Consider the following 57,802-nt stretch of genomic DNA (forward strand, 5'->3'; position numbering starts at 1 on the left):
GAAGGCGATATTGTTCTGAGGTGATATAATTGTTTCTTGTTTGGTGTTTTTTTTTTCAAAAATTTGTAGTTTTAATAGTGATTTGCGAGTTGTCGGAGAAATCTGTTTGGTTGACCTATAAAAAAACCTTTAGAGAGAATCCTTGAACCACCCCTGCTGGGACGCACCTTTATCTGTTCTTACAATATTATAACTAAATTTGGTATTATATATAATTAGGAAAATTACAAGAACCTTAAGAGAGCATCTCATTTTCAAATGAAACTGCACGTATTATTTTATGTTCCATTTTTGAACTAGAAGCAACAAGGTATATATAATTCAAAGCATCTATAAACTGCAAAACTATCTATTTATATCTAATTGAACAGTTTAACCAAGACAACATATAAATAAACGTCTACTAGGGGAGAATTTGAATTTGAGTTTTTGAAATATTTATTCTAAACGAAGTTACAAGTTTTAATAATCCAAACTACATTTGGTAATCGCGGGACAAGTAGAAAGCCCAATATCCAAACATGAGTGTGAAAAACGCCAGAGGGAAGAACCAGCGCGAAAAACTGTCGATCGCTCCAACATCTTCCATTTGGAAATTGCACCCATTTCCAGCTATTTTTCCTCGGATGTGACCCATCAAGGAGACGCGACTTTGCGGGTCCGGATTGTGTCCGTGACCACTGACACCTCCCGTGCAGCCAGCGCAGAAGGACTCGACTCCAACTCCGTGGTGGTTTTCAGTGGGATTCGATCCGGGTACGAAGTGTTCCTCGGGGTAGATGCAGTTGTTCTGCATGTAGTAGTGTCTCGGGTCCACTTCGATGTCGTTGACGCTGGACACTCGCTGACCAGATGGGGCTCCGTGTTTCCTGAAATAACTTGAATTTTAAAAGGAAAACTGAAATTTGTTCCGAGCTAATACAAATTATCTCATTGCTTATTGACGGGCAAATAAGATTTCCCGGAAATAAAAACATGAAAAACCGATCTCGGTTACATCCGTGAACAACCGATACGCATACCCGGTTTGAACAAATATTCTAACGAGCAATTTCTAGAAACAATTAAATTTTTCTGATGCAACTCCATATAATTACATATCAAACAAGGATGGCCGGTTAATCTGCAAGTAGCACAGAATGCACCGAGCACGCTAATTCAGTAAAGGCTGGAAATAAAGAAAAATCGCAACTTACCCTTTAAAAGCGCAAAATAGATGGCTCTTTAATTGTACCAAATTTCAAATCCGTAGGAACTTTACAAAAAAAACATCACAGGTGTGAAATATATTTGTTTTACTTTGAGCTCAGGATGTCAATAACTTTCAGATGATATAAAAGACTCCGTTCAAAGGTAGCTAGGTGAAATTCGAAATTGATCTAAAGAAAAAACTTCACATCGAGATTAAATATTTTCTCACTTTCTTCGATAATCGGGACAAAAATTGTGCATTAAATATTTAGGAGAACCGAATCAACAATATGAAAACTTGTTTTTAAGAAATCTGGTGTTTTCGCTGTGAGGTTACATTCTTTGCGAGATGTGGATTAGTTTATCATCAATGAATGAACTTACTTAAAAAAACTGATAAACAGCGGAAGTTAACTTTTTCTTTGAACTCATTTTGAATCTAGGCTTAATTAAAGATTAATTATCCTCAAATGAAACTACAAAACTCAGACATCTGTTCTTGAATCTGATCTTCCTTTTGAGTTCAGTTAATTTTCCGGAATGGCATTCTTACGCCATTCTCAAGATCTGGGCGATTGACTGGGTTTTGAAATAAATCTCTTCTTGGTTGAGAGGCCCTGGTTATAAGAATCAAGTAAATATTTCCCATTAAAGGCCACATAAAATTATATAGACACCCTAAAAATAAAACTTCTTTGGCCAGCCATAATTTTCTTTGCTTCCACGCTGGCCAGAGCCATAATGGTAGATAGGGTGATTATTTCCGGTAATTTATGAGTACAATAAAGTAAGAAAAAGGTGAAACCAACAAGCAGAATTTCTAAGAGTTTTTTTTTATATTAGAAAAATGGATTTTTGTATTTTTTATATTAGAAACGTTGCATGCAAAACCGAATGTTTAGACAACCTAGCGGTTTCAATTCTGTGAAAGAAAACTGAATTTTACTGAATGTCAGTTGATCTTTTCGATTACGTCTGCCTGATTACGTCGGATTTCAGTTTATCACTAATTTTCAAACAATAAACCGTGTCAAAAGACTAATTAAATTAAACTGCTACAATTTGTGGCCAAGTAATTTGTTCAAGGAAACCGAATATTGCAAATAAAATTGCATTAACCATTTAATTATACCGGTACCTGACCTTCATATGAAAACTCACACTAAAACACAGCTCGCACTAAAAGACAACTCGCAGTAGCGCGCCCGTCAAAACTTCGAGTGTTCGTTTTCCTTAAATTTTGCGAGATAAATTTTGTTACGAGATGTTTTTTGTAACAAGATTTTTTTGTTGTTCCGATCATTGAAAAAGAGGAGGAACTTTGTATTCGGGTGTGTTTTAGTTTTTAGTTTTTTACGCAAAATTAGGTACCACACATAATCATGGGAATGGGCCAAGTGGTATATCATACTAAAGCCCCTTTTAGTCATGATTCAAATTACATTTTAAAAAAATGAAAAAAATCCTCAGTGTCCAAAAAAAAGAGAAAAAATTGTTTGAAATTTTTGATGTTTGATCTAATTTCGAGCGAATAAAGCAAGCGAGCATGCTTATTATAGAAGGATAAACCATGAAATTTATTTTTTTCCTTAAGAAGCTTTATAATGCCATTTTGGATTAAGATTCTTCATAATTCGAAACATATTTTTTCCGCAAAAAAAATTGGAAAAAAATTGAAATCTTTTGAATTTTGTTTTCGTTTTTTTCCTAGTCATTTTTCGGCAAAACAGCATGAAAAAAACTTATAAAGTATTTTCAAGAAAATTTTCGGAACAAATTGACTACTTGCACTGCAACCAGCTATAGATTGGTCTTTTTGTTACGAGTTGTTGCGGCGCCGTACCTGATGAGTACGATGTCACTGTGAAGCAGCTCCTGGATCTCGTAGCTCCTGCTCTTGTCAATCTGTCTCTTGATCTTCTGACTCTCCTTCTTCACAGGGATCTGCTGGTCCATGTAGCACACCACTGCAAACTCAATCAGGGAGGCAAACACGAAGAGGAAGCAGCCGGCCAGGTAGACGTCTATCGCCTTCATGTACGATATCTTGGGCATGTTCGCATTCGTCGAGGAGATGAGAGTGAGCAGGGTTAGTACAGTCGTGATTCCTATCGTATACACAAACATAAAAAACAAGGGTTCAAGCAGCACAAAAAATTTTGGCCGAATAATCCAGTTTTCGTAAATTTCTTTGAAAATCATAAGAAGAAAACAAGCTTTTAATTTAGTAAGGTTTAACAACATAGCGCTGAGCTTTACGGTCCCCAAATTTCAAATATTTGTCAAAACTCCAAAAAATAGTGTGTAAAAGATCTTTTGAACCAAAAAAAAATTAGTGACGCTGCCAAAATGACTCAATCAACCTGTGTCAATGTATAGCAAACTTTAAGAACTAGGACCACTTGCTTGGATTTTTTGAAAAACTCTTTAAGTCCTGAAACAAAATTTGCGGAATTCATTCTCAGAACATTCTTTGAGAGGACGGAAACTCAATATAAATTGACGTATTAAAACAGAGATCAATTGAACTTATCCTGAGAGCCGGAAGATAAATGTAAGCTGTCGTAGAAAAAGACAGATCTCATTAACGCAGACAACTTACCCAGAGCAGCTCTGGCAGGAATGGCAGTCCTGGCTACCCAAAATGACACCCAGGAGACCATGACTATGAGGGTGGAGGGGATGTACATCTGGATGATGAAGTAGAGCGTGTTCCTGCCGAAGACGAAGCTGGCCTCCAGAGTGGACCAGTTGCCAGTAGTCAGAGTCCGGTTGAAGTCCCGATAAGTCAGGTTCATCACCTGACAACAATAAAACAATGGATTCAGTGATTCTTACAGTTATTCATTACAAGGCCTACTAATTTAACTACGATTTGATATAAGAACTTACAACGGCAACAAAAAATAAATAAGGAGCAGTTTCGCGCATATGAGACAAACTAAATCATTCTGTAGTTGCTCCAAAAAATAATATGAATTGATTTTTAGAGATCATTAAATAAATTTAAAAATCTCAACATGCATTCAGACAAAGACGTTCTTGGTTGATGAAAGATGCAACTTTTAAGGTTTCAGGGTGAAACTAAGCAAAAGTCTGACATTTGGCTGATCAATGTATTAATAATTTTTGCGACAATAAGGAAAAAAGTTAGTCGCTACCATGCGCGACTATCAGACTTCGTCAGTGGTGTTAGGCTTGCCTGGAAGTTAGCGAGTGTGATGTCATCTGATATCTGGATGGGGGTCTCGTCTGGATTCTGTACCCAGAAGTACTGGATATCATCAGCCGTGTAGCCCCAGCTGCAAATATCGAAAGAGGTCACAAGAGGTCACAGAAAGACAAAAAAAGTAACAAAATCAGCCAGTTGATGCCATTAACCGACATTTTTTCCCAAAAAAAGTCAAGGGGGCGCTGATCAAAAGTAGTTTTTTATTTTCAATATTTATTTTTCAATGTTATTCACACACCGCAGCAGGTTTAAAATAAAAATGATAAGCCTTGCTGGCTTACAGGTTTGTTTTAAATGGCAGCAGCATGATTTGAGGGCCAAAATTTGATTTAAATATCATCTTTGCCATGATTTTCACGTTTTTCTTCCATTTTCGCCTTTTTATTGACAAGAATGAAAGTCGCAGGTGCTTTCAAATTTAAGTAGTTGTAAGTGAATCGGATTGACATTCCAATTACATGCGAATTACAAGTTTATTTTGGAATCGGGAATGTTAATCAAACTGGTCTCTAGACATTTTCCCGTTCTTCCCATATCAGACCGCCCCATTTTTCCGTTTGCCCGATTCTGAAAAAATTCTAATTTTCAAATCCCAAGTTGGAATATTGGGACCCTAATATTGATTCATTCCAAGATGGCTGTTATGCGCCTCAGATGGTAACAAAAGCAGAATAAATGAATAGAATTATTTGCGCCTTCATATAATATATACGGGTACGCCTTAATAGTTTATGAGGCTCTCAATAGTCGAAATATAATAGTTCATGGTCGGTTGCACTCAAAAAAAGGTAGCCGTACAGAAACCTTTATCATCGAAGCTGGGTTATTTTTGTAATCTTTCTTACGAATGCTTAGTATGGTGAACAGAATCTCAAAAAAAAACCTCTAAAACTTGAAAACTGTGACCGAAACCTTCTAAAAACTTCATGTTTCTTCAGGCTCTCAACTGTTTGCCTTCGGCGCACAAATATTTTTCAAAACAAAGTCATTACAGAGCTTCCGAAGAGCTCGGAAAATCAATTTGGTTGACCTAAACAGTCATAGAAATTTTCAATTGTTTTTAAAAGCAACACACAAGCAAAACCCTAAATCCGTTCCCGAGTCCTCAAAAAGTGAAAAGTGAATCTTTTCATCTGTAATTTAGAAAATAATTTGAATTTTTTTTGAGAAGGCGGAGCTCCAACGGGATATAGTGTGAAAAGTGTTTGGGCACCTGGCGATTCGGAGCACACACTTCTGCACATCCATGGGGAAGTAGGCCAAGTCCATTGGACACCTGGAAGTGACTGTGACCCTCATACTCATCAGGATGTGGCCATTCTTCTCCAACCTACAGCGACAGAACAAAGGGCCAAGTGATAGAACATGTGATGATACAAATTGACACCATCTAGGGGATTAGAAATTATGGGCTCTTTTTCCTTCCCCCCCACCTCACTCAAACATGAACTTTATGGTCTAAAGAGTGGTTTTACGAGGTTTATTATGGAGACCAAATATGTTTGTCATAGCCTAATTAGTCTGCATGTCAATTTTCATGACAATCGGACAAAGTGAACAGTAACTTCATATTACAAATTTGCAGGTGGGGGGAAAAGGAAAAAGAGCCAAATTATACTGCTTAATTAGGGCATGACTTCACTTGTTGCCGAAGCAACTACATTTTTCCCAATCTATGTAAATCAACGGTCATTGCAATCAAGCCTTTGTAATCTCTCTGATATAATCACTCTTGAAACAAATCAGACCTAAAAAAGTTGACTCTTGGAGCCATATGTTTTGATGTAAAGTGAGATGTAATGTCAACAACATCACTAGGCCTAACTGGCTTATTGACAGTTTTCAGTAGAATTTTTTCTGATATAAAAACAATACGTTATGATTATTAACAAATGGATTGTGAAATAGCAGTATCATTCAAACATGTTCAAAAATAATTGCGTGCAGGTGCTCATTATTGCAAAGATGGAATAATTAAGTTTCGAACCACAGCCCTCGATCCAAAACTTTTCCATATTGCATGACACCGCATTAAAAGCAATTCTGCCCACCCGCTACTGGCCGAAAAGTTGTGATGCTAATCAAAAAAACCTGCACAGAAGTTGGACTCTACTAACTATGCAGTTGAAAACTTTTTGTCAATAGGTTCAAGTTTGATTCGCTGAGTAAAAATTTGAGACAAAAAATGTGACGTCATAGGCTCCAGCTTCTTCTTTAAAATAACGATAATACAATTGTGATAATATTTCATCTACCTGAAGAAGATGTTCTTTTTGGTGACGTCGTGCACGTATGACTCAGTCTCGGTCTGGAAGAAGGAGTCGGGGATCCAGAGAGAGTCCACCACGTCCTGGGACAGCACAAGTTTGGCCACAGTCTCATTCGAGAAGTCCAGTCGCTTGTCCTGTGACAAATGTTTACAATAAACAAAAAATAAAAATAACAAATAAATGACTCACAACAATTTTTGCTTTCCAGATTTATTGAGTAAGGTTTTTTTCTCGAAAAACATCTTCAAGACATTATTTGGTATCGGCGCTAATTTTGGTTATATGAGCCCTAATGCAACTCCAAAAGCTGTTTGAGTTTAGACGCAAAGTCCATCCGTGACTAAGCAAGTAGCTCAAATTATGCAAATAGTTCTAGTAAATAACACAAAAAAGTTCAAAAAATATATATGGTTTTAGAAAAAAATTTCATCTTCCATAAAAAAGTAATTAACTTTTTTGGAAGATGAAATAAAAGACTTTTTGCGAATAGTTTGAATAAATTTTTGATTATTTTACGACAAATAAGTTTGTTTTCTTTTATTAGAGCCATATTCTGACTGGGTTCCAGCCGATTACCACGTGTGTCAATTAGCAAGCCGGCGAAGCCGACTTGCTAGCTGCTTCAAAACTATTCGGCTTGCTGGCTGATTCAAATTTGATTTACTCAAACTTTCACTTTCGATGAGCACGCAAAATCACCGAAATTCATCAAGTAAAAAGACATTTCAATTCCATTCACAAAGCAGTCAGTGTAAAATTCAATGAAAGTTCATTTGATTCCTAATTTAAATGTTTATTTTAACATTTCGTGATTGTTGTATAATTTTTTAAAAGTGCGCCCAACCAAACTAATTATTGCAGGCGAAAATACTTATCGCGTTGCCCTTGTTCTTAAAGACTTTGCCATAAGAATGAAACAAATTTTTAAACGAAGCGGCTGCTCTGCCTGACTTCCAACCTCAGCTTTAGATGCTACGGAAACCTAGATATTCTGTTGGGGCGCCCTTCCTTAGCCGGATCCAAAGTGAATATGGCCGCCCAACAGCGGAAAATTGGAATCGCAGTTTACCTGTTCGTAAATAGGATACCTTTCCGGGGTTGAGGGGCTCATCCGCGGCAAGTTTTAAGACCCTACAGCTTTATGGAGTTTATATACAGATAAAACAGGGCAAGAATGCCACTCTCGATACTAGTTAAAAAAAAGCGGATATTGATAAGGTAAACGTGCTGGAAGCAACTGCCTCGCTTGCTCTCAGTGCAAGTCGTAGTTTCTCAAGGAATTTTGTGGAATATCAGGCCGGCTGGTACCCAACCCAAAATATTTTGCCCCAGGCGCAGCGGATTTTGTCGCGGCCTATCGACGGTCACACTTGGAATATGATTGATGTAGGCGGCGCTGCGCTCGATGTTGAGCCAACTTTCTGCTACCGAGGGAAATGCTCAGTGCTGGCGGGGACTGTGATAGTGCATTACTGCCCTATGTTCCTCGGCCTGGTGTAGGTTCAGCAAAGTACTCCCTCACCTAGTTTAGCGGCACATCTCACTTAGAACACGTGGAAAAGCGTAAACTTCTTGTGTTTGATTATCGACGCTGCGCGGAAAGAAAACTTGTCCCAACGTAACAGATATGCAACGACTCCGACAAAAGGACCGTGCATTGATTTGTTGGATCTGTGGATTTAAACCCGCTGTTCATGACCCAAATGCACTTCTTGATAAATTCGGTTTGTGTGCAACGGCCTTCGGAGCAGAGACCTCAGATGATTCGGACAACTTGATTAAGTTCTTTTCGCTTCAAGCATCAAAATGGACCATGAGATGACAATGGCAATCATCAAAAGACGTAGGAAACGTTGTTCATCAAAAGACGTTTGTTTAGAATGAGTAGAAACTGATGTCAAGGAAATGGAACGTTGCCTTACTCAAATTGACCAGCGAGATCGTATATGACGTAGAACTGCAGTTCGACAATGCCTGGTGGGATCACCAATTGATGGGAGAGACAGCACCGAAATTAAAAACCGTATATGATGATGATGATGGTTCAACCCTTTTCTGGGCATGGACGACAGGGGTAGCGTCATGATGGAAGAACCAAATGGTGGAAGACTTTTAACGTGCAAAATTGAAATTATTATTGACATGTTTGCACAAAAATGAATTCATGATTGAGAGAAATTGAGTTACAGCAGCACAGCAAAGATCTGCAGTTAAATTTGTTCAGAAAAACGATATATTTTTTTGGGTTAACTGTTAATTTTTTCTGAATTTAAATATGTTAATTAAATCAAGGTTTGATATTTCATTTATCTGCATATTTTCTAATCAATCATTATTTATTTTACTCGACTGGATTTATTCCTTTTTTTGAGAATTTGCAATTTCTGTGCATTTTTTGAGTACTCACTTCTAATTGGCTGAAAATGACTCAAAAAAACTTTTCCGTCAATTGATATATCCATCATGAGGGACACCACATGGGTGATGTTTTGATGTTTTTGTCTCATCTTATTTCTGTACATATTAAAGGATTTTGAATAATTCCTACCAATATACAATAGGCCTTACAGAAGACCCAACTCCTCAGAGGACAGTAAGTAAAATGCAATATGCAAAATGACAGAGGACATTGTGTCATGCAGGATCTTGCGAAAATCCCGCAAAATAAAATGCAATATGCAGAACTTTTTCAAGAATCTTGTAAGACTTGCAAAAGATAGCATCATTATTGTGATCTAAGGGTCGTCTTTTTATGAAATCCGTTTTCTGGAAGAAAAACCAACAAGGAATACGTGAATTCTTTGAACTATGTGGTCGTTACAGCCATCATTTTGCTCGAATCACGGCTCGCAATCACGGCTCGAAATGTTGCGTTACTTACTGCAACATTTCCGATTTGTAACATATTTTCAGAAATTTTCTCTTTTTTTCAATATTCGATTTTTTTCAATAACTGTATTTCAAAATGTTCAAAAAAATAAAGCTACTCACGCTCCAAAATTGTCTGAAGTAGAGGCTCAGTTTGAAAGTCATATCCACTTCAGAAACAGGACCAATAGAGACCACGTACATAGTCGCATTGACTAATAAGGGCGAAATACCCGACAGGGGCCGAAGTCTCTTCTCGTAATCCTCCAAAAGGCGAGACAGAATCCGCTCCTGCACGCTGTCTGTGTTCTCTTTGCATACCACAGTCGGGAATTTATGTAATACTGACGCCATTAATAAGAATATATGAACTTTCCATAAAGCTGACATGATGATTGGATGGCACTTTTCTAGAGCTTCCAGTTGAGAAAATGATGTTGATGAAATTCGATCTTGGTGACAATCGATGCCCAGTCGTTTCGATTCAAAGTAGTTGGCTTCTGCTCTGTATTTGGATGGAATTCAGTTCAATTTTCGCTCTTTGTCAATTATTTTGCTTCAAGTATTCTTCAATCAGAGAAAACATCCCCTTGATTCGAAGATGAAGAAAACATTCTTTGCATTGTGCTCGAAGATATTTTAAGGCCGGGTAATTTGGTGATGGATATTCCTAAATCAAAACATATTTTCCTGTTATGTCTTATATCAAATGAATAATCGTTTTTTGATAAGAAAATGATACAAGTTAATTACGAAAAAAACTGCATAATGCTATTGTTATTGTCACAAATTATTTTTGACTTGTGTGAAACAAAAGAGGTTTTGTACTATTTAAAAAAGGTTTGATTCAGAGATAAAAAAAATAAATGGGCAAAAATTGAGTTCATTTTAGCCGTGTCACAAAAGTACACTTAGTACAGTGCTGATTTAAATTATCCGGACAAACGAACAAAACTTGAATTTTCAAACGTGTTTTTCTCAAATTGGGTTAAGATTAGACAAAAAGTAAAGAGATTAAACTTTGCTTAGAATTTCATCAGAACTAATATGGTGCTATTTTTTCTCCAATTTTCTCAACCAAAATTTAACCCCAAAATTGTAAGGCTATGTAAGAGGCTTCTTGTGATATATATTCCTCATCAATTAACAGAGTAGTTTCATCGTAATTTTTGATCAATTGAAGAAAGCCAAAATGACTCATTTTTGGGTTAAAATTTTGTTTGAGAGTTTCGGGAAAAAATGCACCATCTTAATTCTGATGAAATTCTAAGCAACCTTTGTTCTCTTCACTTTTTGTCTAATCTTGACCCAATTTGAGAGAAACGTGTTTGAAACATCAAATTTTGTTCATTTTGTCCGGATAATTTAAATCAGCACTGTGCACTGTACGATTAAAACAATCATCATAAAAAATGAACTGCCGTCATGTCAAAATTCAGAAACTAAAACCAAAAAGTGAATTCCTTTATGTTTTTCTTTCTTAAAGCAATAAAAAAATGTTCTGAAATTTTAAAACCGTGATATACTTAATGAGAATTTACGGTGAATTTTTTTTGTAGCTCGACTAAAACAGGAAGCAGATTAAAATTCAAACTGTGATAATTCCATCAAAAGCGTTTTAAAACGATGAATCAATTTTCAAAGGAAAACAAAACTGTCGCTAAATTTTTGTGCAGAAACGTTCATCTCAGATTAACAGTATCATCAAAAAACCAAGACAAGATAACATAATTTTCCAAGATAAGTTTGCTTTATTGTAAATTAATGCTCCATTATTTTACAATAATGACTGAAATTTTAAGCCGCTCAGTTCTTTAAGTTTTATTGATTTTTCGAAAAATACATTAATCCACCCGAAGCGTTTTTAAAGAGAAGCAAAACTGAGACCATTATGCCATTAAAACGCATTCGAGCTAAGTTTAACAGGAGATTTGAATAGAAGGTATTATGGGATAGTAGTTTCCCATTTTTTTCACTGCAATTCAGCAAAATTTAAAAGGTTTCTGTCAGATTTCTAGTCTCCTGCTTAGCGGGTAGATCAATCGGGGACTAAGCAGCATAAATGTGACACTCTCTTTTTTTAAACAAGAAGATCCGCTTCTGAGTCTTATGAACAGAGGTGAAAAAAGAAACAATAAATAAAAAAGTTTATCCCAGCTTTTCAATTCACAAGGCCATAGCTGAATATTTACTCATGCTCCTCTCACATTTCGGATGGAAATATGTTAAGCGCTTCGACAGTCCAGAAACATGAGGTATATCTGGGGGCTATCGACACGAAGCGCGGACGCCAGTGTAGCACACCCACCGCAGAATCAATTGATGAGTGTTTTCATTCAAATTTAGTATAATAAAAGACACATTAGTATGCTAAATTTAGTATTATGCTGGTATGCTAAAATAAGTAGTATGCTAAATTTAGGCTAAAATAAGTAGTATGCTTGGAGTATGCTAAAATAAGTAGTATGCTAAAAGTATGCTAAAACTAGTAGTATGCTAAAAGTATGCTAAAACTAGTAGTATGCTAAAAGTATGCTAAAACTAGTAAGATGCTAAAAGTATGCTAAAACTAGTAGTATGCTAAAAGTATGCTAAAATAAGTAGTATGTTTAGAGTATGCTAAAATAAGTAGTATGCTAGAAGTATGCTAGAATTAGTAGTATGCTAAATTTATGCTAAAATTAGTAGTATGCTAAAAGTATGCTAAAACTAGTAGTATGCTAAAAGTATGCTAAAACTAGTAGTATGCTAAAAGTATGCTAAAACTAGTAGTATGCTAAAAGTATGCTAAAACTAGTAGTATGCTAAAAGTATGCTAAAACTAGTAGTATGCTAAAAGTATGCTAAAACTAGTAGTATGCTAAAAGTATGCTAAAACTAGTAAGATGCTAAAAGTATGCTAAAACTAGTAAGATGCTAAAAGTATGCTAAAACTAGTAGTATGCTAAAAGTATGCTAAAATAAGTAGTATGTTTAGAGTATGCTAAAATAAGTAGTATGCTAGAAGTATGCTAGAATTAGTAGTATGCTAAAAGTATGCTAAAACTAGTAGTATGCTAAAAGTATGCTAAAACTAGTAGTATGCTAAAAGTATGCTAAAACTAGTAGTATGCTAAAAGTATGCTAAAACTAGTAAGATGCTAAAAGTATGCTAAAACTAGTAGTATGCTAAAAGTATGCTAAAACTAGTAAGATGCTAAAAGTATGCTAAAACTAGTAAGATGCTAAAAGTATGCTAAAACTAGTAGTATGCTAAAAGTATGCTAAAACTAGTAAGATGCTAAAAGTATGCTAAAACTAGTAAGATGCTAAAAGTATGCTAAAACTAGTAGTATGCTAAAAGTATGCTAAAATAAGTAGTATGTTTAGAGTATGCTAAAATAAGTAGTATGCTAGAAGTATGCTAGAATTAGTAGTATGCTAAAAGTATGCTAAAACTAGTAGTATGCTAAAAGTATGCTAAAACTAGTAGTATGCTAAAAGTATGCTAAAACTAGTAGTATGCTAAAAGTATGCTAAAACTAGTAGTATGCTAAAAGTATGCTAAAACTAGTAGTATGCTAAAAGTATGCTAAAACTAGTAAGATGCTAAAAGTATGCTAAAACTAGTAAGATGCTAAAAGTATGCTAAAACTAGTAGTATGCTAAAAGTATGCTAAAATAAGTAGTATGTTTAGAGTATGCTAAAATAAGTAGTATGCTAGAAGTATGCTAAAACTAGTAGTATGCTAAAAGTATGCTAAAACTAGTAGTATGCTAAAAGTATGCTAAAACTAGTAGTATGCTAAAAGTATGCTAAAACTAGTAGTATGCTAAAAGTATGCTAAAACTAGTAAGATGCTAAAAGTATGCTAAAACTAGTAGTATGCTAAAAGTATGCTAAAATAAGTAGTATGTTTAGAGTATGCTAAAATAAGTAGTATGCTAGAAGTATGCTAGAATTAGTAGTATGCTAAATTTATGCTAAAATTAGTAGTATGCTAAAAGTATGCTAAAACTAGTAGTATGCTAAAAGTATGCTAAAACTAGTAGTATGCTAAAAGTATGCTAAAACTAGTAAGATGCTAAAAGTATGCTAAAACTAGTAGTATGCTAAAAGTATGCTAAAACTAGTAGTATGCTAAAAGTATGCTAAAACTAGTAGTATGCTAAAAGTATGCTAAAACTAGTAAGATGCTAAAAGTATGCTAAAACTAGTAGTATGCTAAAAGTATGCTAAAATAAGTAGTATGTTTAGAGTATGCTAAAATAAGTAGTATGCTAGAAGTATGCTAGAATTAGTAGTATGCTAAATTTATGCTAAAATTAGTAGTATGCTTAGAGTATGCTAAAATAAGTAGTATGCTAAATTTATGCTAGAATTAGTAGTATGCTAATTTTATGCTAAAATTAGTAGTATGCTAAAAGTATGCTAAAACTAGTAGTATGCTAAAAGTATGCTAAAATTAGTAGTATGCTAAAAGTATGCTAAAACTAGTAGTATGCTAAAAGTATGCTAAAACTAGTAGTATGCTAAAAGTATGCTAAAACTAGTAGTATGCTAAAAGTATGCTAAAATTAGCACTATGCTAAAAAGGCTAAAATTAAAAAAAATATATGTTCGAACAAACTAAGCGGATAATTGTGAGAAAATTAGGGAAATGTAAAAAAAGTACATGTTAACTGTGAGGGGCGAAGTCTGTATGTAAATTAGGGGCGAAGTGATCGAGGGCAAAACGTGCTATATGCACCCGTCACAAACCTTCCTGTAGTTTTTGTTGAATCCTTTTTGCTTTTAAGGACGTTCAGTTAGTCGCTAAGTAACTTTTCCAGTAAGAGATGTGCGTTTGGTCTTGAAAAAGAAAAGAAAAAGAGTACTATGAAAACTACGAACGCCCTAAACATCAAAATAGTACGTACCCATATAGCCCTTTTCCTGGGTAGCCAATAAACTAATATTCATCTTGTTAGGGTATTTAGCGACAAAACAAAATACGACTAAATAAATGAATTCGTCTCAAAATCTGGACTACATTTTTTTGAGCATTTCAAAACTTTTTTTCGAAACTATGCTAACAACAACCCAATAGAAAAAAGTAATACTTTTGTGTGAGTAGTTTCTTCTTTATCCATTAGAGCAAAAAACGGGACTGTTCCTGGACCCTAGCCGGAAAAAATGCTTAACAAATTAGTCGCGTTTTTTGCTCTAATTGATAAAAAAAGAAACTATTCACACAAAAATATCACTTTTTTCTATTAGATTGTTGTTAGCATAAATTCAAAATTTTTTTTGAAATGTTCAAAAATGTAGTCCAGATTTTGAGACGAAATCTTTTATTTAGTCGTATTTTGTTTTGTCGCTAAATAACCTAACTAGATAAATTTTAGTTTTTTGGCTATTCGTGAAAAAGGGATCTGTGAGTCCGCACTAAAATGATGCTCAGGGCTTTTGTCCAGGAACAAAGATTTTTTCGGCTTTCCTGGAACAAACTGTATTTCGGCCCACCAGGGACAAGTTTTGTGGGCTATCCAGTAAATGACTAAATAACAACGCTATTAAAAACTGTTTTCATACGGAAAAAAGCGCCAAAAAAGTGTTCGAAACCAGGGTGTATCGATCGCAAAAATATCTCAGTTTTGGTCGGCTCAATATAAAAGTCTTTTGTATTAGGTACATAGTATTAGTTGTATAATTTAGTTATAGGAGGTGGGGAAGGGGGGGAGGGATTAGCTACATGGTACAAAAATTGAACCTTATCAACGATCGATTTTTGAGCTTTGAGCAAATCAAAATTTTTCGGCTATCCGGGAAAAAAACAATTTCGGCTATCCAGGAATAAAAAAAATAATCAGCTATCCGTTAATAAAAACTCCATTGGGCTATCTGGGAATGATTTTTTCTTCGGCTATCCGGGTATTTGGCTCTGTGACACGCCACTATCCTGATGGCGCCAAAGTTGTTTAATTTGGTAAGTATTTGGTTTCCGTGGACATGGTGTTAGGAATCTGCAGAAATTTCACTTGGGTGAAAATTCCTACATCAAAATCTTTTGAAGTCAAAATAATGATGAAAATTAAAGACAAACCGTTTAGCACGGGGCGTCAAAGCTAGCCAACTTTTTGTGCTTTTTTTATTCTAGTGACGATAACTAATTTTGAGGCCTCATTTATCATTGGATTTCAACAAAAAACCTCTGAATCATTCCAAGCAGCATCATGGTACAATCAGAAGCGTAAAAAAAAACGTTTTTTTTGCTCAATTCGTGAAAAAGGGATCTGTGGGTCCGCACTAAAATGATGCTCAGGGCTTTTGTCCAGGAGCAAAGAACAAAGATCAGAAGCGTAAAAAAACGTTTTTTTTTTGCTCAATTCAAAAGCAATTACTGGGTTTGCAATGTCTCGGACAGCTTTTGCTCAAAACTTAATGAAATTTTCAAAAAACTTATGTTTTTAAGTTGTCGAACAAGTTTTCCGCATACAAATTTTCAGAACAGTGCAAAGTTATTCCGAAAGACGCGATATTTACAGTCAGTGTTGCTTTTTTATTCTTCGACCGAGTTCGACTTTCGATCTTGCAAATCTGAGGGGAATTTTTCAAAAAAATTTTAAAAAAATTGAAGCTTTTAGCTCAAAATTAACAGAATAGGAAACTGGGTGAGCCAAAAAATAAAACAGAGCATGAAGAAAAAATTAGAACCGTAAAAACTGCAGCAAATTGAAAATTTTTTAAGAAAAGCAAATGAATCGCAAAAAAAAATTTTCCCCAGAAGAACGAGAACTATAATCAGTTTCTCGAACTGGATACTACGGAGCGAAAAAAATCTCATTCGTGCGGACAATTAATCTCCACCACCGACAAAATTTAGCGCAAATCTTGCCCTTGCCAATGCAATTAACAATTACTTTGTGAACAAAGTGGGAAAGTTATGTGAAAATCAAAAAAGAAATGATTTTATTCCCAATGCAAAAACTCAACTAGTCAAAGGAATGATATTTTAATCCTGAAGATTAAAATATCATTCATTTGATCCTGAAAAACTCAACTAGTCAGGATAGTTTAATCTTGAAGACAAAGAAGAAGTGAAAAAGCACTGAGTTAAGTCTCATCTGCAACTTCATCCGAAGAACCCGTGAAGTCACAGTTAGTCGAGAATGCCAGGTCTGCTTTTGTAGTCTTAATGAGAGAGCTTTTTAATGTATGTATCGATGAAAGCGTGTTTCATGAGAGGTTCAGAACTTCCATTGTTCTACCACTGTCTATTAGAGGAAATGCAATCGGTATATCGCAAGTAGCACTCCACAGAAACTGAGTTGCTCAATACTTTTGATGAAAATCAGAGAATGCATGATAAACATCAAAATGTTCTCGTATTAGTATTGGACTTATTGACAGCTTTGACACACTTAACTCTATAGGGGTTTTAATGAGTCAAAAATTTAAAGTGAATTTGCAGATAAACGCTGTCCGTAGCTCTTGCTTTTTTCGGTTGCGCAAATTACACAGTAAAAAACTACTTGATTTTTGATAACAGACACTTGCTACTACAAAACCTCAGTCTAACAAGATTAAATTATATATTAGTATGTAAGCGCGCCTTCGAAATTATCTTCAGCAAAATTTGCAAAAAATCCAAAAGCGGCATGTCAATTTGTTTTTAAGTTTTCGAAATTTCAAATTATTTTTTTTCTACGTGAGTTACATTAGCTAATTATGAAAAGCAGAATAGCATATATTTTTTTGGTAACTATCAGGAAAGTCTTATGAAGCACAAATTTGTACGACATACAGGCGCAACGCTTTTCCGTCGACGAAACGAAGTTACTCCAGTCGTAACTTTAACGTAGTAGTACCAAAAGTTTTCACTGACTACGGAAAGAGAAGCTTCTGTTTTCTAGGCCACAGGTAGTAGATCCAACTGCCAAATCGCATCATAAGTTGCCAAAGCATAGAAACTTTCAGAAATCTGCTAAAAACGTCAAATTTGATAATTTTATGGGATTATGGACATCAAAAACATCAATTAATTATTGGATTATGGACATCAAAAACACCCTCCGTAAAATTTAGTTTGATGTCATTGATCCTAACAAACCAAAAAGAAGGTTAATTTTCAAGATCTCGAAGCCTGTATACGAATGCGTACTTGGATTGTCCATGGTTAATTTTTTTTGGACAACACAAAAATCATATCAAGCCCTGGAAGCTAGATATCTATCCTTTGTAGCACTGAATTCCAATGCAATATTTTAAAACTAAACATCAATCAAATACTAGTGATGGGAGGGACAAATAATCCATACGACAGAGAGCGCAAAATCAATATGTCGCCATTAGAAGTCAACAAAGAAATCGACTGCCTGGTCTGGCGCAAACTTATCGAGCCTTTGGGATCGGTGTTGCAATCATGAATCTCATCGGTAGAGAAGGAGAGTATCGGAATGTGAGGAAGCTGAACAAAGACTATAAACGACTAGCAAGGCACCATGGCATTCAATTCTTCATAACAAAAAGTTCAGCTTCAGAAAGCATGTATCTGAAGACGGTCTGCATCCTGCGGCTCATGGCATACGCTATCTGGCTCGAGACGTCTTGGACGCTTTCGAGAAATTGTGATAAATTACGAATGATTGGTTTTAACTTTTTAACCAGGCATTAGTTAATCTAAGCTCACATTAGAACTGCCAGTTTTTTATGAGATTTTAGATGGAAAAGCGACCATACCTGCTAACTCAAAATTTTTACGATAAACGGAATCAAGTTGCGATAAAGAAATTTTTGCGCAATTACAAATTCACTTCAGAGATTTGAAACTATTCATATCGACTATTCTCTGGATCAAAATAGTGCAGAAAAACCTTTACGATAATCCAAATTCACTTTAGAGTTGGAGCCATTTTTCAACCAGTTCGCGATAAGAAGTTTTTTTTTTCGGATAAATCCTCGGAACACTTTTGAGTAACGAGAAAAATTGTAAAAAGAAGACCCGATGATGATGGAATATTTAATCTAATATTCATTTTGCAGATTTCTAGTCGGTGAAGATAATTTAGTTAACTTTTTTAAAGCAAAAACTACTGCAGATACCGTATGGGAAGTCAAATAGTCCAAGGCTTCGTCCTGATCCAAGCAAATTTGCTTCTCATTTTCAGTGTGATTCTGGTTCAAGTTGTTCAATGGTCATCCCTGAGTTTTAAATGTATAACCAAAGTTTTGGACAACAGTATAATATCCACCCCAAACTGGACCTACCGTAAAATGCCGTGCCCTATAAAAAATATGCATATCATAAAAACGCGCAAGAAGTAATTATTTTGAAACTTTTCATTCAATTTTTTTTTATTTGGTGGTCAACAAAATTAGTTCAATCGACGTATTAATTAAGTTTTGATAATTAAATCTGTCAGGTGATATAACTTTCATTTCTCTCTCTAATCCCGACTTGGGAGACGGGGAGGAGGGGGGGGGGTTGCACGGCTGATCCCGGGTTGAAGTCCCAGTTATAATTATCGGTGAAAAATTGCTAACCCATTCTTAGTAATATTTTCATGGATTTTTCCGTGCTATTTCTTAGCTAAATTAATTATCGCTTAATTGTCTTAGCGCTTAATTATCGAAAAAAAATTGATAAATTAGCGATAATTCATCGATGATTTACCAATTAAAAAATCAAAAAAACTGTGCTAAATTAGCGATAAAAAATTGCTAATTTATCGCTGAAAAACGTAATTTTTCAGTACAATTGTAGCTTATTACTCGCTAAAAATAACCCACAAAATAACCATAATAAATACCCCGGGGTGACCAAAAATACTAGTCATACAATACCCATATGTGGAAAAATGCTAGTCATACACTTTCCATACGATTCCATACGTAGAGAAAATTGCATGAAAGGTCTATGATTAGTATTTTTTCATATATGGAAATTGTATGACTAGCATTTTTCGATAAACCAAAAAAAAATTGATTTTTTACATTTTAATTTCTTTAAATTTTTTGGTTGTGATCGTAACCGAACACAAATGACATAAACCTTGATTACTCAAACATAGTAACCAAAGGTTTGGCCGTCTCGCATTAATAATGCATTGGAAACAGCCTGATGTGTGTTACTTCTGTCTCACACAAATAATATAACGAAAGTATTGAACTTTTAAATTTTGGCAATAATTTTCAAAGGAGATTATTTCTAAAATTTGAATTTTTAAGTTACCAGACAATGATCAAGGCAAACATAAACAAAAGAAAGAGGAGTTAGCGTTTTTGAAAAAAGTTATGAAGAGAAAAGGAAAAAAATCCAATATTAGTATATCCAGGACTACGTTATACACACAAAAAATTAAATTTTGCATGCAAATGTTTGTTTGAATACGAAAATCAATTTGCGGTTAAAAAAAATCTCAAAAAAAATTTTGGGGGCAATTTCAAAAATACTTTGTCGTCGCCATCAAAAAAATGCTAGTCATACAATTTCCTTATATGGAAATTGTATGACTAGTGTTTTTTTTCGGAAAACAAAAATTAAAAAAAGTTTTCAGTTGGAGCAGCCCAAAAAACGTTTAATTGTTTTGCCAGCAGTTGAATTGATTGTTCAAAGCTTTTTTTTCACAAAAAAAAAATTTAGAAAAAAAATTCTAATCATACCATTTCCATATATGGAAATTTTGTGATTAGCATTTTTTTTTCATGCCATTTTTTTTTCTTTTTTTTATGAAGAGATACCAATTTCGATACCAAAACAACTATAAAATACCTTTGAAATTCGATTAAACTCATTTTGCAAAAATGTATGAAATTTGTTTGACTAGTATTTTTCCATAGAGTAAGTGTATGAAATTGTATGATTAGCATTTTTGGTCTATGGAGGTCAACCCGGGACATTAATTTAAAATATTTTCTAGCTGATTTTTATTTTCTTGCTGATTTCTAATTGATTTTTGTTGTTTTTTTTTGTCTCGCATTATTTGTCTCGCAAACAAAAATGGTGATGGTTCTAACTAACAGCAGCAAATATGACGCATAAATTGATTGAGTTATGAATGCCTCGAGGATAATTATGGAACTCTTTACTCTATTCAAATTGAATTGGACATAACAGCGGGTGAAAAATTATGAGGTCTGGCTTAAAGATTAATTGCAAAGGTATCTGTTGGGTCCAAGACGGCTTTTGTACTAACGGAGGTTTCCAAAAATCAATCAGAGTAGATTGTGGCCTTGTTGAATTTGGTATCGTAACGAGCAGAAAGATCAGACGGCCGAATTGCACAAGTATCCTCAAAATCATTTCAATTGATTATGAGTAAACCAAAGACAATAATAGGTCCAATTGATCAAAATGGGAAAAAATTCGGCTCATTGCTAAATTTTTGAACCCATTAGAGTTAGCTAAACCGTTTCCCTTGAGGTCATTTATCTCTACTTTCTGCTTTTTGAGTTAGGATTCAAACTATCGCCATCTGGATCTTCAAATCAAGTACTTGAAAGAAGCTCCTTTGTTCACGCTTTTCAGCTTACCGAAAAAGCTTTTGACAACTGAACAACCCTTCTCAACTGATTCTTTTGTGAACAAAATTGACGGAAAAGATTTCTCTGTCTTTCAATGTCTGGTTCAAGTCTTCTTCAAAATTCAGTGCAAGAAAAAAAAGGAATCTTTAAAAAAAAACGTGCTATTATTGAGACTATTATAAGTAGATACTAAAATTTCAAGGCGGACAATTGCGAACTAAATATTGCAAGCATAAATTGACCTCCAAGTCTTTTTTCACTTAAATATTTCGAATGCAAAAAAAAAATGTTTTTGTTTTTGGTTCAATTGAGAAAAAACTAGCCTTTCCAATTCTTCTACAAGACTAAAAGCAAGTTCATCATTTATTTTATACCTAAATAAATCTAGAGGTATGAAATCTGAAGTGAACTTACCTTGATGCTGGATAAAAAATATCTTTAGTTAAACCAACCTAATTACTTTTGTAGAAGTATAAAGAAGATTTCAAGGCCAGACTGGGAAACTGAACTTCTTTGTCAAGTGAACTCTCTCCTCTATAAAACGAAAAACAGAGATACTAAAATTCGTATTCAAAATTACATATTATGAATTTTACTTCTGCTAAAAGTAAGCCGCAATATAGAATGCTTGTTAATTTATGATTTCGATCATGATGGCTTTTCAACAGTTAAGTGAAGCACCTGCAAGAACGTTGAGCCAGAATTCTTTAAAAAATGCAACTCATCAATTTTTTATTGGGACAAATTTCGCATACTAAAAGACATTCTTCAAAAAAGTCTATAATAAAAAAATACATTGAAAAAAGATTGAAAGCGATTTGAAAAAAATTATGACGGTACTGCAAAAAAAACACCACAACTGAACAAATAGAGCTGTCTGTGAAAATTGAGTGTAAATAATTACTGAAAATTGTAATTATTGTGAAAAATCTGAAAGAATGGGAAAAAAATAAATTTTAGTGTTGCTACCAATACTATTAACACCAAATTCCGTGAAATCGTAGCTATTATAAAAAAAATTTTTAGTTTATTTTAACTATACTAGAAATTTTTTTTGTGTAATAGCTGCTATTTCATGGAATTAGGTAGCACTAATATTGCGACTAATTTGGCAGGAATTTTGTTCAGCGATCCGGGAACACACGTTTTGGGTTATTCGGGAATTTTATTTCTTGTTAGTTTACTTTGGAAAAATATAAGACATGGTAATCGTTCGGATAAAGTTGGGCACAATTTTGTGACAAATTTGTCTTTTTAGCTATATGTTGCTTCAATTGCATATTACTTGACATGAAGTTTTCAGTTTTCTGGCTATCCAAGAAAGCGGTTCTGTGGTTAAACACCCTTCTTCCTTGCCATAGAGGGTAGTATCAAGTGATTTGGATTCGAAAAATGTGTTTCATAAAAGTTATCTGTGCCGAGAAAAATTTGTGCAAACAGTTGACATTGCAGTTGATGGCCAAATAATCACATTCAATTTTGGAGGTTAAAACAGAGTTTCCATTCTTTGGAAAATCATTTAGCCAACAAAACCATTACATAAAAAATTTATTTAATTTGTTGCTTTTTTACTTTTTTTTTCAACAAAAGTTTATTAAATTGTATGATTAGCATGCCTCCCAAACTATAAAATTGTATTACAAGCATTTTTTGTCAATCTGAAACTTGATAAAACATTTGAATTTCACATAACTTGAACACGCATTTAACATATAATTTAAACACAAAAACTCATGTTGAAAAAATAATTGACTGATTTTCTGACACAATTTTTGATTTTTTAAAAAATAGTTAAAACTTTAAAAGATATCAACTCATCATAATTTTGTCGACATCAAAGAGATGTGAATTGAAAAAACTCAAGATAAAATTGCCTTTGAGTTGCAGTACTGGATAGCCGAAAACGAAATCATAACACTGTGTAGCCGAAAGTTCGTCAAAACTGACAGATTGAGGTGGGCAGTGTCAGTATTTTCGCTGCTGTAGCATTTGTGCTGTCATTGAAGGTCGATTAAGCTAGTGGATATTCACAAGTACAAAAATGAAAATTCGATACCGTTTATACCAAAATGAAAAGTTGGTTGCTTTTGTACCAAAAACAATCTATTGGTAAAAACTACATCGGCTTAATTATGACGTCGGGTTAAAGTTCCCCTCGCGGCAGTAACCGGCTCTGATTTTCATTGAGAGTCAAACCCTCTGTTGACATTGTGGCGTTCATCATGATGGATGGACCGAATGAATGGAATTTAATTTGAGTTGTTTCAAGCGAATCAAAATTGAGAACTCAAAAACATCAAAGAAATCGCAAAATTGTCAAAGAAAGCAAATTAATCTAGACCATTAAAATAATTTATAACCAATTTTAAAATAAGCAGATAAATTTTCAATTTTTGCATGGAAAATACCTGAAACAGACTCTAAAAAATTGAAAAACAAAAATTTTTTGTATACCTGCACGAATTGTACAGCAGAACTTAGCTGGGCTGCTTTATTTCATTTTCGGTTAACAATGGCTTCGATTTGTGCAACAGTCACTTAGTAAATATGAACGTCTAACGATTCTGACTGGTGAAAAAGGTTCCCTCATTTTGTCCCTTCATCATGAGAACACCCCCTGTTGACAAGCTCGAAACAAGTTTGTTCGACTGCGCGGGTCACTATTTTGATGCTTAGGCTGTTTGGTTTTTTTTTCTTTTCGAACAATAAGTAATAAACAACTATTTTATGGCACCAAAATTGACCAATCAGAAATTGAGTTGAATAAGTTTGGTACAAGCGCGACCGACTTTTAATTTTGGTACCAATGAACCTAGGTAAAAATGGGACTTCACCGTTGGGCCTGGTCGTTATATACATAGCGAAAATTTTTCGTATCAAGCCAATTTTTTTTTGTTTTTTTTTGGCTATCCGGGAAAAAATATCGACTATCCGGGAATGCGGCTCTGTGGGTACACACCCATCAAGTATGCAAACAAAATCTATAATGTTTTCGGCAAATCTAAAGAACAAATTTTAGTTTTTATAAATTTTCAATTTCCTTGTTTTTTGGCCGTAGCTTACTATTGAATTTACGTGCTAATTGCTCATTATTAGCACAACTGTGATCATTTCGTAATGAAAAAAAAAAGGAAATCGATTGAAAATATTGATAAAAATTTAACCACAAAACTCACACGAAAGCTATAATAAAGAATGCAATTCTTTTTCTAAATATTATAGTGTAATATATTGATGGGGTGCATTGTTTAGAATGGCCCAAAATCAGAACAAGCCCGAAAACAGATCGAACTAATTAGTCTAATCTAAAATTTGCAGAGGAGTGTTTTTAACCTGTTGGCTTTGTTTTAAACTTGCCGTGGATACTGGTTTTGTACCTTAATGCAAATAGAATGGCAGGATCTTCTTAACTGTTTTCCCCTTACTTCGGTTTTCAGAAATTCAACTTTTGGCTTAAAATTTTAAACAGCTTAAAACAATTTTCAGAACATAAATTTAATTTAAAAATTTTTATGTAGGTATTATTTAAATATAATTGAAAACTGAAAATGAAAACCCAATTTGAAACGCATATTTTCTACACAAATGGTTGTCAAAATTGATACATGCAAAGGGGGAGGGGGGAATAGTTAACAAGGCCCAAAAGGGGGGAAATAGTTAACAATACCAGAGTAGCAGATCCGCTGATAAAAGTCAGTTGGGTTGCTATGGCACGGCCTAAAAAGTATTGTTCATGTTTTATTCTTCTAAAATTAGGGCCGAACAAATGTATAACTTGTTTGAATACCAGTTACAGTTTTGACATAACCAAACTCTGCTCGTGGGCCATTTCTGCTTTTGCACCATTCGTCTTATAGACTGGCCACCAACATATTGACAAAAAAGCGGTATTTATAAGAAAAAATGAAACAAATTTCTTTGTCCTAATTTGATGCCAACTGTATTCTTCTTTATAATAGTCCCAACCAAATGAAAAATTCAAGAATTCAGCGCACTTAGTAACAAAAATTTATACCAACAAAGCAAGTTTAATTTTATGCGTGTAGATGCCCATTTACAAGCAAAAAAGCACCGTTTGAATCGGGTTTAATGCAAAACAGCCGTTTCATTTCAAATTGCTGGAAACTTCTACGGAAGACAAATTTTCGATCTTTTACAAATTCAAAATGCTAATTCATCATTTTTTCTTAAAAAGAATATCCTAGGGTTCTTCTTATTCGTCATTCTTTTTAAAAAGCATATGAAAATTACTTGCAAAAAGGCAGTCAAATGATTTAAAAAGTCGGACGGGAGAAAATCTAACATGAGTACCTGTTGAAAGCATTAAAAGCTCAATGTAAATGATCTTATGATTGACTCACATTTAAAACAGAAATTTAAAAAAACTTTAATAATCATATTTATACTTGATTTGTTTCAGAAAAGAAGAACTTTTTTCAACGATCTGAAAGTTTTAGCCGGTCTCTTTAACCATATCCCCCTCAGGTACCTAATAACGAATATCTCCCTATGAAGAAATAAATCAATGGTTAAGCAGTTGAGAATTTTATCAGTAACGAATGTCCCCCTTTTGCAAAAGCGGGGATAAAGTTAAAGAGATTCAATTTGGGAAAATTCAAAATTTAGGCTTTGAGGAATAAAATTTTAATTACACAACAACAACAGAATATCAAATTTTGCAGAGCAGCACACATATTTTGACGTTGACAAACATCTCAGGATAAGAATCACCTGCAACAAATGTTTTAGGAGTATTTATGTCTCCGCGTATCTAAATTTTCGACTGATCTTTAAAATATCTGAGGAAAATTGTTTGTTAATTTTCATAGAAAATCTCCCACAAGCATAGACTACGACAATGTGACCTGTTTCTCATAAAGCAAGATCTTATGAGCCGAGATTTGTTAATGCTTACGCTACGCCTAAGAAATGGAAAGTTTTAGAAATTTTCTTAAAGTCTATTTTAAAGCATAAATAAAGCGAGCAAGTTGGAGTTGTTACCGAGGAGGAACATCTTATAGGCCTTGAAAAACTGACTCGACTAAACGACAATTTTTTAAAGTCTTTCTGCGGAACTAATTTTTTTTCAAAAATCAAAACAGATTCTTCAGAAATTTAGAAAGAAAAATTTATTTTAGTTTTTGTGTTTATTTTTTTGTTTTTATTTTTTTTTGTTTTGAAAATGTTTTGTCTATTCTGACCAAATTACTGAAGCCATCAAAATCGTCATCCTCACGTTCTTCCGACTTAATTTTTTTTTGAAAATCAACTGGATAACCTTGTTAGTCCAACCAGTCAGAAAGTGGAAAACAATTGGATTCGAGTAAATTTTTTCGAATGTTTTTAAAGGTAGTTTTAACTAAATCAAAAAAATTGTGTTAAGTCAATATAGTATCACAAAAAAAACCCTTTTCATTTTAATTCATATTCTCGAAAAAAAAAGAAAAGTTTATCTCATTTTTGAGAAATTTTTTGTTGTTTTTTAAAAAGTGTAGTCAAAATTATTTCAAAATTCTATTCGATTATATCTTCAACTTTATTTCAATTGTTCTTATTTTAAATTTTTCAGTTTTTTCCATTTGAACCAGAATAAGGAAATGTTTGAACTTTTATTCAAATTTTCCGTCAAGTATGATTTTTTTTTAATCATCAAGGTCGGAACATTATTTGCTACTTGCACAGCATACGGTTATTTTTTGCTTAAGATCTAAGTTAGACGAAAATCGATAAGAGGCTGAGCAAATTTTTCATCAACTTAGGTCTGCTACAATTTGATACAAAGATCAGTGTTTTAGCCGTTAGCTTAAGTTGTTATTACTCTTATTTACCTAATTCAGTCATTTTTATGTAAAATTAACAGTACTTTGAAAATGTAAAAAACATGAAAATTTAAATTGCAAAATTTAGAAGATTTTATGAATTTTTAAAGAAAATAATTTTTATATAATTTTATTTTATTAATTGAATTTGGTCTGAAAATCAGTGCTACTTGCCCAGCAACCTACTATCCTTGTTTATTTGCAAAATTTATTAATTAATATAAAACAAAATTGTTTGATTTAGTTTTTTTTTAAAAAACCGAAAGTTTTGACTCACTATTATTCATACCCACATAATTTTGTTAAAAAAGATCAGAGGTAAAATATGTATTCAATTTTGAACTTGAAACTTATAAGCCTCAGCTGAGTGAAAAACCCCGGTCAAAAATGGCTGGTGGAAAGTTAATGTTTGTCTGAAAAAAAAAATACACACAACGCTCACAATTTTTTTGTCTCTTTCTTTGAAAGTAGGATCACGATAACTTTGCAATACCATTCTTAAGGCTCGCTGACTTTTGGTTAGGTGGCAAATTCTAATATATTTCTTAGATTCACGGTGCATTTCCCCGAAAAATGATCTACTGTAAATTTGATCCACCTTGCATTAAATTTGTAATCTTGTTATAAGCAAACTACTATTATTTAGCTCTACCAAGTTAAAGGTGATATCAAAAACAGTTTTGGAGTCATTGCTGAGATCGAAAAAGAGCATGAACAATTGAGATCAGGAAACTAATAACGAGCGCAGAAAAAATTAACGATTTTTTGAATCTGGTCAGAACTATTCGAAAATATTACAACACAATAAAAAATAATTGGAGGGAAAGAAAACACCTTGTTCTTTAAAAATATGTCTCACCAAGAAGTCTATGAAATAATAAGGAAAATGCGAAAAACAGCCTTGACAGTTACAATCAAAGTAATAATCTAATCAAAAAATTCAATTCCATTACATTTGAGTTACTGAGTTGCCTGTTTAACCAATATATACAATTGAGATAATATCCTTCTATTTTTATGAAAGCTTAACTTCAATTAATTATTAAAAAGACACAATATCAGAATGTATTTATTACCGACCTGTTCGTCATTCATTTTCTGGATGTTTTTCATAAATTGACTAATAGTCTCTAAGAAGTTTTTGAAACAGCAGGATGTAAAAACATCAATTCAGGATAGGTTCTCTAGTAAAAAAGGTTATGTTATCCCAGATTTACTAAGCAAATAGAGGAAAACTTAGAAGAAAGTTTTTGCCTCCTGTGTACTTTTAGAAATCTTAATAAACCGTTTGACAATTTGATCACAAAATTCTATTAACAAAAAAAAACGAAATATACGGCTTACGAGCTAAATTTATTAATATTTGAGGTCATTTCTTGAGAATCGTAAAAGCGGAATAATAGTCATAACAGCTCTTTCGGAAACTGAAATAAAGAATTACGGTATACCGCAAAGTTCATTTCTGGGTTCGTTGTTGTTTTTGCTCTAGAGATTAGCCAAACTTTTGTAGGCAGTATAAATTACTATTGTTTGCCGATGCTAGCACTAATAATCGGCAAACAATATAGCAAACAATAGTAATTTGCCGATGCTAGCACTAGTAATCGGCAAACATCGGCAAACAATAGTATATTATACTGCCTACAGAAGTTTGGCAAATCTCTAGAGCAAAACAACAACGAACCCAGAAATGAACTTTGCGGTATACCGTAATTCTTTCTTTTAGTTTCCGAAAGAGCTGTTATAACTATTATTCCAGTTTTACGATTCTCAAGAAATGACCTCAAATATTAATAAATTTAGCTCGTAAGCAGTATATTTCGTTTTATTTTGTTAATAGAATGTTGTGATCAAATTTGTCAAACGATTTATTAAGATTTCTAAAGTACACAGGAGGCAAAAACTTTCCTCTAAGTTTTTGCCTCCTGTGTATACGTTATTTAAATATTGTGTATACGTTATTTAAAAGAGGAAAAAATATATAATTTTTTTTTGAATAGTGCAAGGTTGAAAACTGATTTCTAGAGATTTAGCTCATCACAAACAAAGATAAAAAACTCTTTAGAAATTAGCATCAGAGTCTACAAGTTCTTATGTCTAGTAATTGAAAAAATATATATTTAAATTTAAAACCCGATCGATAAAACATTGGAATGGGAAGCTATATCTTGATCGATGATGTATCACTTCAGATATTATTTTAACACCTTTACGTTGCTCAAATTATACAAAATATATACTTTGACCAATATATGAATACAATACACTGATCTATGGCACAGCCAATTAGATGAACCTTAAAAAAAATGAAAAAACTCTTGTGGAGAAATTGCTTAAAAATTAAAAAAATTGAGAAAGTCTGAAACATATTCGGGACAAAAAGAAACTCTGTCTGGCTCGAGAGTTATATGAAGATAAATTTTTCAAAATCATGTTAAAATTATAAGACCTTCCTGCAAAATTAAAAAAACTTTATGAGAACATATGTGATACAGATACTATCAACACAAGTAAAACAAAAAATTTTGCAGCCGAAGCAAGCTTACTACAAGAAACAAAATTTGAAAATATGCTTCGTATTTTATGTTCACAATTTCCAATGATTCTTCGGATTCGTTTTTTCATAAAAAATAGACATCAATATTTCTGTCAACAAACATTTTCTAATTTTGTTCTGGTACGGTTCAATCATAATTAAATTTTGCGTTGATTTGTTTTGTTACTCTTGATTTTTGAAGAGTTTTTGCGGTCTTTTTACGAGTACTAGTCATATGATCAAAATTATAAAACTAAGTAGGCGAATATTTACCACCAGACAGTTTGATGTCTTTTTGGTATTCTCTCCAGCCGAAATAATTTTTAAACGTATAATTCGTTCACAGAGTGTATCCTTATTCTTTTATGGCTTGAAAATAAAATTATTATAAAGTTTTTGACCTCGGCTTAAATTATTTTTTCCATGCTGAATTTATTAAATTGTGGAAAACTATCTAAGTAATTCAAATCCGTAGTTCAGAAAAATGAAAATTGCCTACCTTCTCACTGATGGGATTTTCGAGTTTTTGATGTCCTCAGATTTAGAAAAAGATGACGCCAAGTTATTTTGAAAAACATTAAGCGATAATTATGAACGGCGATGTCGGTGATAATTACAACTGACTGTTGACAGAGGCAGGAAACAGAGGGGGTATGTTTGGGAAACAGAGGGGGTATGTTCGGGAAACTGAGAGGGGTGCGGTGAGGAAATAATGAAGGGAGAGTTGAAATAGGAAAGTCAAGGAAGATTAGAACTAATCAGAATTGGCGGAGAAAGGAAAATTGGAGATAAAATGGGAGAACAGACAAAACACTATGCAAAGACAAAGGCAACTTACTATCTGATGTACTAAGATGACATTACAAAACGGGTGCTAGAAACATAGGAAAAAACCATAATGGATGAATAAAATATAAAAATGCAAATGAACTGTGAAGAAAAAATGAAAATATTTCTTCAAATAAGCTCTGATCTGCTTTTACAGTAGACGAGAAACGTACCATCTCTGAATAACATTCCAAGGAAAATGAAGAAAATGTTAAGAAAGGAAACAGAATATTTTAGTTCCGATGATCAGAAAAAGAAGAGGGGATTTAAATACCATTTTTTACCAATTTCGATTGTCTTCAGGCTGTATTGTGTATAACTTAGAAGTAACTGCAACCCATGAATTCTGCTTTAGAAGAGCAGGAATTAGGAGAATAGGGTTGCTATAAGTAAACGGTGGTAATTTGAGTTATTTTTTATTAGACCAGTAAAAGATATCTAGGACTATTATTGCCAGAGGGTTGTAGACAAAATCTGATAAACAATGATGAGCGACGGAATGCATTGTGGATAGTTAAATAAAATTGCGCTGGGTAATAATGGTATCTTATTTCAAGATAGAAGAATTTCTTTGTAGTATGGTCAACCCGCGGTTTTAAGCAACTCAAGGGTTCTTGTATTGGAAAAGATTTTATAATCGAATGAGTCTATGATGAACCCATAGAAACTACAATTAAGTTTATTCAAATTCTTGCTGTATGAACGAAAAAAAAGACCAAGCCCGAAGTCTTTAAAAAACAAAAAAATGGTCTAACTTGATGCAAAATCTCGAGTATCTTTCACGAACTAGGCTAAATTAATATTCTCTTAACAAGAAAACTAATTTTTTACTTGAAGTTTATTGAAAATTTTCTTTGTAGAGAGTTTTCAGAAAAACCTAATTGAAAAAATGTTCCGTTTTTAAGTACAAGCAGGTTTCATTTACATTTGTTTGATTTGTTTGTACAATTTGGCTTGTTAGCAAATTAATGGACAGTTTTCTGAAGCTTTCCTTTCAAACCGTTTTGTCAAGAAAAATTAGAAAAGTAAAATACGCTAAAAGGTCAAATATGATTATCAATTACAAAAATTGAATTCTTACAAAATAAGATCAGATGGAGTTACACGACTTAAAAGATATCAATACAACTTCGAAATTCCTTCCCTTTCTTTGTTAATCCGATAAGTCTAATCATAAAAATAATGGGAAGAAAAGAAAAAATGAAAAGCCACTAATTAGCAAATGGACGGTGGCCTGAATTATTTACCATCCTAATCTATTTAAGATGCGTTTTCATCGTAAAATAAGATGTCACTCTTATATACAATTTCAATACCCATAGCAATTTCTGAGCACCGGGAAGTTTCCTTATTCATTATTTGTTTACGGGACCACAACTTATTGCTTTATAATGTCTGACTTAACCCCTGGAGAGGAAATTTCATTAAATTTCAGGATGGTAAATTGATAAAGAAAGCCAATAAATTTCGAACAGGGAAGAGAAACGAAGCTAGCTACACCATGTGATTCGATTAATAATCGTCTCAAAATACGCTTGCATTGTATTTTTAGGACTAAAAAATCTTTAAATTTAGGGCTAAAAAATCTTTAAATTATTTTAAATGGCAAAAAAATTGACTTCAAAATGTTTTTTTTCATTTTTTTTTCAAGAATAGGAACACTAAAATTTTCTAAAATTTTTCAAATGTAAAAACTCCAATGTGTTTGACAATATTTTCTAACAATTTTCAAATGTGATTGAAATAAACTATGAACATTTCCAACTTTTCGAATTTTTTACCGACTTTATGTAGAAATTCTGATTTCAGGCTAATCAATCAGAACTATTGCGTGTTTTAAGACGTCATAGAAGCATCCTAGACGTGAAAGTTGACAGGAGCGTGAAATTAACCCGGAGTTTTTGGTTAAACATTAATTGGAATTGGCATTTCTTGCGAACTCAATGAGGCAATTTAATGGCAAAGACCGGATAAACCGGGAATAAACTATTCAGTTTCATCCATCCATGAATTATTTAGCTGAACTTTGTATCTTTCCTCAGTTTTCATGGGAAAACTATAATTTATGATAGAAAAAAGGAAAATTAGATTTCATTCATATTAGTTAGAAGCTGAAAGGCGCAAAATCTCATAGTATAAAACCTTTGTTGAAAAGCGCGCAATCAGAAAACTACCGTGACAATAAGGAGCGGCAAATTCATATTGGAAAATTCTGAAACCTTTATTTAATTGTTTTAAAAAGTAATAAAAAATTTATTTTACGTCTTTTTATGACACATACCTTTTTATGATGTACAAATGGCGCTGAGCAAGTTCGATTGTTAAAACCGATCGAGCTTTTTTCGTGAAAAACTGAGTTTTCCCGTCATTAATTGCGATGGCCTGAAAATTAATCGCTCGCAATGATCTAAAATTAAGAAGCGAAAGTCTTAAAAGAAGCCATACGCGACAAGCGAAGGCTTAGAAATCAGTCATGCTAGTCGCAATAGCCTTGAAAAATTTTCTGGAAAAATCAGGTTAGGTTGCGCATCTCAAGATGAAGTCGGGACATCAGTTGCGGCCATTGACGAGGGAAAACTTTGTAATACACGATCGAGGCAAAAGGCTGCACATGACTTAGAATAAAAGTCACCTATAAATAATAATTAAACAACGATGATTTCTGGATGTTTTAATTTCTTATAGAATCTACCGAAAAAATAAACACTTGAACTGATATTTCAGATATGAAAGAAAATGTGTAAATTAATTTTAAGTAAAATTAAATCACAGATACAAATAAATATGTATTTCAGTAAAACTGAACAAGTCTTGACAAAACATCAGAGGTGTTTAAAATTTTCCTAGATTATTTTGAATGTTTTTAGTCGTGACACTTAATAATGGTTTGCCATTGATGGAATTTATTTGCTTAATTTCAAAAATATTTCTCTTATTTGATCTTTTCTCGTTTTTACAAAAGATTAACCTCGAATTGAATTAATACTCCAAAATCGTATTTCATAAAATTACCCTCGTTTTTGGAAAAAATTATTCATCTATTGCCAATTATATTTTTCGATGAAATATGACTTCTTCAATTACTTTATCAATACGGTGATTTCCTAGTTTGCTTTTTTATAAGCTGGCAACCATTGTATTTTATTTAACAAAATATCAAAAAAACATCCGAAGCAGGAAAACAGATTGTGGTAACACAGTCTGTTCCATTTTGAATCACTAGACGATGAACCAAATATTGCACGAACACTTTAAGTTACAACTGCCCAGATTTTGTTTTTCTGCCTATTGGAACCTGATCTAAACTATATTTTATGATTGGATAATTTAGATATTTTACCACTGTAAAGTATTTAATATTAACCAATCATGATCCATCTAACTAACAACCCACTTATTTGTAAGTGCTGAAATTACTTGTAATTTCAGCACCAGAGAGATTTGAATTTAACTTAGAAATTAGTTGCCTCTCCAAGAGAACTTCAGCAGCCGCAACAGACCAGTATACCCTAGATCTATTGAGCCTAGCAGAGATTAGTTAAACACCCTGAGACTAGAAAGTATAAGAGTAAGATTAGGATCGGTATTAGACTAAGAAGTTGCACGAATCTATCCGGCCGAAAATAAGATAGCGTGACGAGCAGACGGTGTACCCTATCCGAAATTCCTATATGAGTTAACCACATCGGTCCTAACTCATCTGGTGCGACCATAAGTCTCGAATAAGACCTTAATAGTAATATAATTAACCAAAAATAGATTAGAATTTAGACAAAACATTTTTAAAATGTTATACGACGATAATTTAATCGAAATGTCTCTACGACTCAATAGATCAGAGCCGATATTCCGAACGATAACAGAACTACCCGGAATCGTAAGAAGACCTCAAACCAGAGACGACATACGACAAAGTAGAAACTTACCATATAGTTATATGATAGTAGGGCAAAAGCCAACACAAACTTTTATATTTAGAATCTTATTAGCAATGATATTAGATTTTCATTTGAAAACATAAAATCTTGAAGTCAATCTTCATGATCATTTCAGGCGCTAAACAAAATTATTAATATTTAATAACGATTGATAAAAAGATCTCAGATCGTTTTCTTAAATTCTGCAGTATTATATAAAACATGTTTGGAAAATATTTATTGAAAATCAAAACAAAAATTAGTAGCATGACAATAAATTGTTAGTAATCATAAAATCATCTGTTGTCCCAGTTTCATCACCTAAACATAATAGCAATCATAAGCTCACTAATATCATTAAAAAACTAAATCTTTTTCTTAAAAAAATTTAAACCATTTTAAACTTAAATTCAATTAATTTTAAAATCAGATCATCAAGGCTTATCCTTGGATCTTAATTAATTTTCTATTTCACTAAATTTAAAACTTGATCATCAAGGCCTATCCTTGGATCAAAAAGAACAATTTTGTTCTCCCCCACCCACTTAGCAAGTGTCTAACGACCTCAAACGTCGATTCCCTATCCAACCCTTCCAAAAAACCCAAGACTAATAGAAATTTTTCAACAAAACTAACCATTCAAATTAGGATAAACAGTGAAGAACTTCGGTTATTCATCCTTCACTTGAACCCTCCTCTTACCAGACCCAGGATAAATCTTAGACTTAGTAAGTTTAAAATAGTATCTAACGAACTACTCGCGTTCTAATTATACCTGAACCTTGTGGATCGATTTACTATTCTCCAACCCTTGAACACAATCATTACCCCTAAGTAAGATTGAGTAAGTTAACACCTTAGCTTATATTAGCCACGAGAAAGTAAAAAATCATTCTTCGGAATCGATATACTTTTCTCTCCAACCCTGAACAAATAGACCCAGGTTAAGCTAACCAAAAAATCGTAAGGACTAACAGTTTAAGAAAGTAGACATCATCTAAAAACTTTTTGCATCCCTCATCCTAAACCTTATGTCATTCAAAAATCTAGGAAATAAACAAACAATCGTTTTACACAACTGTGAAATAGATAACAAAAAATACGATCTTGTAATGACACCTCATACACAAACAGTTGGATATATCAGAACAAAACGACTAACAATAAAAAGAGAAAAATAATAAACAAACAAAGACAAATCACACGAAAAAGATTTTCCAAAAATAGAAACGCATTTTCAGAATCAGAAGCCAACAATTTAGATGAACTCTATAAATTAAAAGAATCGATTTTAAAAATTGTCCCATTCACGATCAATTATATTTTTCCGACTCAGAAACAACTTCAAATTCATCAAAAAGAGGAAAAAGAAGAATAAAAAAGCAATATAAACACAAACCAGTACACTTGTATAATTGGAATCAACCAATTAGACACATCGATAGTTATATATTAACAGTCATTAAACAAAAAAATGAGCCACAGCCACACTCAAAGTGACGAAAGTCCAGATGACGAAGAGGTTTACCCCTTCCTCATAGATGCACCCGATAATAGAGGGCAGCATGATTTTTGCAAGAATTTACTCCTAAATTTGTTTGAACCCGGAATCAGCCCATGCAAAGCAGAATTCCCAGAGGTAAAAATCAAAAGACAAATTATTGAGCATTATCTGAAAGATATATGTAATTTAACACAACAATACGGAATCTACACCACAGAATTCAGCACACCAAATCCGAATCACCGCAAATATGTAAATCAAACAGACGATCTTGAATTAGAATTTTCAAAAGTATTCTTAGAAGATATTAAAAGCATACAATATCATAATTCGCAAAGAGCAAACTCCATATTCACTAACGAAGTTTTTGCAATAATATATAGCTATATTTCAATATTAGAAAAAACAGAATTTAAAAGTATCTCACCAACTGAGACATCCAAACATACAAAAGTACGACAAAAAATCACATTATTTTCAACTTTTCTACATACAATCAAAGAAAATTTCACAAAAGACGAAGTTTCACAACACACAAAACATGACTTACAAAAAATTTTGGCATGGTTTACAATAGATTATTTCACACATAATATATCTTTAATTTCACAAGCAAGAAAAAATTTCAGACCTCAAAATTCAAACAATGATACTGCCATCACAGAACAGTCAGACTACGTTTGGGACCCCGAATGGTCTCATCATGCATTTATAAATATCCCACAATCAATCTCAAGTCAAGCAATAAGCACAATATCTTATCAAAGAGATTATGTGAGAGTAGTACCACTGACTATTGACGCAACACCATTAAACTACAATACATTTTTACCTGATACGCGAAATAACAGTTTAAATTTGACCGTCATACACAATGAAAACCTTAATGGAACTAGGAATCTTACACAACAAGATATCCAAACACCATCACACTTTATAAATGAAGAAATCGTCCAAACAACAACAACTACACAACAAAGCATTTCACCGATACGTCCAAATTTAACAACACCAAAAAATACAATTACTTCACTAGCACAAGTAACCTTACAATCAACCGTTAAACCTTCGGTTGCTCCAAAATATTCACAAATGGATTATCAAACATATAGACCTATGACAGTACCGTCAAAAACACGAAGAACGTTCACAAGAAACACTTTTGCAGAACACAATTATAATTACGCACATTCATCAAAAACAAACTATCCCCCACGAAAAACTAACAATAATCATGTAAGATCTCGATATTGGGATAACCCAATGACAACAACCAACTCAGTAAATTTTCAAACTAATTCACATCCTCCACAGGATCGTAGTGAAAATTACCCAATTTTTCAACAAAATAAAAATAAAAAGCAAGCACATCATACGGATTACTTATCATCTGATGATGACTATTTACAACCAGATATTTTTGCACCGTATACTCAAGAATATCGCGGACAAGGAGTGCAAAAACCTGATACATATCATAGAACTTTTTCTCCAAATCCAACAGATACACAAAGTCAACAACCAATACAAATGCAAAATCCAACTAATAAACAATCCTTTCAACCAATTCAACCACAAAACCCAGTGGTCACACACTCGTATCAACCAACTCAAATGCAAAATGAAATACCACTCCCATATTACCTTCAACAACACGAAATAACAAAAAATCAACTTTCAAATTTTTCACAAATGCCAAATGCCGCAGAATCACTACAAATGACAATGAATCCATACCTTATGGGTGGATCATCAATAACATCAAACAAACCATTAATGGTATTCACAGGAACAGACCCTGAATATTCTGTAGAAGATTATTTAAATGCAGTAACAGCAAATTTAATTTTAAATATAGGACCTGAACCAATTAATACACCACTACATCAAAATTGGATACATCGACGCACAGCGTTGATACAAACAACCTTAGATGGCGCAGCCCAAAAATGGTTTTCAGTATCACCTATAGAAATAAAATCAAATTGGAAAAGATTTACACAAGAATTTTCAAAAATGTTTGACTCCGAAAGAAATAAACAACACCAAAGAGTTTTATGTAATGAAATTCGCAGATTACCAAATGAAACCATCAAACAATTAGCAGTACGCATCGAAACACTAGTTCGAAAAGCATATTCATTAAATACACATGACTATAAAAACACAAAAATGACAGAAATTTTAATGATGACCTTAACACCTCAATTAAGGAAAATAGCAATAAAAAAGAGAGCATCTCATCCTTCCTCAATTCGAGAGCCCAATTTAGATTTTCGAAAACTAGTAGACAAACTAGAGCAAGCGGAAATCACAATGAAACTTGAAGAAACAGAAAATCTAAAACTACAATATGTTAATCGAATCGAAACAAACACTACACATATCAATAACATACAGGAATCAGATACAGACCTAGTTGAAAAAATCACTGAAATACTAAATATTTATGAAAAACACCCAAATTTTAAAGGCAAACCATCTTTCAAAAAATGGTGTAATTATTGCCGACGATACGGACATAGTATTTCTGAATGTAGACAAAAACAGCAAGATAACCAGAACAAACCTCAAAAGTATAAAGAACCACATAAATCATTCTATCAATATATGAAGAAAGATCAAAATCTACCAAACAAAAATGTAAACAGCAGCAACAGTTCAAGAAAACCACTTCCGAACAATACTAATTACACAAGGAATCAATCACCATATAACTCAAGTTATAGAGGAAGATCACCTGAACGAAGAAATACACAGAATTCTTCACAAAATCATTATAATCGACCAAATAGTCGAAACAACTACTCGAGATCAAATTCAAATACAACACAATTTGTTTCTAGATCCAATTCTCAATCAAACACAAGAAATAAATACTATCCAAACAATCAATCACGAAACTCATCATATAACAGAAATAGAAACTATTCAAATAATCGAAATAGAAGTTATTCGAACAATCGAAATCAGAATTACCCGAACAATCGATCAAGAAATAACTCATATAACAGATCAAACTATCACAGATCAAACGACAATTATCAAAACAGATCACGAAATAATTCACAAAATCGACATTCAAGTTATAATAATCGATAAAGAAATTATTCTCAATCACCACATAGAAATAATAACCATTATGATAATTCTAAACATCGCTACAGAAGTAGTACACCCAAACATCAAAGACATATTAATCAAGTACAATCAATTGAAGAAACAACATCAGACCCCCCAGGTATTGACGACACAGGAAATAACGAACTACAACTAAATCAAATAAACTGTGGATCATCAGACACAGAAAGAGATACAGAAAACACTATCTCCATAAATATGATAACAGTCGAAAACGACTACGAACCTATCATATATGAACAACCTTTTACATCACATAAATATGAAAATCAATTGGAACTCCTTCACAATTATCATATTGAACCCATCAATACTACACAAACTGCGCAAGAAATAAACGAAATGAACACGGTAAATAAACCCGATGAAAATGTATAACAACAATCAACATCTTGAATAGTAAAATACTAATCCAAGATAAGTACACAAAAACAAAAAATACAGCTCTAACATTTTTTCAAAGATTAAATAAACAACCACCATTCTTTTCAAATTTTTATCCAATTTATAACCAACAACGGAAACACCTGAAACCACTATCAGGAAATATATATAACTTTTCAATAAAACAAGTTCACCAATATGATAAAAATCAAAATAAACAACAACTCTTTATGTCAGACTTTGAATTCAAACCTATCCATAAGTTTTTCAAAATCACGATTTCATCCATAAAATATTTGAAAAATACGAATTCAGACATCATTTCGTTACATGTATATAACAATACACCGTATCAAGTAACATTACCCTTAGGACTTTTAGGATATTGCTAAACAAACGCTACAAAATCACCAATGCTTGAAAAAGCATACCGCTTAAACCATATACTCCAATTATTAGATATTTGTCAATCCACAATTCTTAACGAAGAACTATCCATAAACAATATAATAAGTAATGAAAAAAGAAATACAGATTATTTCACAAAAACCCCATATTTCAAACCTACATTCAACATAAACAACTATACAGAAGATCAACAGAAGTTTTTAACAATGTTTAACTTCCAACATTCACAAATAACACAAGAAGAAATTGATAAGTTAGCCAAACAGCTAATAAAATATTCATCAGTCTATGCAACATCAAAATTTGATGTTGGAAAAATCAGTTCATCACTACACCTCCCGTTAAAACCTGACGCAGTTTTCAAAAAAACAAAGAGCAAGTAAATTACCAATTCATTTACACGATAAAGTGAACAGATTACTCGATATTTTAGAACAATACAAAATTATATCACCGGTAAACAAAGAAGAACAACCAAAAGGTAACACATTTATCAACCCTGTTATCATCCTAGCAAAAGGAGAATCATTAAAAATAGTTTTAGACGCTAGATATCTTAATTCACTAATAGACGAATCAAAATGCAATTGGCCTATTGAACCCATACAAGTAATTTTAACAAAAATAAACGGAAAATACTTTACAACCGCAGATATGAATAGTGCATACAATCAAATGCCACTAGATGAACAATCACGACGTTTAACACAATTTGTTATTGGAAATCAACAATATGAATTCAACCGCCTATTCTATGGAATATCCATAGGACCAGCAGCATTTTCAGCTTTTATGAGTAAAATTTTTAGACCACTAATACTTAAGAAAAACGCAATCACCTATTTAGACGATGTTTTTATGCAATCACAGACAAAAGAAGAAATGTTTACAGTCTTAGAACACTATCACAAAATACTTCAAAACAAAAATCTGAAGGACATAATATAGAAAGAAAAACAATCACTCCATTAAAATCACGCATTGATGCTATTCAAAAACTTCAACCACCAACAAACAAAAAGAAAATCCAAGAATTCCTTGGAATGTTAAATTTTTTAAGCAAATACGTTTATAAAATGCAATTATATTTAAGACCATTCTATCATATCCTCAGACAACAAAATAATTTTGAATGGAATACTGAACATCAAACACGATTTGAAGAAATTAAAAAACTTTTAACTGAACAAATTTCAAACACAATTCCAGATCCAAATCAACCATTCTATGCAATGTGCGATGCTTCAAATTTTGGCATGGGCGCAGCATTATTACAATCACACAATGGTACAAATAAAATGAACCTTATATCAGCAAATTCTCGATTATTCACTCAAGCAGAGCTACGACTCTCAACTTTAATGAGAGAATGTACAGCTATAATTTATACACTTACAGAATATGAATTTCTGATACTTGGATCAAAACATCCAACAGTTCTATTCACAGATCACAAACCAATCATTTTTCTCTTTACACAAAAGTCAAATCCAAATCACCGAATTTATAGATTTCAATTAATTCTAATGAAATTTCCAAACTTACATATAGTTTGGACAGCAGGAAAGAATCTTGCATTACCAGATACATTAAGTCGAAATACACCACTTGAATTACTTACACGAAAAACTACAGTTGAAATACCCAAAAATATAAAATTTTACCTTGCAGAAAACGAAACATCACCCCGACTAGAATGCAAATATGCAGTAAAAACTGACATTGAACAATCACAGATAAGTAACCTACAACACTTTACTTAGATTGCCAAAATAACCACTACGAAGTTGATCTACTTGGAACATCAACTTTCAAACCAATTCCATACTCACAATGGATAAAAAATAACACCCAATAAAAAAGAGTAAAACAACACTCGCATAAAAAAGATCTTTTTCCGCTAATTGAAAAAGAAAATTTAACTGATAAAATAAATTTATCAGGACCACAAACAAATGATTCAAAATACACAAATAATCAAGTTTTTGACCTCCATGACCCACTCGACACAATTCCTTTATCTAAATTAGAAATTGAAAACATTTTCTCTCCCCAACAGATAAAATTTACAATTAACACCTTGAAACAATATCAAAATCTTGACCCAGTAATTAGACAACTAAAATCATGGCACATATACAAAACTAAACCCGTAAAGGCAGATACCACAATTTTAGGAAATAAAATACTCCGATATTTTCGAAAATTTAATAATACAACAATTAATGAAAACACAGACCTTCTAGAATATCAATTAAATGAATCTACAGTTCCCTGTCTACCTTTAAGTATGATTCTCATAGCTTTTAACATTTCCCATACACAAAACATTAAAGGACACTCTGGATCAGAGAAAACATATTCGAATTTTATACAAAATTTTTATTTCCCAAATGCACCAATTTGGATAAAAGTACTATGCAATGATTGTATAGTATGTCAGCTAAATAAACCTATTCCAAATCAAAAACAAATTAAAAGGACAAAGTTTATTTTTTAACCATCGTATCTCATTCGATACAAAAGGACCAATTTCACCATCATCTGAAGGAAACTCCTACATTATGGTAACTGTTGACGCATTTACACATTATGTAGCACTTAACCCAGTACCCTATTGTAACGCTTATTACGCTTACACAACACTTTATGAACACTGGATAGCCAAGTTCGGATTACCCGAAATTTTAGTTACAGACAACGGTACAGAATTCATAAATAATGAAATCATCACACTATGTCATTTGTATAACATTAAGCACAAACCACGTACATCTCATGCACCTTGGACAAACGGCTTAGTCGAAGGTATGAACCGTTCACTACAAGAATATCTTAGATGTATCATCAATGGAAATGATACAAGATACACCGAATGGTCAGCAGATGTAAAATTATTTCCCTTAGCATATAATTCACAAATTACGACAACTCTAGGAATGTCACCATATGAAATGGTTTTTAATCAAAAGCCACGTAAACCAATTATGTTTACAGCAAACTCTCATAAAAATGCACAAAGTCATTGTCAACCGAATAAAGACTCAATTTGTTATAACCTACCTTTACACACACATGATGAAGATCATTTTCATCACCCACAAATTCTTAAATTAGCCTCCGGTACACACACCGAATGGATTTTAAAAAGAGATAAGAAACACAATGAAGTTTACCAAAAAGTAACAAAAAAATTGTTACAAAGGCAAAACATTAACGAACAAATAAATTCACGCTTTACACCAGCCTCCGATTTAAAAATTGGAACATTTGTCTTAATACCTAATTTTAATAATCAAAAAGGAATTTCAAAAAAATTACAACCCCTTCGTAAAGGACCATACCAAGTAATCGCCAAACCCACTGACGTAACATATAAAATCACCGATTCAGACCAAAAAGAAATTGTTCAACATCGAAACAATCTATTACCTTATTACCCAAAAGAATACGCGCTACGCGAACTAACTCAATTATATTCTTTCACAGGTTTAAAAGTTATTCAAAATCACCCACATACGGAAAATGAAGTAAAAGAACAAAATGATATTCACCTCGAAAAACAAAATAAAAAATCAACTACAACCAAAAACAATACGAAAAAGCTAGATCAAAATATACCTCAAAAAGAAAGAAAAAATAGAAAAATGACAGAAAAAATTATACCCCAAGAACAATTCGAGAAATCAGAACATAGAGAGTCATCACGACTTAGAAATCAACCACGTAAAACTACAAAACATTCATTCCACAATCTAAAACATTAAAGAAAGTTGAATTTCAAAAACAACTTTAATTTTACAATTAATAATCTTTGCACCTCTGAAACATTTTAAACTTTCATTTTTCAAAATAACATGCTGACAAACACGCAGTGATTCTAGTTCAAAATTAGCCAATAGGATTCATTCAATCCGCCACCTTCAATAACTCTAACACAAACCAATTAGACGAAAGATATTAAACTCCAGGCATATCTATAACTATAACTTTACAACCTCCAGGTCAAAAATAAGCAAACCACTCCAACTTGACAACTAAAGTAAAATACCACCATAATATCATAACCCTCCCTTATCTAATAACGCAAAGATCAACAATATTTTCCCAACTCAGACCTCAAAAACCCCCCAAACAAAAATGTTAAATTAGCCTAAAGTAAAAAAAATGACCATATTAAATTAGCCTAAAGTATAAAAATCTCAAAAATACCCCAGATCATTGACAAATAAAAATAAAGTAAAAGAAGACCTCCCGAACACCATAAAATTCCCCCCCCCCCCAACAATTTTTCACAAAACTAAACCCACTTGTCAAAAAACCAATAAAAAATTCGACCACACTTGAAAATTGCCCCAAACAACAAAAAAATATTCGATCAAGAAGCCATTTCTTAAATGCTCTTCTCTCAATCAGTCAACATAATTCTCAACATTTTCATAAATTTTTTAACAGTATTTAAACTTTTATTCATATTTCTTTTTGATACCTTTGAAGCTTTTGTAATAATCTTAATCATTTTTTGCAATATTTTTTAAATTTTCTATTCCATATTTGAACTATACCTCCAACTTTCAAAAGCCATTGACCATATTTACAGGTACGAAAACCCAAAATTTATTTAAATGATACGAACCATTTTTAGTAGAACAGATATTTTTTACTATTTGTAATTTTTATAACATTTTTATCATCCCTCATCTTGACAATATGCAAATGTATAAAGAAGGCAGTCATAACATTCGCCTTAGCAACAATTCTTTTAATTCTTTTTCTAGAAGAATACTACAATAAACATAAATTTTTTCACTAAAAGAGATCAATAAAAAACCCTCAAAAATTGCTAACCAACAATCACACAGTCAGTCTTCACCGACATCATCCCAAGAAAACCCGACACCACCTACAACTACCCAAAACCCCCAAACATCTACACGAATTTCTTTCCAAGATAACCCATATACCTTTGAAGAACGACAAGCTCGCTTATCTGAACCACTAGAACCAGTTCAGCGACAAGCACCTCTAAGTGAACCAACATATAACTTGTACCCAACACTACCACAAGAATTAAGTAGAATACGAAATCTTAGTCAAAATCAAAATACAGTTGAAATAAATAGACAAAGTGTACATCCACGACGAAATAGAAATTTTCAAACCCCCCGAGTTTATTTTGAAATACCCCAATCCCCATCACCAAGTACTCCGGAAAACCCAATTAGCATATTACCGGAAACCCCTACGCTTCTTTCACAACGTAGCACCTCAAGTCTACCCTCAGATTACTTAGGTTCAACACCAACATCTGAACAAATACGTGAAAATCCCTTTAACCCCCCAAACCAAACATCACGACTACCATATTGAACAACACAATCATTCACACAAGGTGAACCCAATTTAATAAATGATCCAATAGATATTTCTACAGATACAACAACATCATCATCACTACCAGAAACATTATCAATACCATCAACACCATCAATAAGCCAAATTTCATCGACACCTTTTCCTTTAAATTTCACAAATATTCTCGACGCTAGATATCGAGAACAATCATCAATAAATATCCCTTTAAGATTAAATTGGAACACGTTCACAGCACCCCCACCATTATTTGAACAACATCCAGAAAGTAACCGACTCCACAATTGGGCACTCCATAGACTACAGTAAAGACAAGACATCCACGAAGACCTTCGTGACCATAACAACCACGAAGGTTTTTTTGTTGGAGTCGTTCACACATTATAGAACGACTCCAATAAAATAGTCTACAATTAAAATTTGAAATCACGGTTAAACTAAACAACATTGCTCAACATCCTTACCCACTAAACCCACCAAATATAACAGCTCAATCGCTACCACCACCATTTATAACAACTGAAGTAATATATAAATACAACAGATATACCAAAAAGACAATTGGTTACATCACATTTTATAACCCGTACTCAGGATTATCATACACATGTATATTCTAAAAATATTGATTTTTCTCCAACTTCTTTTTCTAATAATCTCCGATCAGAACATAAACCCTTCTCCCCGCACAGGACCCCAAGATTTATTAGTAACACATTACGATTGTGAACAAAATGAACAAAAAACACTACACAAATATGCAATAAATCAAGTATCACAATGCGAAACAGAACCACAAGCTATAGAAACTACAAATGTAATAGCGACACTCTATTCAAAAGCCCGAGCAACAACAGTTATAGGATATACATTTACAGCAACATTTTCCGAAAAGAAAGTACATTGTTCACAAGTCTCAAACGGAAATAAAAACCGACTTGACCACGAATCATTCTACCAAAGTAATATAGAACGACTTTTGCATCTAAACCCCGACGATTGTAAAAACGAGTTACTCAGACTAAATATCACAAGAAATAAAAACACCGACAGAAAATTAGTATATTTTCAAGTCCTTGCCAATTCTGTACATCAAGCAGAACTTGAAAGATATCAAGGACATATAAAACTAGATGAAAAATACCCATACAACGGCGCACACGGAAGATTGACTTATGACATACACGATAACCACTGAATACCACACATTGGAATAAATGACCCTTCAAACTGCAGAGCAGACACAAAAAAATAAAGGATATCAAGAAATAATGTTTTTTGATTGGAAAATACAATTTGAAAAAATACAACTCACACGAGATTTAACTGATAACACCATGATCTATCAAGGAATTAGATTACCTTGCAAAAATGATCAAGGTTATTGTGAGCCTACAACAAGGACCCAAGCAACAATTGTTTGGTTTCCCGAAGATACATGCACAACATTTCAAGTAGCAAAAATACACGCCCGAATGATAAAATTTCACGAAAAATATTTCATACAATCAATCCCATATGAACAAGTAAATCCATCACGAAAACAAATTACTGATTTTCGAAACATCCACAATATAGAAAATAAATTGGCACGTTTTCAAATATATCAAGAAACAGAACTCGCATGCAAATACAGAAATCCACTTCACAAAACACAATATTCTGAAATATTAGTTGAATACGAAAAAGGTTTCGACATGACCACTGGAAAAACAAAAATTGACCCTTATGCCACAGGTCATCCTCTAAACGAAGGAACATCATATATACCAGTTAACTTTCAAAAAAGTAATGGTCAACCTGGTGGACATCTAAAGCCACATGACACTTGAAGCACACGTTTACAAGAACTATCACTAATGAATAATTCTTATCTTGGTAATATCCACTATGATATTCATTTAGATATGAAACTAGATTATACAATTAGCCGAATTTTTCAAGAAATGTCACTCTCCGAATTAGAAACACTACACCACCTATGCGAATTAGAACGAACACAAATATTACAATCACTTGCACTAGCAGTATTAAAAATACCCTATGCAGGATACTTATTATCTGGAAATAGATCAAATTTTTTAGACTATGAAGGAAACATCTTATGGTTTTATACTTGTACTAAAAAAGTATCACCACTATACGTTTTTGAAGATAAACGATGTTATAAAAGAATCCCTATCTTTTATAAAAATAAAGTACATTACGTTGACACACTTTCAAGACGAACATATTTCTGGGATACCGCAGTCCCATGTGGATCAGAAAACAGCCACAATGTAGTACAACTAAACCCTGATGAAAATAAATATTATCTTCTCACTCCATATCCCACATTAATGCAATCACTCAAAAAATTTTCACCAGAAAGCATTCGCGCTATTGCTCGAAACCCAAATATAGACTTACAATCAATAGGAATCTATTCAAAATCAGATATTCAACATCACATTAGAACACAACAATTCCAAGAATTATTAACACAAATGGACACTATACAAAGACAATAAATTGACTAAAACTTACGCAAACATGCCGAAACAGCAGGATTTGCAGATATCTATACACAAGATTATAGCGGATATTTTAAAGACATTAAAGACTATATATATCTAAATGGTGAAAAATACAGACCACAAGATATTTCACCTACAAATATTTTTAGCTTTGTTACACTAAAAAATGAAATTCTCGATTTTCTAGGATGGCCCTATTACATCTTAGAACAATTAACTATTTTATACGCAATGTTTAACTTTATAGGATTTCTTTTTTCACTTTTAAAAGGAATCTATAATACATGCGCTATACACACACAAGTAAATAGACAAGCAAGTGTAGCACGCATACTATTTGCAGGATTTTTTGGAATTTTCTCATCATCAATAAACAAAATTCTTTTAGACGCACAAATAAAAGAATATAACACAAAAATAGCGACAAGACAGAACACGTACGACGAAGAACATAATAATATAGAGGTAACGCCTAAAGCACCACAGTTACCACCCCTACCACATAACCATCCTTTATCCCTAGTCCCACGAAATTTCCGAAATTTAGCAATAACACATAATCCAAATTTTAGACCAAACATATCGCAAAGTCCCATACAACATATAATGACACATCATTCACAAGATGAAAATACATATGAACAAATTATCGAACAACCCCATACCACCGCTTTTCAGTCTCAAAATAACAATTTTTTTAGCCCACGATGAGCCGACACCGCTCAAATCCCTACACCGCTCAAATTCCCATCCAACCAACCTCAACACTCCAATTACAACAATTCCACTTTTTGCTTTCCCGCCACCCGATTTCCCAACTAGTAATATAACATCAGGCATGAATTCAGACACTAATTCAAATATTTCAGTTTTATACTCCATTTCACAACTCAATAACCCTAATATAGAAACCCCTGATGAATTTGCAGACTCCGAACCATCTCCATCCAATAATTTTCAAACCAACTCCTCAGTTTTTTTAAAAAAACCCCTTTTCAACCGATCCCACCAAATAACCCACTCCCGTCCATTTCTACACCCTCTTATGCTTCACAAGTAACCCCAACCTACTCTTCATTTCATTCAGACCGATCATCGAATTCTCCAGATATTACCCAAGTCTCCCAAGAACTCGATAATTTTATCACCCTCCAACAACAACTATTACACCCTAACACCCCCAATATAAATCAGATTTCTTCCACAAAAGAATCCTCAAACCCACCTACCCCTATACCCTCTTCAGCTTATACTGTATCATTAGCACAATCATCCACATCCACCGAATCATCAAATAGCACTAATAGAGCTTATCGCACTTTTAAAAGAAAATTCCCGAACCATCCATTCCCAACCAAACCAGGAACAGCCCGTGAATATATTAATCATCCACATCACACTAACACGAAAGATTTTCTAGCAATCACCTTACCTTCATTTCCACAGTATACTTTAAAAACCCCTCATGACACTAACGATACACGTAGTTTTGTAGATGAACATGTTTTAATGCCTACACTTCATTGGACATCATATTATCATTTACTAATCCCCTTTGCCTACCATTATCTAATACTCATATCGATATAGAAAGAAATCAAGATATGCTATACCGACTCACCACACCACTAACACATAGACAATTTACTTATATAGGATGAAAAAAATCACTAAAAACATTCACTGCACCCCGAGTTAACGAATTTACACTAGAATATTACGATCATAATATCATCCGAACTAATCAAGACCAATTTTTAGATGACGACCGTTTCTCTAACAGAAAATGTTTTCATCAAAACACCATATGTATTTACACTCAATATATTTGATCGAAAACTTGATCACATCATTTCTGAAGCACTAACCGACATGCAAGCTTACGAAAGTTTTAAAGAAAAATTTCAATTATTTTCACTAACCTTCCACTTCCTTGCACCACATGAACGCGATTTGCACTGCTCATACGACATTATGTTACGCACTAAACAAACCCACACATATACATATTATCGCTTCATACAAAATCATTTTGATCTACACACTCCATCAAGACAACCACACCACCGTTTTCAGTTTCTTAACTCTAAATACACTTCGCCATTTTTTCTAAATTTCACATATTGCATCAAAGATACTAACCTCGGCGGCATCCTCCGCAATTATGACCCAATAACACAAATGTATATATTTTGTCCCATCACGAAGACCTTTAATGCAGAAGAATCCAGACCCTTCCTTATCCCACATGAATTTATCCAACCTATAGAAATCCCTATATTAGAATTCATCCACAATACTAAATACAATCACAAAATATATAATCTCATTCAAAACACACCTTATGAGTTTGCAGTTGGCACCTAAGAACTAAAAACTATTAAAGCACTTCAATTGCTTTGGCCACTGCTTCAAACTAAAAACATCATTCGCATACTAGCAAAATTACTAACAAATTCCGATATGATACACGACATCTTCCCCCACGGTTTTTTCCCCGACGTCTAACAGGTAAGTATAATTTATACATATTCTTCACTAATAATATTAAAATAAATACTAACCATTCTTTACCCATGTTTCATTTAGATCTTTGGTCTTCATACCACGATCATCTGCAAAAAACAAAAAAGCAAAATAAAAAATAAACTTGTTAAAATTCTTCTAAACTTCATTAATAATTTCCACAAGATAAACTGATAAAATTTAAACCAAATGTAGTAAATTAATTTATAAATTGTTTCCCCAAAAAGCAGTAAATTTCATAAAAAATGAAAATTTGTAATTTAATATTTCCCCAAAACTAGCAGTAAAATTAAAATTCTATGTAGTAAATTGATAAAATGAAAATGCAGTACTAACCTTTTGATATTTTCATTCACTCGCACAGGAATTCTATCCAAACTCGCACAGCTCGCCCACGAAGAATTGTTTAAATAATGAATTTCAGTTTCAAGTTTTCACACTCAACAACTCTAACACACGATAACAAGTTTCAAACTTTCCTTTAACCCGGTTGGAAAGGAATAATATAATAACCAAACTAACCAACGCAGCTTACTAAACACCATAAACCATAAACTAACAGCATGACTAAGAAAAGAAAAACCACGGTACCCAAACCGGATTAAACCAGCTTAAAACTGGATAATTTATTCTTTTGAAGACTATTATAAAGTCTAAGAAAGAAATAATAAAACACAAAAAAGTCGAAATACAAACCCATAACAAAAACAATTTGATTTTTGAAAAAAGGACACAACTAACGGACCATAAGAAAGACCACCATAAACCCAACATAAAACGTTATCACATAACAGGACCTCTCACAGAAACCGCACGAAATCATACTCCCACTCCTGGCCTAACCCACCAGAGAGGACGTCCTGAGCATGCTCTATAGCCGGCCTAACCCACCGCGCTACATCCACGCTTTGTGACCACACTTCTATTTTTAATAAGAGGTACTCAAGGGTGAGTAACTCTTCAAAATAACCGAACTAAAACGAAATGCTTTTGTGAAAACAACTAACCAAAATCATAATTAAAACACTGAACTAAAAATTTTTTTTTTATAAAATGTAAACTATACCTTGCAGTATATAGATCAGCATACAACAACAAAGACGAACATCCAAAGACAAAATGACCCCACTACACTCGAAAAAGAATGGCCAACCACAAAACAATATGCCGTCCACAATCACAAACTGAAAGGATTTGACTTCGCAGAAAAGGACTTCATTGAACTAGACCAATGACCACCTCGATGTTCAAGTATACGTACAGATCCGAGTTACAAGGCATCCCCTCCACGCACAATCTCCACGCCATTTTAGACGAGGTCGAACACAAAAGAAGTTCTCTACATAAAACAGAAAAACCCGTCATAGCAAACCATTCTGAAATCAGATTGATTTCATTGGGAAACACCATCGTTGTCACAAGAAGACACAACGATTAATGCCCCTAACTCCAGCGTCCTGGAACTTCTCTAACAAGAGTAACCGGACAAGAGTACGATGTTCGCCAAATACCAACGTCCATCATCCATCCTTTGAATTACAGAAAGATAATTCTAAAAAACTCTGTAAAACCCGGATGGGTGGAACCTGATCTAAACTATAGTTTTTGATTGGATAAATTAGATATTTTACCACTGTAAAGTATTTAATATTAACCAATCATTATCCATCTAACTAACAACCCACTTATTTGTAAGTGCTGAAATTACTTGTAATTTCAGCACCAGAGAGATTTGAAATTAACTTAGAAATTAGTTGCCTCTCCAAGAGAACTTCAGCAGCCGCAACAACCAGTATATCCTAGATCTATTGAGCCTAGCAGAGACTAGTTAAACACCCTGAGACTAGAAAGTATAAGAGTAAGATTAGGATCGGTATTAGACTAAGAAGTTGCACGAATCTATCCGGCCGAAAATAAGATAGCGTGACCAGCAGAGGGTGTACCCTATCCGAAATTACTCTATGGTTAACCACATCGGTCCTAACTCACTATGTCAGAATTTGTCAGATATTGTGTTAAGTTATTGTCTAGAAGTATTGTAAGTGACCAATGACGAGTGCGGTCATCAATAAAAATCCTTTTTTAATGTAATGGGTTTTAATTGATTGCAGTGTACTTCTACGCTAACTATTTTATCAAAAATCTTTATAGGCATTTTGAAAACTTATCTAGATTTACTTTGAGACAATTAATTTCGTTTTTTCCTCTATGATGTCTAAAATTGGCCAAAAACAATATTCAAAATGCTCAAATATAAGAATTAAATCGCATAGGCTTATAAATTACAAGAAAAATCTTTACCATAGGTTGCAACTGGTGCGTTTTGTTGCAAACAGAAAAAAAGTTTTTAGTTTTGAGCTTCAATAGTTAAAGATTGAGAGTATTCTCAATATGTTGATGTAATATTGAAAGGTATTTCATACGGTTTCAAAATAAAAAGATTTCTATATTTCACCCTAAAATCGTTTTTAAAGAACTATAAAACTACCTGTTTATCGCCTGCTCCAACATGGCTATTTTGTATGATACTTGCTTGTAAGCTGGTAAGAAAAAAATTAGTTTAAAATATAAAATTTGAAATATTTCAGATGAACAAAACAACTATCGGCAAAGCATTATGTTTGAATTTTTAAAGAGACGATAAATCGAGGGTTGCAGAGTCAGAGCAGAATTTGATGAGAATATTTTTCTGCAATTATATCCTAAATTTGTTTGTTTTTCGATGTGTAGTATTACACGGTAGTGTACATGCCTAATGTCGATGGTGCTTATTAAAAATAGTTTTATTTTTAACTGAAATTTTATGATTTATTGAACTAGCGAAGATGAATATTTCTGTTTGCCGTTTCCAAAAACATCTACCGAAAAGTTTTTGTTGCACTAATGCATGAAACTTGCTATGCAGCTAGTTTTTGTTGGTTAAAATTTGATGGAGCTGAGACTCGATAGTTTTAGAATGCTGGATTAATGTAACTTGTCACCATCAAACGTTTTAAAAATATTCGAGAACAATTTTTTGGATCAACTTCATTGTGCAAGCGGTATACACCATAAATTATTTTGTTTTCTAAACTTTAAATTTTTATGGTTTTTCAACTGCTCTTTTTTGATAAGAAACTTGATGCGTGTCTTCCCATCAATTTTAGAATTTATATTTTTGTTGAGAAGAAAAGAAGTTTATTGATAACTGAGTTCAGTTTTTCTTGTTTCGGGGCTTGATCACACTACTGACACAGTTGAAGTTTTTCACTTGTTCTAGCTTAAAAGAGTAATTTACAACATTTTATTATAGTTAATGGTGGAAGTAAAAAAAATCTTTTCATTGAAACTGAAAAACTGCAAAATCTAATAAAATTTGTTGCAAGATACTGAATACGTATTGTTTATTTTTGGAAGAAATTGTTTCCATCGTTTTGATTTTATCAAATGCTTTAGTTGAGTGCTGTTGACATTAAATGTTGTCTCTGAAAAGTGGTAGTCAAACTTAGATAGGTTTCACAAAATTTGGTGTGTTTGAAATGTTTATAATTTAAAGTTAAAAAGGTTGTTACTCAATGCATAAATGGTTTCTGGGTTCGATATTTTTGTAACTGCTATATCAAGTTTATCTGACAAGTTACCAGGTGAGTTTTTTTTATAATTTTCAGAAGTTTTTTTTCGGAGCATAGGAAAAACTATTTCTTCCGGATAAATTATTTCTTCACATGAGTCTTTTAGTTTAGTCTGAAAACTTTTGTTAAACATTAATTGGAATTGGCATTTCTTGCGAACTCAATGAGGCAATTTAATGGCAAAGACCGGATAAACCGGGAATAAACTATTCAGTTTCATCCATCCATGAATTATTTAGCTGAACTTTGTATCTTTCCTCAGTTTTCATGGGAAAACTATAATTTATGATAGAAAAAAGGAAAATTAGATTTCATTCATATTCGTTAGAAGCTGAAAGGCGCAAACTCTCATAGTATAAAACCTTTGTTGAAAAGCGCGCAATCAGAAAACTACCGTGACAATAAGGAGCGGCAAATTCATATTGGAAAATTCTGAAACCTTTATTTAATTGTTTTAAAAAGTAATAAAAAATTTATTTTACGTCTTTTTATGACACATACCTTTTTATGATGTACAAATGGCGCTGAGCAAGTTCGATTGTTAAAACCGATCGAGCTTTTTTTCGTCAAAAACTGAGTTTTCCCGTCATTAATTGCGATGGCCTGAAAATTAATTGCTCGCATTGATCTAAAATTAAGAAGCGAAAGTCTTAAAAGAAGCCATACGCGACAAGCGAAGGCTTAGAAATCAGTCATGCTAGTCGCAATAGCCTTGAAAAATTTTCTGGAAAAATCAGGTTAGGTTGCGCATCTCAGGGTGAAGTCGGGACATCAGTTGCGGCCATTGATGAGGGAAAACTTTGTAATACATGATCGAGGCAAAAGGCTGCACATGACTTAAAATACAAGTCACCTATAAATAATAATTAAACAACAATGATTTCTGGATGTTTTAAATTCTTATAGAATCTACCGAAAAAATAAACACTTGAACTGATATTTCAGATATGAAAGAAAATGTGTAAATTAATTTTAAGTAAAATTAAATCACAGATACAAATAAATATGTATTTCAGTAAAACTGAACAAGTCTTGACAAAACATCAGAGGTGTTTAAAATTTTCCTAGATTATTTTGAATGTTTTTAGTCGTGACACTTAATAATGGTTTGCCATTGATGGAATTTATTTGCTTAATTTCAAAAATATTTCTCTTATTTGATCTTTTCTCGTTTTTACAAAAGATTAACCTCGAATTGAATTAATACTCCAAAATCGTATTTCATAAAATTACCCTCGTTTTTGGAAAAAATTATTCATCTATTGCCAATTATATTTTTCGATGAAATATGACTTCTTCAATTACTTTATCAATACGGTGATTTCCTAGTTTGCTTTTTTATAAGCTGGCAACCATTGTATTTTATTTAACAAAATATCAAAAAAACATCCGAACCAGGAAAACAGATTGTGGTAACACAGTCTGTTCCATTTTGAATCACTAGACGATGAACCAAATATTGCACGAACGCTTCAAGTTACAACTGCCCAGATTTTGTTTTTCTGCCTATGTCAGAATTTGTCAGAAATTGTGTTAAGTTATTTGTTTAGAAGTATTGTAAGTGACCAATGACGAGTGCGGTCATCAATAAAAATCCTTTTTTAATGTAATGGGTTTTAATTGATTGCAGTGTACTTCTACGCTAACTATTTTATCAAAAATCTTTATAGGCATTTTGAAAACTTATCTAGATTTACTTTGAGACATTTAATCTCGTTTTTTCCTCTATGATGTCTAAAACTGGCCAAAAACAATATTCAAAATGCTCAGATATAAGAATTAAATCGCATAGGCTTATAAATTACAAAAAAATCTTTACCATAGGTTGCAACTGGTGCTTTTTGTTGCAAACAGTAAAAAAGTTTTTAGTTTTGAGCTTCAATAAATAAAGGTTGCAAGTATTCTCAATATGTTGATGTAATATTGAAAAGTATTTCATACGGTTTCAAAATAAAAAGATTTCTATGTTTCACCCTAAAATCGTTTTTAAAGAACTATAAAACTACCTGTTTATCGGCTGCTCCAATATGGCAATTTTGTATGATACTTGCTTGTAAGCTGGTAAGAAAAAAATTAGTTTAAAATATAAAATTTGAAATATTTCAGATGAACAAAACAACTATCGGCAAAGCATTATGTTTGAATTTTTAAAGAGACGATAAATCGAGGGTTGCAGAGTCAGAGCAGAATTTGATGAGAATATTTTTCTGCAATTATATCCTAAATTTGTTGGTTTTTCGATTAGTAGTATTACACGGTAGTGTACATTACTGATGTCGATGGTGCTTATTAAAAATAGTCCTAATTTTAACTGGAATTTTATGATTTTTTGAACTAGTGTAGATGATTATTTCTGTTTGCGTTTCCAAAAATATCTACCGAAAAGTTTTTATTGCACTAATGCATGAAACTCGCTATGCAGCTAGTTTTTGTTGGTTAAAATTTGATGGAGCTGAGACTCGATAGTTTTAGAATGTTGGATTAATGTAATTTGTCACCATCAAACTTTTTAAAAATGACTCGAGAACAATTTTTTTGAATCAACTTCATTGTGCAAGCGGTATACACCATAAATTATTTTGTTTTCTAAACTTTAAATTGTTATGGTTTTTCAACTGCTCTTTTGTGATAAGAAACTTGATGCGTGTCTTCCCATCAATTTTAGAATTTATATTTTTGTTGAGAAGAAAAGAGGTCTATTGATAACTGAGTTCAGTTTTTCTTGTTTCGGGGCTTGATGACACTCCTGACACAGTTGAAGTTTTTCACTTGTTCTAGCTTAAAAGAGTAATTTACAACATTTTATTATAGATAATGGTTGAAGTAAAAAAAAATCTGTTCATTGGAACTGAAAAACTGCAAAATCTAATGAAATTTGTTGCAAGATACTGAATACGTTTTGTTAATTTTTTGAAGAAGTTGTTTCCATCGTTTTGATTTTTTCAAATGCTTTGGTTGAGTGCTGTTGACATTAAACGTAACGGCAAATGTTGTCTGTGAAAATAGGTAGTCAAACTTAGATAGGTTTCACAAAATTTGGTGTGTTTGAAATGTTTATAATTTAAAGTTAAAAATGTTTGTTACTCAATGCATATATGGATTCTGGGTTCAATATTTTTTGTAACTGCTATGTCTAGTTTATCTGACAAGTTACCAGGTGAGTTTTGTGATAATTTTCAGAAATTTTTTTTTCGGAGTATTGGAAAAATTACTTCTACCGGATAAACTATTTCTTCACATGAGTCTTTCAGTTTAGTCTGAAAATTTTGCCATTGTTTCAGTTTAGTCTGAAAATTTTGCCATTGTTTTGAACAGATTGATTGTATCTATTTTTTCTGGAAAAATTTATTTTTCATTTAATTCTTCTTTTTATGCTGAAAAAATATAGTTTGTTTCTATCAGGTTTTTTTTTTGAATTTGTTTCAACTTGTTTAGCGTCCATTCAAATTTTTAATCGAAGATCGCTGGATTATCACTTACCTTAATTAACAATGAGTTTCTTGTCACTGAAAACATATGAGAATATTTTTGGTTAATTTGTATTCTCGTAAACTAATTTTTTTGCAGATTTTTTTCTAGCTTGAAATGTTGGAAAAATTTTTGCTGGAAAAAGTTAGTGAATAAAATCCTATGAATTACTGAAGAAACATTCCAGCAAAAAAAAACGAGATATCCCAAGACTGTAACGTAAGCCTGCAAAACAAAGTAGCATTCAAAAATATAAGTTAAAACAATAAAACATAGGTTATTTGTCTATGAGTGAGAAAGAATTCATCAAAAAGAAAGCTTAAAGGTAACCCACAAAAAATCTGTGCTCGTTTATTTTGATTTCATTTTTTTTGTTGGGAAGACACGGAGTCTGTTTTCATATTTTCTTGTTTAGGGTTTCATGTCACTTTTCTGAACAGTAGGAACTTCTATTTTATTCTAGCTTTTTTGAAAATATAGTCAAATCGCTTCGTAGTTTTTTTATTTATAAAATCCGAAAATGAGCTCAATAACACTGCAAAAGCTGCAAGCTCTATGAAAACCATTATAAAACATTGAGTGTGCATTGTTTTTTATGAAAAATGATATCCATCGTCCTGATTATGTTCATTATTATCTACTGACCATTGAAGGTACGCGCTATTCATATCTGTGTTTTTATGGTTTCCTTTTAATTTCTGAGAATCTAATGATTTAATTTTTCT

The 57,802-nt window shown here is 32.8% G+C and overlaps 1 protein-coding gene across 12 annotated transcripts; it reads right to left on the bottom strand.

The window, feature by feature from the left end:
* Positions 1-239: 239 nt before the first annotated feature.
* Positions 240-32,600, bottom strand: LOC134851446 (gamma-aminobutyric acid receptor subunit beta-like). Of its 12 annotated transcripts, none has more exons than XM_063867538.1 (10): positions 32,073-32,219; positions 31,359-31,752; positions 30,240-30,842; positions 9,685-10,231; positions 6,679-6,827; positions 5,637-5,753; positions 4,394-4,493; positions 3,794-3,992; positions 3,035-3,299; positions 240-869 (listed from the first exon to the last, which is right to left on the bottom strand). In XM_063867538.1, exons 4-10 carry the CDS (start codon positions 9,949-9,951, stop codon positions 476-478), a joined length of 1,491 nt encoding a protein of 496 aa, XP_063723608.1. In that variant the 5' UTR covers positions 9,952-10,231; positions 30,240-30,842; positions 31,359-31,752; positions 32,073-32,219; the 3' UTR covers positions 240-475. The 12 variants fall into 12 exon arrangements, with proteins under 12 accessions (XP_063723608.1, XP_063723607.1, XP_063723605.1 ...); XM_063867537.1 differs by having other exon boundaries at positions 31,311-31,752; XM_063867535.1 differs by having other exon boundaries at positions 30,240-31,723.
* Between the last annotated feature and the right edge of the window lie 25,202 nt (positions 32,601-57,802).

The sequence above is a fragment of the Symsagittifera roscoffensis genome, chromosome 7, assembly GCF_963678635.1.
Source record: "Symsagittifera roscoffensis chromosome 7, txSymRosc1.1, whole genome shotgun sequence".
Lineage (NCBI taxonomy): Eukaryota > Metazoa > Xenacoelomorpha > Acoela > Convolutidae > Symsagittifera > Symsagittifera roscoffensis.

Excerpts from the sequence above, each read along its gene's own strand:
- LOC134851446 (XM_063867543.1), bottom strand. The coding sequence starts at position 9,951 with ATGTCAGCTTTATGGAAAGTTCATATATTCTTATTAATGGCGTCAGTA. Across the intron at positions 5,754-6,678 it reads AAAAAGAACATCTTCTTCAG|GTTGGAGAAGAATGGCCACA; the intron begins GTAGATGAAATA and ends CTGTCGCTGTAG. Across the intron at positions 4,494-5,636 it reads TGTGTGCTCCGAATCGCCAG|CTGGGGCTACACGGCTGATG; the intron begins GTGCCCAAACAC and ends CGATATTTGCAG.